At 47.0% G+C, this 71,026-nt stretch overlaps 4 protein-coding genes across 8 annotated transcripts in view; 1 reads left to right on the top strand and 3 right to left on the bottom strand.

The window, feature by feature from the left end:
* The window catches only part of ARHGEF6 (Rac/Cdc42 guanine nucleotide exchange factor 6), a gene marked incomplete at both ends in the record, with an annotated part of 38,207 nt that extends 30,585 nt beyond the window's left edge, over positions 1-7,622 (top strand). For 4 of the 5 annotated variants that reach the window (XM_082004110.1, XM_082004109.1, XM_082004107.1 and 1 more), the window contains 7 exons: positions 41-166; positions 3,027-3,047; positions 3,858-3,951; positions 4,889-4,978; positions 5,783-5,882; positions 6,792-6,846; positions 7,482-7,622. In XM_082004110.1, coding sequence (XP_081860236.1) covers positions 41-166; positions 3,027-3,047; positions 3,858-3,951; positions 4,889-4,978; positions 5,783-5,882; positions 6,792-6,846; positions 7,482-7,622 — 627 coding nt within the window. Of the gene's footprint in view, positions 1-28; positions 167-3,026; positions 3,048-3,857; positions 3,952-4,888; positions 4,979-5,782; positions 5,883-6,791; positions 6,847-7,481 lie in introns of all 5 variants that reach the window. The other variant, XM_082004108.1, reaches the window with a different exon arrangement.
* A 6,924-nt stretch (positions 7,623-14,546) lies between these two features.
* Positions 14,547-20,819, bottom strand: CD40LG (CD40 ligand; the record flags this gene model as incomplete). Its single annotated transcript, XM_082004061.1, has 6 exons — positions 14,547-14,917; positions 16,764-16,826; positions 17,116-17,172; positions 17,482-17,527; positions 18,761-18,898; positions 20,664-20,819. 6 exons carry the CDS (start codon positions 20,817-20,819, stop codon positions 14,547-14,549), a joined length of 831 nt encoding a protein of 276 aa, XP_081860187.1.
* Positions 20,820-44,017: 23,198 nt separating this feature from the next.
* VGLL1 (vestigial like family member 1) lies at positions 44,018-48,138 on the bottom strand (the record flags this gene model as incomplete). The annotated part of the gene is made up of 4 exons (XM_082003960.1): positions 44,018-44,058; positions 44,736-44,795; positions 46,917-47,333; positions 47,928-48,138. 4 exons carry the CDS (start codon positions 48,136-48,138, stop codon positions 44,018-44,020), a joined length of 729 nt encoding a protein of 242 aa, XP_081860086.1.
* Positions 48,139-57,752: 9,614 nt separating this feature from the next.
* HTATSF1 (HIV-1 Tat specific factor 1) lies at positions 57,753-68,323 on the bottom strand (the record flags this gene model as incomplete). The annotated part of the gene is made up of 9 exons (XM_082004197.1): positions 57,753-58,034; positions 58,291-58,428; positions 58,927-59,016; positions 59,529-59,624; positions 61,260-61,427; positions 62,476-62,630; positions 63,712-63,759; positions 64,078-64,282; positions 68,150-68,323. 9 exons carry the CDS (start codon positions 68,321-68,323, stop codon positions 57,753-57,755), a joined length of 1,356 nt encoding a protein of 451 aa, XP_081860323.1.
* Between the last annotated feature and the right edge of the window lie 2,703 nt (positions 68,324-71,026).

The raw sequence follows: 71,026 nt of genomic DNA, 5'->3' as shown, positions 1-71,026 counted from the left end.
CAGCTAACAGTCTTCACTTGCTTCTCATCTATTTTCTCAGACGTTTAGTTCAGCTGGACAGATCCGTGGCCCTCTGGAACCCCCTAAAATCCTCAAGCCCTGGAGCTTGAGCTGCCTCCGTCCTGCTCCTCCACTCAGACCGTCGGCAGCGCTGAGTTACAAAGAGGTAATTGCCCCGCGTGCCCGCGGGGGACCGTGGTTTCATGGCAATCCCCAGCGCTCGCGTCCGGGTTTCTTGGCCCGTAGCGAGGGCGCAGAAGCTTGGGCCGTTGAGAGGAACGCCTCTGCCCCGGTCCTGCGATGGATGCTTGTCGCTGCGGCTGGCTTTGTGCTACGAGTGAAGCATGAGCACGCGTGTTTGCAGGCTCAGCCCCATTCCTGATGTTTGCCGTCGGCTGCTGTAGCCAGCGCCCTCGGCTGCTGGATGTCACCGGTCCCACAGTGGGGTGTCCCACAGCATTGCGTGTCCCACTGGTGCTGTGGTGGATCTGCCTACCCTCCTCCTCCTCCTGCCTTGTTCTGAGCCGTGGGTGGGAGCTGGGCTCCCTGCCGGGACGTGCTGCGTCGCGAGGAGCCGTGGCGGCGGCTCGGCGTTGCCCAGGCTGGCGCTGTGGGATCGAGCAGCAATGCTGCACCACGAGGAAGAGGAAAAGCCTGTTGGTATTTCTCGTGTCTTCCACCCTGTGTGTTGGTGGCTGGAGCACTGGAGCTCCCTGCAGCAGCCGTGGGGCTCGACCCTCCTTCGCCACCCCCCCGAGTGTTTTATACACCCGTACCCCGCAGGGAGGCAGCAGCCCGTGGGATCGCTTCCCCCGCAGAAACCCCAAGCCTGGGAGCTAGGAGACGGCGTGGGGAAAGCCAAAATACAACCCAGCTCCCATTCTCACCCCCCGCTGTAACTGCAGTGCCCTCCTTCCCTACCTCACGTTAAACTTTGGGGATTACTCACCGGTAACTCGCGTAATGTTCCTCGTACTGGATGAGCATTCCGGTTCCGAGTCAGCCGCCTTTCTTGGTGCAGCAGCCCTGGGAGCATCGCTGCCCGGGCTCCCAGTGGGCACAGGGACGAGGAGGGGGCTCGCACCCCCCCCAGCCCCCCAGCACTCAGGGATGGAGAGCCCGGCAGCGCGGGGGGCTGTTGGTCAGCTACTCCAAGTAGAGATTTTAGGTAGCTTCATGGCGTTTTGTTACGTTTATTTCTTAAAATTTGTAAAGCAGCATGTTTCAGTTCGGGAATTAAATTGTTCAAAAACCAAGCAAGCAGACTGGAAACAATGCTCAGTCTTGGGTCTTGGTCAAAATCCCATGGTCAAAATCCCTAACATAGATTAAACCATTTCTTGCTTGCGCCGTGAATTAAAATATAGGAAGAGGCTTGAATTAGAGGAGAAATTTTTCCATGTGAAAATGCAAGGCTGGTATTTGTCCATAAGGTAGGCCAAACCCACATACGGAGTGATATCATTAATACCACAGTCTTTTGCAGTTTCCCAGTTGTCCCCTGCCGCGCGTAGCCGAGTTAAACTCTCTGCGTCAAAAACCGGGTGAGAGTTTTTTGCCCCCGCGGCCGCGCAGGCGGGGAGCCCCGAGGGGTGGGATGCCGCTGCAGGCGGGGTGGTCGCGTGCAAGGTGTCAAAGGACAAAAAAATGTGGTTTGCAGGGGAACGGGCTGTGCTGGCCACGTTGGTGGAAATGCAAAGGCCAGCAGATCCAGCAGAGCTGGGCAGGCACAGGCTGGCACCCAGTCAGTCCAACCCGGGGCGCAGCTCCCCTCTGAGGGGACGGACTCGTGGACACGCGCCTGCGATGACAAATGGGAAATAAGTTCAGTTGTTGGCCCAAGCAGATCTGCACCTGCCTCGTCCCTCCCTCCGGGTGCTCAATCACTAAGCAGAACTCCTATTTCACTGTAATTTTTTTTTTTATTATTTTTAATTTAAAATAGGGCACAAAATAAAGTATGCTAGCAGCTCGGTGCAAGTCACCTTCCTGTAATGAAGATATAATGAAGGAATACAAATTTCAAAGGTTATTTGCAGGGAGGGGAGTTTGATGAAAAGATTAGAGACTGTCAGACATCCAGTGTTACTTTAATTGGCTTCTAGTAGTGTAGGATGGAATGGCACAGTCTTGTGCATTTCCTCATACCTAGCTGTGCTCAGGAAACCCCAGAACCTGCTTGCGTACCGCACAGCACTCTTGTTATTTCCATTGAAATTGGGTCATTTTTCCTGTTCTGTTTCCAGTAATCATTTGAAATGACAGAGCAGGTGCTGTGGGTAAAGTGGTGTGTCCGGATTCAGGTTAGCAAAGTGAAAAAGATTTACATACGATTTCTTATACTACTTTTTTTTTTTTTTTTTTTTTTTTTTTAAGCGGCCTGCTTTGCATTAGGTGAAGGGTTTATAACATTGGGATTCAGGATTTTGCTGACCAGACCCACGGGAGAGCCACGCGGCTCCCTGTACGGAGCATCCCAGGGATGGGACCCTCCCCAGGGCGTGCAGGGAGCTCCCTGCTCAGATGCTGCTGAGCTGGTGCCTGACGCTGTCAGGTCTCCTCCAGGGAGGACGGCAGGTCCCCTCCGGCAGGGTCCCCTTTGAAAAGACACGGTCCTGGGGGCTTGTCACCAGGGTGGGCAGAGCATCCCATCAGCCTGGCCGGGTCAGGTTGAAGCCGACAGGACCGGTGTTGAGCATGGGGCCAGACCCCGAGCACCGTTCTCTTAGACCACCAACATCTACAGAAACCTACTACTAACCAAGGAGGCATGTTCTCTATTTTGGTGTGTTTATAGTGTATTAATGCCCACTTACCATGCGTTTCACATGTAATTTTTTCAGTTTTGCATGACTCCGGGCTCCTCTGCATGTTGACAATGCTCTAAAACCAGTACGGAGGGTGTGCCACATTAATCGCAAGACTAACATTTAAATATGTTTTAGAATTGTGGATTTAATGGACTTGGTCAATAAAATCATCAATCTCTCACACTCATCTTCTCTTTCTTTGCATATTCATTGTAGAGGATGTCTTATATCTTGAAGGTAAGGGTAGATACATCTCTTTGGCTTATTGTGGCAAAGAACGCTTGTTCCTGTTCACGCTTCTCCTGCTTGCATGACCCTAATTTTGCCTGGCTGTGTCAGTAAGTTATCCTGAGAGGCAGTAGCGACCGGCAAATATATTTTGAGATAACTCTCAAGAAGGATTTAGTATTACGATACTTAAACTTCCTGGCATGCGTCTTTTCCTGCTTAAAATCCGTATTGCATGTAACCTACTAATACACTAATTCCCTCCAAATCGGCAAGACTGGTAACGCAGTGAAGGAGATAAAAGCTTGCGTTTCTTCCTTGTGGAGTCATAGCAAACACTAACTTTGTGTGTATTTGTTTGTTCTCTGTGTAAGTGTGCGGGGGATTTTTACTCTTAAACAAATTGTGCGCATTTAGAAGCAATGTTATTTGCCAGCTGGTTTATATTAGAAATCAAATCAAGCCAAGGAAATAAACACTATTATAGGGTTTTCTAACAAAGACCACAGAGTTGGTAAGCGGAGTAAAAGTGCTGTGAATGTGTTTGAGCTCTTTGGCTAAAGGATCTTAGCCAAGAATTGAATTTGCTAGAGGAGCTTGTCCTGGCCCAGACCTGCAGGTGCAATTCCCACTGCTGTTCCAGGGAGCAATGGGCTACAACTAGCACAAGGGAAAGGCAAAAAGCTTAATTTTCCACAACTTTGCTTTGTAGTTCTCTAATGTGTTGTGCGTAACACGGATAGCTGCATTCAGCTGCGCTGCTCCGCTGCTTGAGCTGCCTTTGGATCTGGTTAAACACAAGAGTCTGTTTCTCTATAGGATTCCAGCAAAAGTCCAAAAACAATGAAGAAGTTTCTTCCAAAAAGGAAAACTGAGAGAAAACCATCTGATGAAGAGTTTGTTATTCGGAAAAGTGAGTGTTGCATTTTTCTCTTCTTTTTGGAGGTTTCTGTGTACTCGGTGATCTCCACAGGGCTTTGAGAACAGCCTTTCTCACGGTGCAGGGTGCGACAGGGCGCTGACGTTGTGAGCAAACCTCTGTGCTGCTGAGCACGGGAGGCTTCTGGAAGCACCCCAGTCCTCAGCCTCTGACAGATCCCCTCCCCAGTTATGACTGCCAGACACAGCAGCACAAGGTCACGGGTTGTGGGTGGTCTTGTTCTGTGTACGAAGCCAGGGAGCTACTTCCAAGTAGTTGAAGGCTGCAGTAAAACTGCACATCAACAGTCATCAAAACATGTCTGAGAGCTGGGACAAACCCTTACCTGGCCATGCCAGCAGGTCCTGGGACAGTTTCCATGGGGGATCAGGGAACAAAAAAAGGCCTTATTCCTGCAGGAGTGCTAACCTGCAAGGAGGGATGTCCTTACAGCTCCTGAAGTCCACTTGGGACACCCCTCAGGGGATTTACGTGAAAGGCCACGGCCACCCAGCGGTGTACAGCTTGAAGATCCGTTGTCTCCCTCAAGAAGACAGCACTGTGCTAAGGCTGGAAATGAAGACTTCACGTTTCCAAGTCCTGCCCTGATGCGGCTGTACCAGACCCCTCCTAGCAGGGCTGCTCTGCCTACCCACCTCCCGGTGCTGCCGGCACCCGAAGTCAGGCATCACCCCCTGAGTTTTGCTGAGATGAGCAGCTAGAAGTGTGTTCATACCATTTGATCATGGTGCTCAATGCCACGGGATCTTGCAAAGGACAGAAAACATAAGGGGCCTCAAAAGGGAATTAGGCAAAGTCCCAGAAACGGTGTCAGTCAAGGGAACGGCGTGCTCTTGGGAGCAAAGGCTGGGAGAGATGAAGCCGGAGCCCTTTGCTTTTTGTGATCGCCGTTCGCCGCCATGTTTTACAGGTACTGCTGCGCTGGAAGAAGATGCTCAGATCCTGAAGGTGATCGAGGCGTACTGTACCGGGGCGGGCTTCCAGCAAGCTCTCAGCTCAGGTGGGCGCACAACCAGATCATTTAGTTCTTACTCTGCCTGCAACACTGATAACCCCTCTGGGAAAAAACAGATGGTTGCATCATACAGCCACGAGACTCGTGCTAGGAAACTGTGTGGTGTTCAATCTTTAAGATAAGGGAGCTTCATCTGCCTAGTGGTTTAGTTGCCATTGTTTTTCTTCTAAACAGATGAGAATGAAGCAGGTAGGAGGGCAGATGAGACACAGCTGTTTCATCAGCGCTTGTTAGGAATTAAGCAAACCTAGTCAGTGCCTGTGGCTGTCAGCACTGAACACCTGATGGTAATCTCAGGTTGCATATAGCTTTAGAAAGGAAGCGTGAATATTATCTCTCAATCATCTGCGTGTTTAAGAACAAGCTGCTTCATAAGAACCTATCTAACATCTTCAACTCTGGAAATACGACTATTTATCATTGCTGGTGAGGTGTCGAATTAAATCACTGAACTATCAAATAATGGTACATTTAAAAAAGGGAGGCCGTGTTTCTCCTGCGAGCTCTTGACCGTAATCGAATGATTTCATTTATAAGTCGTGATGTAACTTTAGATGCAAGGAGCAATCCTGAAAACTTTCCACTTGCTGCTTTCGCTCGGGGTTCGCGGTACGTGTAAGCCCGTATTTAACCCTGGCAGACAGCCGGCGGCTGCTCGAGCCCCCGCGTCCCCAGCCTGCCCCGGGCTCGCAGAGGAGCGGCGAGAACGAGGGCTGCTGTCTGCGGGGCGGCGTGGGCATCAGGGAAAGGTCTCCTTTTCTCTTCCTGATGAGTAGTTCTTGTACACAGGCTCCCGTAAAGACTCCATCCCCCAAGTCCTTCTTCCCGAGGAAGAGAAAATCATCATAGAGGAAACACGAAGCAACGGCCAGACTGTCACGGAGGAAAAGTAAGCACGGCTGCTCTCCACTTGCAGATTCCCTTGTCGTTTTTGGAAAGACCCTAAAAACTAATGCCCTCTCCTTCTGCATCTCTGCAGAGCAGCGGGGCTGGTGTCACCAGCTGCTGCCTTGGTCCTGGTGGGAACCACCTATTAAACCACCAAAATAGCTATTTCATTTGCTATTTCGTCCCTTTTTAAGAACAGAGGCGCCTTCCCAGCTGCTCTGATGAGGCTGTAGCCCTCTGGGAGTCTGTGCGCTGGGTCCCCAGAGCCAGTTTTATCGGGTCCCAGAGCTTATCCGGATGTAGCTAATGGGGTCAGGGGGGACCGAACCAAACAAGCGGCTTTTTTTTTATTTAAACTACTGACATACTGGGCTGCTGCTGCCTCTCGTGAGCCTGCCTGACAGCCAGGTGATGCTGTCTGAGTGCTGCCAGCCTGTTACTGCGTCTGGGCGACTGCGTTGATCCGCTCCTTTTCTAACCCAGCCAGTGCATTCCATTCGTGCTTGAGTTTTTTTGCAGCATAACTTCAAGGAAGCAAGGCTGTTTTACAAAGATGCTCAGGCATTTCCAGATTTAAAATCATTGTTACTTATTGCAGTAGCGTAAACAAGGAAGGCAAAGCCACAGACCTTCGCTGATAACTTAAAGATAGCAGAAAAAGGTATTTTTCTTGAGTTTTGAGGAAAGAGCCCTGAATTTTGGCCCGGTGGCCTATAAATGCTCCTAAGCTGCGTTTCCAGAGTCTCCTCACGGGCAGCAGCAATGGCTGCGACCTGATGCTTGCAAAGCAGAAGCTGGAAGCACCTTCCATGTCAGCACCTCACTCACAAAAAACCTCCCATGCTGTTGCTGTTCTGCTGCCCTCCAGCTCTTTTTATTTCTTTTTTTTTTTTTCCATTTCTTTTTGCAGGAGCCTTGTTGACACAGTTTATGCACTGAAAGATGAAGTCAAAGAACTGAAGCAGGTAATTTGAGTGGTTTTGTTGGTACTGGCTGCACCGGGTCGTTGTCTTCTACTGGCCGGTGCCTAGGAAAGGTCTTGCCAATGCTGGTGCAATCCTGCAGCTCCCTGAATCAGCGTTAGGTTTTTTTCTGGTTTAGCTCCCTGAATCAGCTCACCACGCAATTGCTTGAGCAGCGGGGCCGGCGGGAGGGAGGGAGGAGTTGGTCTTTGTGGTAACAGGAAACTTTCCCCTACTCTAAAAGCTCTTTCAACTTGACTGGGGTCTGGTGGGTACCAATTTTTGTAGACTCAGAAGAAATACGTCCTCCAGCCCCAAGCTTGGAGGTGGGAGAGACCACCCCAGGAGAACAGGGTCCTCCAACCCATGCTAAAATTAGGTTTCCCAGAGGATGCTTCTGCCTGCTCAAAGTCACTGGGATTTTTGTGCAGGTCTCTAAGGTAGTGAGGGTCTGCTTGAGTGGGTCGGACCACAAGTGACCCGGGTTGTTCATCCTCGCAAGCCAGCAGTGACCTGTCACATGTCCCTGACGTTTCATCACCTCTGAGGCAGCAGGCAGCAGGCACCTGGAGGTACCTCATTGCGTAAAGTGCCTGGGCATTAGCTGCATCTTTATTCCTTTGTTTTTCACCTCACAGGAGAACAAAAGGATGAAACAGTGTTTGGAGGAAGAGCTTAAATCCAGGAAGGACTTGGAGAAGCTGGTTAGAAGGCTGCTGAAGCAGACGGACGAGTGTGGCAGGGAGGACACGGGGCGCAAGTCGTCCCTGATCGCCTGAATTTGCGGAGAAGCTGCTGGCAGTGGTGTGTGACCTCAGGGGTTTTTTGGGAAGCGGAACTGGATCCTTTGCCTCTTCTTGCTCCTTGTTTTGTTGGTTTTGGGAATTTTGTTACCAAAAAAAAGTCATAGAGAAAAAAAATAGTTTTTCTTCCATCCAATAAGGAAATAAACCGGAAACAATCGATCACAACTAAACCAGTAAGCAAACAGTCCATGATTCACGATTCATCTGCAGCAACTAATACCTCATCGTACCTGCTACTGGGAGCAAACACAAACTCTGCTAATGATTGCCGCTCACAGAGGGTTTGGCAGCAGTTTCCTAGAGGAAGCTTAAGCACTTTTTAAATGCTTTCATTCTTTTCAAAAGCACCGGTACCTATTTATTGAATGAAAACATTATTGAGGTGGCATTGACCAGAAACCAAAAAGCACCATGCTCCTCTTCTCAGATAATCACAACTGGGGAAGCTTTTCCCATCCACCTTCTTTTTTCCCCGTTAGTTGACTGTAGCGAACTAGAGCCCAGCAATACTGTGGTTCCCGTGTGGCCTTGATACTGATTAAAATGTGCAATTAACATGAAGACATTAGAACTCCTTGGGGAAGCCAGATCTGGAGCACCTGTCGGAGCGCATGGGAAGGTGTGTTGCACGGTACTGCCTCCTCACAGCTCGTGATTAGCACCGCAGGTAACTGCTGTTCTGCCCCCCCATCCCTTTTCTTATGCATGACCTGCAACTCCCACCCCTGCTTTGTTTTCACGTTGAGTGTCCAGGTATCGTATGAGTTTATAGTTTTGCTGTGCTTCCCCTTGCAGAACGTGCTTTTCTCTGTATGAAATGTAAACGCTGCTTGACAACAACCAACCCCCAAACGTGCTGGTTCCCCACTCCCTTCTGCCCACGTTAGGCTTTCCATCGCTCCTTCCCAAAGGCTGGGAACGTAGCCAACGGTCACTTCTCCCCCCATCGCCCCAAAGGGGCTTTCGGCTAGGAAAAAGGAACTTTCTCTTGGGATAGGAAAGATGTTTATGCTTAGACAAGAGCTGGAACGCTCCTGGGGCAAGGACATGCCTTCCAGATCCCTGCACAGCTTCTCGAACACAGCACATGGGCAACATGCATATGTATCGGCTGTCTTCATCTTATTTGATGTTATACCCTAGTTTAGGACTGATGTTTTCCTTCCTTCCTTAGCAGCATTATAAAAGTAACCTTCTGTTAAAGCTGATGGTAAGTCTTACATATATCACAGGGCAGCGTGGTCCCAGGGTGTGCAGACACGCCGCAGCTCATTACAGCCATACCGTTAACATTGGTCACGAAGGGTATAATAAAGGCAATAACTACAACTCCCTCCTTGCAATTAAAATTTAGCCAGAACATACCAAATGGTCTTGGGGAGAGCTAGACTCCAAAAGATCACACGGAGCGTAAAAAGAAATTCTCTTTAAATCTAAGCCGTTTCTAGGACAGAAGAGAGCTGGTTTTTGCTCTGGCTACATTTGCCATCTCCAGAGCATCCCAGCAGGATGGCAGCTCCCTGCATCCCCGCTCAGGCACACAGTTGCGCCGTTTGGTCAGCAGTCAAGCCCTACTGTGCCAGTTAATCGTTTTCTAGGATAACGACCTTGGCTCACGCTGCTGTTCTGTGATGCCATCTCCAGACACCTCGGCGTTGTCTGCTCCAGCCGCCCACCCAAAGGTGGGCTGGGGCCGGGGCTCGGTGCGAGGAAGCAAGCCAAGGGCCATTTACGCTCCCAGGAGGGGGTAGAAATGTTGCCCTGCTGCCCCTCAGTTCAGCTGACACCCGTGCTGTGTACATATGCACGTTTGTTAGATCGAATGTGATGGAGGGCACACCGGGACGTGTTGGATCAAGCGTTTGTCAAGAGCTAGAAGCCAAAAAAAGACAAGAAAATAAAAAGGAAAAGAAGCCATGCCGGATGGACAGCAATGTTTCCATATTTACTTTGTTTACAGTGCTTTGTAAATAGGTTCCAGTGAGTCTGTCTTTAGATGGATGTTGTGTCAGCTGCCTTCCAGTTTATCTTTGTCATGTAGGTTTATTTACTGTAACTACTTATGCAAGTTCAACTTTTCTAACATGTTTTTATTTTGAACAGTTTTTTAATTGACATTTTCAACAAATAAAGAAGCATAAAAATCACTTCTTAGCTCTCAGTGCTGCTTCCTTTGTTTCTGCCGCAAAAGCAAAGCGAATGCTCTGGGCATCCCTGACTTGTTCAAAATGCCCGCGGCTGCATCATCCACCCTCAGATTCGCCGGATGATGGCAGGGATACCGGTACAAATGGTGCTGCTGAGGCTTGGGCTGGCGCTGCCCACCGTCACCCAGACCTGCAGCAGGTCCCAGGGGAAGGGGATGCACTTCCATCCCTCGAGCCCTGCTCGCACTCCGCTAACAAGGATGCTTCACAGTGAGCTGGCGGCTCTGCGCTGCAGCGGCGGCTCGCTCTAGAGAAGTGACTTCCTGCCTGTTTGAGATTTTATTATTTTATTTTTTTTAGTTAGTGCATGTTTTTTTCTGGAGATTAGGTGTGGTGACAGGATTTCCTTTGGTCTACCACTCGGACAAGACCTCTCCTGCATGCTGGTATTTTTAACTCTTCGGTAGATGTGCTGCGCTCTCAGCCCGCAACCGAAGCGGGAGGATTGAGGGCGGGAGGGCTGGACCCTGCTCTCCCTCCCCAGCCACAGCGGTCACAGCACGAAAGAGAGCAAGCAAAGAAAGAAACACTTGCCTTGGGCACAAGTGGCCTTTTGGGGAGTTACTGCAGAGCTGCATCCAGAGCCGAGCGCCACAGAGCCTGCGCTGGGCAGAAGAGCAAGGAGGAGACATTCCCCAGGCTCACTTTGGAGGGAGCATCTCCACTCCTGGGCCCCATGAGGCCAGATCCAGACCTTAACCAGAGACCCTCCATCCCGCTCTCCCACTGAACACGGGGCCCCTTTGGCCTCTTCTCTCACTCAGCTCCCAAAAAGCCCCTTTGCATGACCCAGCTCCAACTCGGGCAGCACCAGCATCCTCCAAGCAACGGAGTTTTGGCCCCGGATGACCATCAATGTGAAAAAACAGACACCACCACCTCCAGCTTAACCTGCGCAGCCCAGAACTGCCACAGCTGGGGATGCCCTGGAGGTGCCCGTTCGCAGGGGCTGCTCCTGCCGACCGCCCCAGTGCGGCACCGCTCCACGGCACAAGTGCCCCAGAGCCCAAACCGAGAGGGGGAGAAGTATCCCTTGCCCCCAGGCAGGGGTGCGTGCAACTGCTTTGGCCTCCGAGAAGAGGTGGAGGCAGCTCCTAGAAAGAGATGGGCACCCTGCGGCTGGGGAGCCTGCTCCCAAAGGGAAAGGGCTGGGGGGAGCTGGCACGGGCGAGGGGTGCCAGCAACCCAGTGCCTAAATGGGGAGAGTGATAAAAAAAAACCAGACCCCAAAGTACCGCAGAGAGGTGCTAGGATGGGCTTGTCACCTGCACAGCCACGCAGCATGTGGGCGGCCGTCCTCCAGCTCCCGCTGCCCGGCAGCCCTGAGCTCAGTGGCACAAACTGGGGACACCCCGCTTGGAAAGAAGCATCACAACTTTTTTTTTGTTTGTTTGTTTTTAATTTGTTTGAGGAAAACAACAACATAAGAATCTAATTTCTTACACTAAACTAAAAAAAAAGTATTTCCCAGGGAGTTCAGTGCGTCTTGAGCTATGCAAACACCTTTCCCATCCCAGCAGATGACCATGCCGCTGCACGCTCCTGCTGCCGCGCATCCATGAGCTGCCCTGTGCCGGTCGTGCTGATGTGCCCCACGTACTCATCGCCCTGACGTCCCTTTCTCCCTTCTTTACTCCGGAAAAAGAAAAAAAGTCAGTCAGACACTGTAAAATCCACAGCCCAAAGAGTGACAGAGAGGCCCCACATGAAGGGAAAAATCAATGTATTGTATTGACGACCTTCAAAGTTTCCACGGGTAGAGGAAACCTGCGCCTGCCGTGGCAGCGGGCAGGGGCCAGGGAGGAGAACAAAGCCACTCGGGAGAAGGCCACAGCTGGATGGTAGCGATCGCATCTCCTCCCCTCCCACGCGCTACCTCACCTCTGAATCCCACGGGCTATTTTTGGCAAATGAAGAAACAGGCAAGAAACAAAAGCCCCAGGAAAGGCAGCAGCGCGGGCAGGGCAGGCGGCAGTTGGCTCTGCTGCTCTTGCCGCAGCATTTATTGAGCCATTTTATGCCTTTTTTGTTTTTCTCTTCTCCCCTCTTTAACTGTTTCCCCCGACCACACATGAAAATCTGTTTCTCCATGTGATTAGCAGCTCCCGGCTCCCTCTCAGTGATCGGGGCTGGGGATGGCAGCCGGGGGGCTCCAGGACCACACACCGATCGCGTTCTCCCCCGTCTGCGACTAACGGCATTTCCACTCCCCAAGATTTTGGGCACCTGAAAGCGGCCACGCAGACGCTCCCCTGAGCTCTCCCCACCCGCTCCCAGCGGGCTTCTATCCCCCCCGTCTCAGACCACGCCAGCTGGCACCGTCTTTGGTTTCCCCCGTGGCTCCCACCGCGGCCGGGCACCTCTACTTCCCCATGGGGGTTTGGGGCTCTCCAGTTGCACCAGGGCAGCCTCTACAAGCCCCGCAGGGGCCGGCTGGGTTTCGGCAGTGGCGGGGATGTGGGGGGACCCATGCCACCTCAGGGGTGGCTGCCCAGCCCCGGCCACCCCACATGCAGTGGCTGCAGGATCCCACCTTGTGCGGCGTCCATCCCTCTGCTCCAACGCGGAGACACCCCTGCAGGCTCCATGCCCTCAGGGCAGGTAGGGATAGACCTCTTCCAGCCAGGTGTCCTAAACCCCGTAAGTTAGCCCCCACCCCTCTGCTCCACAGCTGTGCTGGGGCTTTCAGCCCCAGTGCCTCGCTGCCTTCCTAGGGCAGGGGGGTCCCTGCCCCCTTTTCCAGCCAAAATGCCACTGGCACTGCCCCACCTTGGCACCCCAACATGCCCCAAGGAGAGGGGTGGGATGGCTGCCCTGGGAGGCTTTTGGGGCTGGCCCTGCTGCCCTCTCGGTCCTCAGACCCTGAGCAGGATCCCGGGAAATCCCAGTGTGTCCCAGTCTGGGGCTGAGAAGAATGACCAGCGTTCAAAGCATACAAAGCACCCCATCTCTTAATTCAGAAATTATATTAGTTGCCACGGTGGACAAACCCTCACGCTCAGGAAGGGGGAACTGGGAACATCAAAATACGCTGCAACATGGGGCTACGCAGAGTCCCCTGGCATGCAGTCCCTTTCTGTACACGAATATAAGACAGTTTTAGTTAAATAAATAGTTTTTATACATGGCATTGGACAAGAGCGGTCCATTCCCTGATGAAGTTATGCAATTTTGGAGGACAGCCAGCAAACCCTTATTAAATGATAGAAAAACCAGACTGGCTCTGAGCTCTCCTTTACTGATTTTGGGAGGGGGCCATGCCAGGCACCCAGCACTGCAGTGAGCTGGACAAAGACTGCCCCGTCCACCCCAGCAGTGATGGCACTCAGGCTCTGTGTTAGGACCAGACCTGCAGCCTCCAGCCAAGCAAACCCAAGACTGCCCAAATGTGAAAGCTCTTCCACTTGCAAACCTCCTGGCTTCCGGGAGTATTTTCAAACTTTTGCACTCTAAGTGTGACCTGCATAATGAAGTGCTCCAAGCTTGCCACCTTTGGCATCCTTAGATCTTTTTAAAAAATGCAGCATCAACATCCTTGTGCCCTGCTGTGGCTCAGCTCACCCTCCCCAAGCTGGTGAAGAGGGTTGGGGAGACCCCAGTGTGCAGTGTCACCGAGGTCCCCCCTGCCCAAGAGGGGGTCCTACCCATCTGCACAGTTCTGCTCTCCCGGAGAGGAAACTCTCTTCAGGAGAGGTGCTGCGGTGGACATGTCCTCACTGAGGACAGCCAGAAAATGCTCTGCACATGCACCTTGAAGGCCTTGGGAAGAAGCAGTTGGTCCTGCCACCCCTGTGCTTTTCCAGTCCTCTTCTCAGGGGAGGACGGGTCTCAGAAGAGGAGAGAGGTCCAAATTTGACAGTGGTGGCCAATACCCCTTCCACAGGGTAGTGAAATGGTCCTCTACCTGCAGAGGTTGACAGTATCGCAAGCAGATTCGGTTCACCAAGAACAGAGCACCACCAGCACTTTACCAGCGCTCTGGTAATCAGCCGTCCCCCCTCAGCCACCGATCACTCCTCTGATGCGGGGTGAATGTCACCCAGCGTGAACCTGGCCAAGACAGTGTCACCCTAAGCAAGAAGGCTGGTTGCGTTTCATAGATAGGCACAGGTGGAAAAAAGGAAGTTCTTAAGACAAAGCAGGCAGTTAGAGTGGCAATGATGCATCACCAGCAGCTACCACGTAAGGACAGCGCTTGGCTGATTGATCCCTTTAGAAGAGATGTTCCTAAGCCTTTTAACGTTTTTCCGTTGATGTTTTGTAAGCAGATTGGTACGGGAGATATGTATGAACCTAGCCTGGCTGGAGTGCCCTGAGCCATCCTACGTTGTTAGGAAAGAAACGTTGATGGTAGAGTTTGCTAAATAAAGTTCTTGTGACATAATGGGGACATCCACTCTGCCTGGCATGCAGGGCATGGTGGACCCAGACACACAACACCAGCACGTGCCAAACTGTTGGCAACGAAAGAAAAAAGTGAAGTGCAAACAACAACAGCTTCAAACTTTGTTCCATTTGTGTTCTCAGGGCCCACTTAATAAATAAGGGGCCCTCATTAATAAATAACAAAATATACAATTAAGAAACAAGAAAACCAAAGAGGCAGAGGAACATAAATACGGGAAACAGGGAAAGCCACTTGCTCAACAAAGTTGGGCTGGACCCCCAGCTTGGGGCAGCCCCCTCCTCACTACAGCTTGAAGATGCCAAAGTAGGTGCTGCCGTGGCTGTAGTTCACTCGCGTTGAGTCTGTCACGTTGACAAAAACCATGTCGCCTTCTCGGAGCATGAAGACGCCTCCCTCCCGGATGGACTGGAGGTCACAGAAAGACATGGAGGTGCTGTGTGTGTCTAGTCCTTTCAGCAAGAGCCGGTCCTCTTCCATGGGGAGATACAAATAAATATAGAGGGTGAAGGGTGCTGAAGTCGCTGCCTTGGTGCAGAAGCTGACTTGGGAGTAGATGTAGTAGAGCCCTGCTTCCTTCACCTTCAGTTTCCCCTCCTGGTAGGATATCAAGTTGTTGTTCATGGGGCCATACATCGTCATCTTCCACTCTAGCACTGTAGGGGGAAAGCATGACAGATGAGCTGGGAGGAGGAGACATCCAGTTTGGCAGGCTGATTTTGGGGGGACACCCCCCCACAGACATTGGGTATTGCAGACTCTGCTGCAGGGTGCAGGGGTGGGTCCTGCCCACCCCAGAACACCATCCCCAGCCCAGGGGAGCAAGGTCTCCTTCCCTGAGGCCAGGACAAGTTTAACCCATGTTTCTGGTCACTGGCCTTGACATCCTTCAATAGATTACGCGAGCGGAGGAGTATTTTGCTTCCTTCATCCAACCAAGTGGAAATACTTAGGGTGGAGGATTGCACACAGTTGCCACCACAGGCCAAAGACCCCTGTGTCCGCCCCTGTAGGGTTGCTATCTCCACGGCTTTTGGTGGCACAGCCTCCAAGCCCTCAGAGCACTGCCAAAACACACTGCAGCTTCTATCTTCAGAGGCACCCATCCCAGGGCACATAGTTTTTCTGAACTGGGTGCTGCCTTTCTTCCAAAGTCCCTCCTTTGCCAAGGAAGCGCAAAAATAAACGTCCCACAATTTCGGTCCCTGGCAGGGTACAGAGCTGGAAGGGTTTTGTGTGGCACTGCCAGGACCACTGTGCGTGCTGACCTGCTGCTGCCATGGCTTTTGGGGCACTATTGGTGTCATCAGAGTAGCTCAAGAACACGGACTCCCACTGGAGTTGGTGCACATAAGTCAGTACAGAGGCCAGGAAGCCATGGCCATAGGGGCTGAGCTCAGCTACAACCTCCGGGAGGGATTTTGGACCTCCACCTTCCCCAGCCTACAGAGATACCTGCGAGAGCAGCAAAGGTGAGCAACCTGGCTCCAAGGGCAATAATGAGTTCAACTGTTCCAGCCCAGAGTGCCAGTGCCCGCAGCAGGGTGGTCCTGGGGGAGCCACGCAGCCCATGGTCCGTGCCTGCGCATCCCACGGGGATGTTCCCTCCGTGCCCGACTGCGGAGGTGCAGAGCCAAGCTCCAGGCAGCTGCTGCTCTCTGGGCAATTTCAACCTGCTTTATAGGCTCAACAAGTGCTTAAGCAGTGAGTTTTAAAATGCAGCGAGTTTCTCACTTCTTTGTTCTTATCTAACACTAAACTTTCCACAGGTAGACTGAGCTCTGGGTGAAATGCTGTGTCAGAGATGGAAAGAGCAGTTGCCAATTACTGGCAGTTACTCCAGAATTAAATCAAAAGTGCTCAAATTGCAAAATCCTTGCCAGATTGAGAGGCTGACCTTGGAAGCTCTTACTCACTTCAGTAATCCTTGCTCTTGCAGGATGTCCCTTAGCTAAGACTACGCTGGGAGATGGAGCTGCGAGAGCAGCCATGGTCTGTGCAGAGGGATGCATAAATGCAAATGGACTCACGTGTGTTTCTCAAACGTGGCCATGGCTGTGAGTAAGTGCAGCTTGCCTAAATCAGTTTGGAGCTATCTATGTCGTGACTGTAAAGTCATCAGCCAGCCTGTAGTGCTGCCAGGACCACTACAGGTGAGAAGGTGATTAGAACAGCAGGTACAGTATGCCAGCAGAGCCCTCCAGCTGCAGCCACCCCAGCAAGACGTGGTCAGGAGAGCAAAAGCATTGCGTTTTGAGTCCAAAAGAGAACTGAGAGCTTGATTTGCTTAAATACAAGTAGAAATAGTTTTCTGCTCATAAAAAACACTGTAAAGGTGAAGCCATTGTGGTGCATTTCTAGGAAGGCATATATAAGGCTACTGAGGACAATTGTCCCTGTCCCTGCCCTTGCTGAGCCACGGGGCAGGATTGCAGGGTCCAGCGGGGGATGCACGCTGCCGTGCCCCGCTGGCCAAGCCAGTGCCGAGTGGGTCTGTCTTACCTGAGACTGTCTTATTGCTCTTCTGACCTGCCAGGTGGGCTGCGATCGGCTGCCTCTTCTCCGCTGCAATTCGGAAAGGCTGGTGTTATCGATGCCTTGGCACCCGCTGTCCCCCGCCGGGCAGCACAGCTGCTCTGCAGGGACCGCAGCACCTCCCACCCTCGATATTCCTCTATGGGCCACAGTCTCGAAAGTTCCCCCCACCAGCTCTGAGTGAGGCAGGATCTGGCCTCTCCTCAGCAAAGACACTCAGTTGCCTTCAAGGTGGAACCTCTGAGGGATAAAGCCCGTGGAGGAGACTGTGCTACCTTGCCCGCCATGGGAACAGGACCTGGATGTGCCAACCCCTTACCTGCCACGGACGTCTCGTTCTTGTGTGTTGAATGGGGATGCTCACGGTGCTCATGGCCTACAATGCAAAAAGGCGACCGATTTAATTTTGGATTAATTTTCATCTACTTCAGGTAACATGGCACCCAGAGCTGCCTGCCCTGGTGAGACAGCCATGCCCAGTGCCCCCTCTGCCCTCCCCATGCCGTGCACAGTCCTACCCCATTGGATGGGGATGCTCCAAACCCCGACCCCATCCTCTGCCTCCGTGCCGTGCCCTGGGGCACCAGCGGGCTGTTGCAGGGTGAAGGAAACCCCTTCCCCAGGCCAAGCTACTCCTCCTGCCCTCAGCAAGCCATGGGTGCTCCGGCAGCACCAGGAAACTCACCTTTCTGCATTTCAAACTTGGGCTCCCCCTTGTTGGCTCCCCCATCCTGAAACAACAGCAAAAATATACGTCTTGTCTTTGAGATGCACAAATCAATGATTTTGAAAGCCTCTGTGTAATGAATGCTCTGGTCACCGCTCGGGTTGCTGCTGTTTGGCTCCGACAGCCCTGTCAGCTCTCGGAGGAGGGTACCCAAAACCACAGAGCCCCTCCAGCACCTTCCCCAGCATCACACACAGCCATGGAGTGACTGGCTTTTTGCAGCAGGGGGGTTGTAGGATTTTTGATTTCAGGTTTTATGCAGTTAAAATGATGTGATGGGGAAAGTTCATTTGAAAAAAAAGAAAGAAACAAATGAAACCATTTCCTTTTCAGGGCATTTAAAACCACGCCGGAGAGCCGTGCCGTAGGTGCTGCCCAGCAAGCCGGGCGCCGTCCCCACCAGCTGTGGGACTGGGGTTTCAGGACTGCTGAGCAGGGCCCATCTCAGACACAATTTGCCGTCGTCAGTTGGGTGCTGATGCAAACCTGAAGAGATTTGATGTCATCGGGCACTGACAATGATGAGGAAGAAATGTCCCTCACCTGCCTGCTCTGGTCAGCACAGCTCCTCCTAAATGGAGAATTCAAGGGCTGAGAGCACCTTGGCCCCGGCTGGGCAAGTCAGGCCACTGGGCAGCCCTTAACCACTCCAGGAGGACGTCGCGGTGCAGGTTGGCCCTTTTGCACCCAAATGTGAGGAGCCGCTGCACCAGCTGGAGATGCCATCCCTGAGCCCATGGGGTGACATTTGCACAGCATCCTCCTCCTCCTCACGGGCTGCCGGGAGCCATGCTGCCTGGCCCGAGCCTTGCACTGTCATCAGCACCCGGGCAAAGCGGGTGTAAATGTGCTCCCAGTGGCAGGCGTCCGCGAGCATCCTCACGGGCACCCAGCACAGAATCGGAGCAGGGTGCCAGACAGCAGAAAATCCATGTTTTTCAGACTGGGATCAGAGCGCAGAGCCAGGCTGGCTGCAGCTCTGTTCCTCCCGACACGAGCCCCAAGCACCCCTCAGCATGCCGCGGCTGGACACGCTCTGGCCAAGATAATTTTGAGAAAAAAAGGGATGAGATTTTTTGCTGATATCAATATAGCGGAAAAATAAAATGTAAAAAGAATATAGTGTAAAAAAAGGGTGTGTGCTATGCATCCCCAAGGCTTGGGGTAAAACTGTGTGTGTGCCTGGGATCCCCCCTCCACCTTCAGCGGGGTCTTTATCTGCCTAAGAGCAGCGTACCTTGCACTGGATGTCCTGGAAGCCCTTTAAAATCTTTTCACAGTCCAGTAACGTTGTCTTCTGACCTTCTGCTGTCTGACATTTCTGTACTTTCCTCAGGAAGATGTAATCTTCGTTTAAACTCAACACCTCTTCCATCTGCCGGCAGGGGAGAGAAGAGAGGGTGAATGGGATGTTAGTGGGAAACCTGCAACGGTTGGCAGAGGAGCCGTATTTCTGCCAGTGAGAAATCGCAGCCTGGCAAGCCCAGGGTCGGCTGTTCAGCATCAGGATGAGCCGGGCAGATACGCTGCAGGTACCAAGCGCTCCCACCAGCCGCCCGGCGCAGCATCTGCAGCCGCAGCCGCCGGCAGTTGCACCCGCCGGGCTGGCCCTGGTTGGTAGTGCTGGATGAGAGGAGAATTGCTCAGGATCCTGTCCTATTTTCTATATCACCTTGATAACGAATTTAAATTTCCTACTCTGACTTTTCCAAACGGCAGGTGGCAAATATCCACCCGCCTGCATTTACAGACAGCAGCACAGAAATCTCAGCGAGTGGCTCGGGGCTCGCTGCTGCCCTGCCCATGCAGGGTGGCTTGTAATTTTTTTGGCTAGCTTATTGACTGAAAGAGCTGCCAAGAGACCAGGGCGACTTGCGGGTTGGGGGTGAATTCTGCCAAGAGCTTCAAATGATTAAAACTAAAATCAGAAAGCCAAAACAAGAATAAATATATATATATAAAAAATACTGATTTTTGAAATTACACCTGCTTTTTGTAGAAACCTAACATTCAGCTAAACAGTGAAGAGAAATGCAGACGGACGTGAGGACACACAGCCTGGCAGAGCGCTCAGTGCAGGCAGCGCCGGGATGCAGAGGGTCGGGTGTGAAGCCCAGCCGCAAGCTCTGAAGGCAGCTGAAACCCTCCTGCCACCCGCGACTGGGCTTCAGCTGCCTCTGATCCTCTGCCACGGCCCCATGCAGCCACGTTTCATTCTGCTGGGTACCCTTCACTCACCCCCTCGCCACAGGCTGCAATCCCCATGCAGCAAAAAGTCCCCTTCCATCCCCTTGACTTTTAAGCCCCTCTAGCTCAGGATTGCTCTCCACCCTTGGAGATCAGAAGACACCCACTTAAATTGAAATTTAAGTTAAGACAACATGTTTAAAAATCAGTAATGACGATCTTATCATTGTATCTGGTAAGGAGAATTCATTCTGGGTTTTAGACCCATTTTATTTCTTTATCTGGTAGTCTTTTCTAGTTTGGAGGAAAGTAGCTTTAGATCGGTGATTTTAAGCATCATGAGGTGTGGCTGCAGTCATGGCACCCTCAAAACCAGCTTTTCAGTTTTTAATTGTTCGGTAAGTATTGTGCCAAGCATGGGGCAGGATCACCGATACTGTGCCTCTTCAAAAAAAAGTACTAAGATCTGCTCTTTTCTTCCCAAAGCAGAAAGACAGCATCTGAAGTGAGATGTTGGTAAAATTCACACATGCAAACAGTAAAAAAAAATTCATTTCTGGCCCCCCTATCCTCACGATTGCTGTCACAGTGCTGCCAAGTGCTACAGCACCAGAAAAACAAACAACAAACCTAAAATAGCCACTTGTGTGCTTAAGCCACACTGTCTTCTCCCTGGGTTGGCCATCGGCTGCCAGGTTTGCTATTAACGGCTCTTCTTGATTGATCCATTCTCATTCTGTTAATAAAGGGAACAGATCTCTTCCTCAGTGTACATCTTAGCGGCAAATTAAAGCAGAAATGAGAACATGGGTGTAATAAATGCCACTCCCCTGTCCATCCAGTGGCCGGCATCATCTTCTACCATGTTCTTCCTTTTGGTGAGCACGTCTTGCCGTGGCTGAAGGCAAATCGCGTTAGCAATCCGGCAGAGACAATCTTACTTCTCCACTTACCTTATCCATCTTCATGTGAAGATACAAACAGAAGAGTACGGTCCCAATTGTCTGTGCTACAATAAATACAGCGAGGAAGCCCATGAACATTTTCATGGTGCTGGGTGAGGTGCTGCTGATGGGTCGGGGTGTTGCAGGGCTGTAGGGTTCGTTCATTCTCTGTGCACGTTGATGAGGCTCCTTCAAATGCACTGCTTGCAAGTAGCATGAGAACTGTTGTGTGAGCACCCGCTGCTCAGGGGATACAGGTTGCAGCAACCTACACTTCCTGGAAAAAACTTTTCGTAGTGGGTAGGTTTGTTCAGTACCGTCTCCCACAACAAAAAAAGTTTCTTCTCTGGTGCACTTCCATGCTTTTTCCTACCGTTCTACCAGAAGCAGAGAGAAGTTCTTATTCCATGTATTCATATTTGCCCTCGAAACAGTCTAGACCGTGCCCCAGTGTTTTTTTCCTGCTGTGGATGAATGTTTCATGGCAAGCAGTCTTCAAAGAAACGAAGACCGTGAATCCATGGGCAGAGCTGCTGAACTTCAGTGTGGGCTTCCAGGGGCTAGGAAGCACCTGGAAAGTCGGTTGTTTCTCAAAAGGGGAAGAAAGGCCTTTTGCTCTCCATTTCCTTCATGAGAAGGATGATTTTGCAGTCAAGATGCTTCACTGAGGCAGGCAGGTTGTGCTGGTTTCTGGCCTTCCCTTGTGCTCTCCATGGGTGCAGTCTCTGCCTGTGTAGGCAGGTTGCTCTTCCAGAAAGGACCATTTCCATGGGCATTGCAACCCACCTGTGGGCACAGCTTTCATGCTCCTTGACAGACAGCAGGACTTTGGGTCTCGATGCTTGGCCATCACTTTGGAGAGAAGTTTCAAGCAGCTTTCTCGGTACACCAGTGAGGTTCTTACCCTGCACCCAAGGGCACAAGCTGGCTTAGACCCTGTCCCCGCTTACCTATGTTACCTATATCTATATATCTGGGCATGAAAAGGGCTGTTGGGGATGCTGGGCACTCCTGCCAGCTGCTGACCTCCCAGCATCACCTCCTGAGCAAGTCTTGTCCCCTCCATGTCCCCACACCTCTCGAGCCAGCAGCAGGGAGGCAAGGTCCTGCACCTAAGCCCTGCAGGCGTCCAACCCTTGTGTGGCCACGCACCATTGATATACCATAGTTTAGGGTCAACGCGGAGGGGTCCTCACTGCTTGCAACAGGGGACAGGCCTCCTTTTCTCCATGTAAAGAGGATAAATCTGGGTTTCTGTGGGGGTGCAGAGGAGGAGGGCTGCAAGGCTGTACTGTGAGGAGGGCTGGGGCGCTGGTTTGAAGACAGTCATCAAGCCACCATGTAAAATTGTTTTGAAAGCATCATGCTAAAGGCAATGCTCTTATCAGATGTGCATGCAGCAAATAACGGGTCTGATCCTGCTAGAAGCAGCGGGGCGCTGAGCAGGGCTCTGTCTGCCGGCAGCCGCAGGAGAGGAGGGTACACAGCGCCTTGTGGGGGCTGCTCAGTGCGCTGCAGGATGGAGTCCAGCGTTCGCTTTTGCTATCTACCCACTCTCTCGCATCCTGCCCTGTGTGGTTAGAGCGCTGCGAGCTGCAGATGCAAAAGCTGGTAACAAAGCACAAACATCTCTGCAACCAAGTCGGAGTTTGACCTTGGCAGGTCACCGTGTTCCTAAATATAGCATCCAAACCACAAGTGTGGGGTGGCACCAGGGTCTTCATGGGCAGCAATTCAGCAGCTGTGGCCGAGGGGCCCTGGCTGGTGCTCTGGAGTCATGTAACCCCTCACCCTGTGGGGACTGTCACCCCCTCAAAGCTGAGGGAGCTTTGGGATGGGGCTTCCAGTTCCAGAGCCAGGCCCCAGTGTCACTTTGGCCTTCAAGAGGCATGAGGAGCCCCTTGAAGGGGCCCGTGCCCCAAGGGATGCCTCATCATCCAAGGGCGGCCTTGCTCTGCAGCTCACCATGGCGGCCCTGGCACGACAGTGCCCACAGGAGCGTCCTCCTGGCAGGAGCGGGGTGACCCAAACGGTGCTGGGGAGTCACTGTCTCGGGTGGCCAAAGGGAGTTTTGTCAGCAGCTGGCAGGGCTTTGGACTAAGTCCCTTGGGCTTGCAGCCCCACTGTGCGTGGGATGGAGCCCCACACACAGCCTGGGGGCACTGCCAAGCCACTGCTTTTAGTCCTTTTTATCTTAAAATTGGCACTATCTTTGGAAAGGCCAGCCCTGGCGACCAAGGAGGGGTCTGGTCTGACACTGAGATCCCAGACACCGTCCCTGCCACGAAGAACATGCCACAGAACTTGCCACAGCTGTGTCGTGGTGGACATCCCCAAGGATGCTGCAGGCAGCTGAGGGCCACGAGGCCATGGCGGGGAGCGGTGCGTACTCCCCAAAGTCCTCACCCCAGTCCCATGGCGATCAGCGACATTTTCCAGGGCTCTTCAGAGTTTCCTCTGAATTTAACACTCACCTTTGGGGGAAGTCTCTACATGAGAAACAAAACGACATGAGAAGTCATCGCTTAATACTTTCCCCGAATCCTGAGTGTCGGGACGGAGAGGCCGCCAAGAACGTGTGAAACCACAGCAATGAGCGCTGCAGAGAGCAGCAAGGGAGGTTTTGCGCAGCGATTCCTGAGCCCTGGCTGTCCCCGGCAGGCGAAACCTTTTCACAGCCGTTTCTGGATAGCCACCCATCACTGTTGCCGAAATGAGAAGAACCTGTGTGTAACGCCGGAAACCCCAAGCGCATCGCCAGTCCCATCGCATGCACCTTGCTGGGGAGGCCGGAGCCGGCGGCAGCCATAGAGGTTCTGCTGGGTTCGGCGAGGAGGCTGAGGAAAGACTCTGGTTTTGGGTACCCAGCACAGAACATCACCAGAAGGTTGGCCAGCTTGTGCTGCAAACCAGGAAACGGAGAGTCGCGAGTCACCAGCACCCCAACAGGTGGAAAATATGACAGCGGGGATCCTGGCAGAGGTTCGTCAGTGGGGAGGGCAGACTGGCAGATTCTCTTCAGGAAACTGCTGCTCCACGTCGGCAATCCAGCCCCTTGCCGCCCTGGCTGGCGGGGAGCAAGCCCACGGGAGCTGCCTCCTCCACCCTGCAGCACCAGGTCCTGTGGCTGCTCCGCTCCAGCTGGGAGTCGACACCAGTAGTGCCAGGTCTACCAGGAGGTGCCGACCGAGCTCTGGGCAAGGCAGAGCCCCGCCGGGCTGTCCCGTCACCGTTGCTGTTCAGAGCAGGCAGCCCAGGAGGATGAAGCTGCTGCTGCAGGGTGTGCGGTGGTGTTGGCCCCTGGGGAGATGCTCTCTTGCCACCTCACTGCTTCACATGGATGGTAGGAGTTGGGGGAAAGACTCAAAATCTTCAAAACCCATGTTGTACCATGCCAGGGCCAGGTAGCATCATGGTTGCATATCACTGACCGCTCTGTTGCTGTAGGAACATGGGGGAGCATAGCAGAGGGGGGATACAGCCTTGGGGAAAGAGGGGCATGGTCCAGAGGAATGATGGGCAATGGGGACTGAACCCAACACCAGAGAGAAGAGTCTGCCTGCAAGGGATAACACCAGGGAAGGTGAAGTCACACCTTCACTCGGTGATGAGCCTACCACCGAGAAACCAACAGGGTTTTCTTTCACCCTGCAAACTCTCTGAACATAACCATACCCACCCAGTTGTGAGCCCAAGCTGGCACAGTTTCTCCAGCCAGATAGCCCTGGGTGACACGATGGGAAAATGTGATCCATCGCTTGCATTCCTATTGACCTACTTGCGGTATTTCCGCTGATCAGCAAATTATCTCCACTTGTACTCGGCACTGAGAGTTCTGTTTACCGAGAAAATATCCGGTTGCCTGCCCCAGTGATCTGTCAAAGGCTGGGAGCATTTCTGAAGACAGCAAGGTGAAAGCTGATGAGAAGAGAATGATTTTTTTTGGGTGCCCACTGTGGTTTTGTGAGTAGTTTTTTAAAATGGGCTGCTCACCCCACATGCTCTTTACAATTAACAAAAGCTGGGTGCTGTGCAGTACTAAGAACAATACATTCGAAAATAAGATTTTATTCTGAGTCACAAAAGGAGTTTGCCTGTGATGCTGTGGGAGGGATGCAGAGGGAACCTATGAGAAAAACCTAAATTAGTCCCTTCAGCACAGGGCCACGGGCAGAAGGGAAATTTGAGCTTTTCCACCATTTGTTTTGTTGCTTCTTTAGATTTGTCCCTCTCCTGCATCCTCTGAGCTCTCATGCTTCCAGGACAACCCTGCCACTGGAAAGGAAGAGGTAACAGACATAGCCAGAACACCACAGAAAACATCACCAGCATCCAGAGAAGGAAAGATTGCATTGTGATTTCCATTCATTTTTTACCTTGGTACGAGTGAGAGAAAGCTCCTGGAGTCCAGAGCAGCAAGAAGCATCCTCAGGGATAGAAGAAGGTGTCAATACTTGTGACGGTCTGCGGAAAAGCAGAAGATGGCGGTTGTAGCCACTATGGTGGTAATAGCAGGCTGCAGCCCCGTCGCTCGCTGTGGCCCTCAGCCGTGGAGACACCTGTGTGGAGGTCAGCAAGAGCCCCAGCCTCCAGCAGATGTGAACACGAGCGGTCCCAGGTTCCCGCTGCTCAGCAGGTAGATGGGAGCAGGGTGTGGAGCACCATCTCCACTGCGTTTTGCCCAGAGATGCGAGGGGACACCTGCCCTTCCTCTGCCACCCTGCAGAGAAGCAATGAGCAATGGGAAACAGCTCGTGCAGGGGACAGCACTGAGGTGCTGCTGTCCCTCTGAGCCACCCTACTCCAAAGGCCATCGTCCCCTGTGCTCCCTTCCCTCCATCCCTCCTCCCCTCCCTGCTGTACCACCCACAGATGCGCCCCAAGCCGGCCATTCCCAAGGGGATCGAGGTGGATGGAGAGTGGGGAAAGGCAGAGAAACAAGCCCTAGTGACCCCGTGGAGAGCTCTCATGCCACATCTGGGCCGCACATCTGGGCAGTGATGGCAGCCTTGCTGTGCTGAGCCATGGAGAGCACCCAGCCTCTAAACTGCTGATGCTGAGCCTTACCAAAGCTGTGAAACCAAAATTGCACTAGAAACTTCTTACTGTGATGGCTGCACCTACTTCTCCCGGCTTCCTAAAAATAGAGCCTGGCGTGGGGAGCCCCACGGCCCTGGCCCTGCCAAACAAGCCCCTGCTGCCTGAGTCACAGCAGAAGGGAGCGGGAGCATCCCATGCGTCCCCCCACACTTGGCCGGGCACTGAAAATAGCTCACCCTGGCACTGGGTGCGGGGGCTGCCACCATCAAAGCTGCAGCGAAACACCCTGGCGAGGCTCTGCCCTTTCATGTTGTGAAAGGAGAGGGTAGGAGCAGGGAAAAGCAAAACCCACGGGAGGCTGCGGCGCTGCCGACACCAGTGGCTGCCTCCCACAGCGTGGTGCGATGGGGTGGGTGGGGAAGGTCCCGGCATCGCCTTTGCATCGCCCCTTCTGGACCGAAAGGCAGCCGGGACTGCATCTTCTGCATCTGCGTGGGACTCGCAAACAAAACAAAAATGTCGGGAGGAGAAGGGGGATGTGGCCGTTCCTCCCTGCCCTGTGAGGATGAGTCCCCGGCGGCCATGGCTGCAGCTGGCTCCAAGCACTTGCTGGGCTGCATGGGTCCCAACTCAGCCCTGTCGCAGCAGGGCCACCCACCCCTCAGCTCCCACCGCCCCAACGAGGGTCCCTGGCCACATGGGTGGGAAATGCCTGGGCTGGCTGCGCCTGGTTGCCCCACCGGGGCTGCACGGCACCGACGCGTCTTGCAGCAAATCATCCGGATCTGGATCGGAAATTATCAAGAGATGGGCAACCTCCCCAGGGTTGATTTGGCAGCCACTAATTTAATCTTCTGCCTTCCTCTCTTGCATTAAACTACACTCCCCCTGCCAAGGCAATATTAATGCAAAGTACTCATCTTTTTCAAAACCTTACAGACAGCGAGCTCCATAAGGCTCTCATCATAGGGCTTTCTTCACCAGTACTAGAATCACCCCCATGGCTCTTCGCTGCATCCCCTTTCAGCCTTCACTGTCATTTCTCCCCCCATTCCTCTGCTGACCTTTGAATCCTGGGTTGTGCTTGTCCCTCAGGATCACCAGAGTCCGCTTGGGGTCATGCACCGCCCCAAGGCGAGCACGAGAGAGTGACACTGCTGGCGATGGCAGGAGATCAGCCAGCAAGAGCGAGCCACCAAAGGGCTGAGGAGCAGACAAGGTGCACTGCTCTGACCGGAGGGCTTTGGAGGGAAGATCCTCAGCCACCACCCGGGAGTAACCATCCCCATGGAGAAGGCAGCTCCTGGGGGCAGGAGGGGCCTGTGCTTGGGTGGAAATCCACATGCAGCCACGCTCTCTAGTAACGCTCGTTCTGAGAGCCCAACGAAGACGACACGCGCGTGGTCGGAGGCAGCAAAACCGACCTTGAATCTCTTGCAAAGCCATGCAGAGGCAGAGCAGCGTCGCCTTCAGCGGCATGCAATAGATACTGCAATGGTAACCCACAGCCCTTTCGTCCCGGCGCCGTAAGCCGTGATGCTCTGAGCCGGGCGCGTAGGCGTTGCGAGGAGCCCTCTCCCTGCGCTGCTGCAGTGCGGTGGTGAGAATGCGTGCCCCGACCAGCTGGTTTGCAGCAGCCGCAGCCGCAGCTCGCTCCTAGGCCAGGCTGCAATGGCCCAAGCTCTGGGGCATCATCTTGCTAACAAAACCCCTGCGCGTCTGCAAGAGACGCGGCGGAGAGCAGTGGCTAAAGCAACTCTGCCATCTACTGACTCCCGCGGCTCGCCGCCCCGGCCCGTCCATCCCTCCCGCCCTGCCGCACGCAGCCGCCGGGAAAGCTGCTGCCAAAAACGAAGGGCCTCCGTGCTGGGACACGGTGCCGCAGGCCATGGCGGAGGAGCCCGGCAGCCGAGCACGGGTGCAGCCTCGCTGCCCGGCGCCGCGGGACGCGGGCACGGCGCAGGCTGGTCCTCAGGCTGCACAGCAAAGGGCTTTGTGCGGAGAACGGCAAACTAAAGCTGCAAAGCTGCTGCCGGCATATGTTTGTAGTACTCAGGCCAGGGACAAGTCCTGCTGAAAGCAGAGAGCAAGTCCGACTCCACAAGGCACCGACGTTTCAGGAATTTCTCCGTCTGAACAGACCCTGGCTGCAGGTTTTCCTTTGCGCGGGCGAGGGAGCAGCACCCCGTGGCCGGCGCGTGTCCCCTCGCAGCCCAGCCATCTCCGCTTTCCCCGCAGCCCACGGGAGCAGGGTCGGCGCAGAGCCCGGGTCTAGCTCAGCGTGTGCTCAGCCGAAGCGTTGGCGGCTGCAGCAGGGAAGAGCAAGCAGCGGCCCCAAGCTGGCCTGGCAGCCCCGATGCCGTGACCGGAGGCAGTTGCAAAGCCCGGGTCTGGGCTGAGCTCTGACCCCGCCCCACTGATGGCCGCAGTGGCATAGACAACCCCCGGGCAGGGGTGGATGGCACCCCTTGTGCAGGAACTACTGCCCACGCACAGCAGCCCGAGCAGCAAGGTCAGCTCAGCGCAGCCTCACTAGTAAAATTAAAAGGAAACAACACAGCCCAAAGTGGAAATAGAAGAACATTCCTGGTGCTATGGAAACCATCCTGCCAGCGTGGGAAGGTACGTCCCAGACTAAATCCTGACCACTCGGGCAGCTCCCTCTTTCCAGCGTGGCAGAGCAAAGGAGCCTTGGCTGCAGAGATCAGGGGAGACACCGGCCATAAGGACAAGGATATCGCCGGCACACCAGCCTCAGCTCGTGCCTTGCTAAGTTCCTGCCTAAGCGCTGCAGAGGCAGCTGTGTGTGATACGTGGGAGTGTTTAAACACACCAGGAATTCATTTTCTCTTTTGCTTCCCTCTGCAGCAGAGTCCTGGTGCACGCCGGAGGTGGCTGGTGGGCCAGCGCACCCACCACGCTGCTGCGAGCACCGCGGCCTCGGCCTCAAAGTCCTGCCTCCACACCAGCAGACCCAGCAGCTCAGGAGGCTTCTGCAGAGGGAAATGGTGGTGGCAGCGTGATGGCAAATGTCAGGCTTGCATCTCAGAGGCCAAGGACTTGCTTCTCCCTTCAGTGCTCTGAGGATGCACCAGATGGAGGATGGAGACTTCCAGTGGCAGCGCAGGAGCAGGATGGTGCTACTAGAAGCATCGACGTGAGGGTCTTTAAGATGTTTCTCTTTCTAAACAGTGAGAAAGCTAAAAGCATTGTCACTGTGTATAGCAGCTGTTCCACAAATACTTTATTTTCCCAAGGGAGATACTTCTTTTTCAACACAGGTACCAGTGGCAAAAGGCTGTGTTGTAGCTTGAGTTCTCCTGCCCACTGGCAGAGCGTTTCCGTCATAGCCAGACACACTTGTCACCAGGAAGACCTGCTCTGAATTTTTTTTGGTCACTACCCAGAGAGATGCAGGTCTCCAAACATCCTGCTGAGCTGTCTGTGCCATGCATCCTTTCCAGAAAGGGTGTTGCACTCTTGAAAATGAGTAATGAGGTCCACAGGTGTGGCCACGCGTAGCGCCTGGTGATGGTATGGCATTGAACATACCAGCTTCATCATTCTCCTCTGCCCTTTTCAGCCCAGAGGAGAGGCATTTCCAAGAAGCGACTCCAGCCCTGGTGAGCGGGGCATCTCCTGTCCTTCCAGGAACGCAACGGCAGAAGATGCTACAGCCCCGGCCTCTGCATCCTGCTGATGCTGGGAGCAAAGCCGCTGCAGTTTCTAGGTACAAGTCACTCTTACCAGCAGATACACGGCACTTCTCAGATCTTGCAGCCTGATTGCAGAGGGCTGAGAGACCTCAGCTCAACTCACGTTTACCACAGTGGCCAGATGCACGCCCAGGCAGCTCCTGCAGATCGGCTGCCTTGCTGGGAGCTCCGCACCCGGCCCTGGCCCTGCTCGCACGGCTGCTTCATGATGTGGGAGCTCTGCTCCAGCTCCTGTCCCACCACGCTCGGGCTGTGATGGGCTGGTGGCTGGAAACCCCCTGGGAAGCACGCTGAGTGTGTCAGCTGTCTTCATCCTTCCCAGAGGTTTCCCAAAGGTGTGGACAAAGTTCCTGTAGAGCTACAGAAAAACGTGGCTTGTTCAAGCACTCTAATTTAGGAGGGGATGAGCTAAAAAACTAAAATTAAGCTGATTGTCTACATGCAGGTCCCCCAGGATCAAGGCACACCAGAGGAACAAGCTTCATCTGGAAAAGGCCCCTCTGAACATAACTCATGCATCAGACCCAGAGCCACGTGCCTCACAGCTGCTGGTTATGAGTCCAGGGGACAGATCCTGACATCAAATTGCAGAGCTGTGGGATGTCAGCTCCCCTGCTGATGCCCAGGCTCATCCAGGGTCCCAGGCAGCACAGCCCCACCTCCCCTGGGACCTCCCCATCCCACAGCTGATGAAAGCTGCCCTGGGGACCCCCAAACGCTGCTCAAGGTGTCCAACCTTTTTCTTTCCAGAGCAGCTCTTCATAAGCCAAGGCTGGGGGACACACTTCTCCCCACTCGCTTGAACAAATCACCAGAACCCAGAGGCTGTCATTCCCTTTTAGCAGAAAAGAAACATTCATTTTAAAGTGGAAAATCTTTGGCCTAAAAAACCCCTGCACACCTGGAGGGAACTATCACACAGACACGACGTGATTGGAGAGGCTTGCATGCTGAAATGGCCCCTTGCTGCAAAATACAGTGAAAGAAAAACCCCAAACACCCTGTTCAAGGAAAACACACAAATGGCACTAACCATAAGGACAGAAAAAAGCACTGTTTCCCCCGAGTGTTCAGGGAGGGGAAGAACAACGTGCAGTTGTCAAGAAACTATCACCATTTTGCTGAGCCACAAGAAAATCTACCCACATAAGTATTGTTGTTAGCCCCGTGATAGTAAGTTGAGGGAACCCTACTGGAAGCAGGGCTAAGTGGTTTCGAGAGAAAGGAAAGCAAACTCAGAGCTCATCCCGGCCGGTTCCCCCAGCATCAGCTTCCCCACACCCCGCCGCAGGCCAGGAGCCAGCTGGGATGCGGATCCTGTTGGCCTTCACCGCCTGGGCATCATAGGTGGAGAGATCTGGAAGGCAGGACACTGGTTTTCTCTTGCTGCCTGTGGCCAGTTTCTTACAGTACCTTACATAAGTCAACTGGTCTCAATTTCATCACTGGTGAAACGAGACATCTCTGTTGGTGGGAATAGTGAAGATCCAAAGGTGGAAAAAGCCAAATATATTCAGTGGATACAGAAAAAAATCACTATGCCAGCTCTAATCTTCAGAGCGATATTATTTCAGAGTGAGTTGTATCTCAAGGTGGGGCTGCAGGATTAGCAGATCCCTTTTTGCTCAGGTCAAGTCTGTTTGCCCTGTGACAGTAACCGGTGAGCGATCTGCCTCTCATTATCTCAACCCATGAGCTTTTTCATCTTACCTTCTCCCCCTGCCTTGTTCAGGAGGGGGAGTGGGAGAGCAGCTGGGTGGGCGTCTGGCAGCCAGCTACAGTCAACCCACCACAAGGTCCCAGCTCTTCCACAGCCCTGTTCGCTTCCCGCTCCGCAATGCCGTTGCCGAGGAGCATCACTGCCCTTCCTGGCTTCCTGACCAGTGAATTCACTGTAATTCTCAAAGAACTGAGCTGATTCATTACAGCTAATAATTATGTAGTGTGATGTTGAGTCCCAGCGCTGCCATCTCGACTAGCCAGCCCCCCGGATTGTGAAGGTGCCTGGCAGTGCCACACGATGCAGAGACAGTTTCTAAGTGACAGCCTGGATTTGGTGCGGAAAGGCGAATTCCCTGATTCCCTCCTGTGGTGTGTGAAATAATAGCAGAGCGTGCAGTCTCGAAGGCGGTCATCAGGATCTTTGTAAAGGGGACTCAGGTTTTTTGCTTTAGTTTTTCAAGGCAAGAACATCAATGGAACTGAAAGTAGGTTCATACCACAGTGCCCACCCCTGCAAAACTATAACGAACCACAAAACCAGCCAATTACACAATCTTCTTCTAATGTTTATCAGGTTCATTTTCTGAGCACCAGTTGCTGCTGTAAACATCCTCAGAATAGTTCAGTGGTAGAAATGACCTCTTGGTCTGCTATTGCCAGAAAAACCACTGAGCTTGTCCTAGAGGGTAGAAGCACATGATTCAGGTCTCTAAGAATGAGCCCCCATCTTCAAATAATCCTGCAAGTGTTCAAAACACTTTCAGTACAAACCCAGAGCTCTCATATCACCTTCCCTCACATACTTGAGCTCAAAGGAAGAAAACATGAAGCAAATTTTCCTCCCTGCATGGCAAGGATGGACGGGCATCTCGCAGGACGTTGGAGTTGGAGGTCCGCGGTGCCTTCAGAACCACATGGAAAGGCCATATCCACAAATTAGACAATAGGTGTCTCTTAGACACAACTATGTCCTTTTAGTCCGTTTCAGGAGCTGCCAAACACTGTCCCTGCCAAAGCCCAGACCAGGTTCTCCAGGTTCTCTTTGGTCGCAGCAAAAGGCACTATCACACATGGCATCTGGTAGAGGAGAGCGCGGGTAACCACGGAGATGACCACAACGCTTATGTAAGTTCCCTCTTCTACAAACCTGTAAAAATAACTAGCTGCTTTTATTAAAAACCGCACTGAAGTGAAGTCAAGGTAAGAAGAAAGTTGCAGTAGTCTGTCTGTCTGAAGAACAGGATGTGGGAGCCCACCTGGATGTGTCAGCATGCAAGTCATCTCCGCCATGCCATGGGATCTGGAGCTGAAACTATCTCTATCCTTAAGGGATGGTCAAGGCCAAGGCTGTGTACACTGATGTGTGCAAGCCGAAACCCCACTGGGCACACACATTGTGGAGCTGTGCCAGCTCCAGACACGGTGCCCACCTTGATGCAGCGACACTTTTCCAGGTTAGAAGAGGGACAAGACCGAAGAGCTCTGCAACAACTGATTCATTCCTCTGAGCAGATTTCCAAAAACCCTGACAAATCCCTCTCCAGCTGTGTAAAAGGACTCAGGACAAAGCACGATTTACAACCCTTCGCACAGATGGGGACATGTCCACCCCTTTCATGGCGCAGGAGCAGCAACGTGGCGTGCAGGATCACAGGGCATCTGCAGCCTCTGCGCCTGTGTCCTCCTCACAGCCTGCAGATAACCGGTGTTCACGGATGGGACAACTTCCTCCTCCTTCCCAGAGAGAGGAAATTTCTTCCCTAACAGCTGCCACTACAATCCTTTGCAACATGGTGGCTCCTGCGAGGCGGCAAGGTGCCGGCGAGTCATTCGTAAAATTATGCCTCAGGTAGGAAAAAGGCCAGAGCTCTGCACGGGAAACGAAACGCTCTTGAAATCGCGTATCTGTCCTGAGCATATTAACATACAAAATTAATGAAAAGCCCTTGAATGTTTCATACATCAGCCCAGCATACAGCCTCGGTGAACGCCAAGCCCCGATGCTGAGCAGCTCTGGGACGTGATTAAGGCCAAGGAAGCACTCGGCAGAGGTGGCTCCTGAATTGCCGTGTCCCTGCAGGGCTCGGCGGTGGCAGGGCAGAAAGTCTCACCTGCATTGGCGGCACATTGACCGGCAGTTTTGGTTCCCATGCACGGCGTTAGAGGATGAGGAATGGGGCTGCATGATGCTCAGCACACACCGTTACACGGGTTGAGGGCTGGATTACGTTGGCAGCCCAGCCCAGCTGGAGCTCAGGAGACTCCAGGCATAAAAGCAATCCTACCTTAAAACCAAAGATCCAGTGCCCCCCTTCAAGAGTAGCTGATAACGAAGGAAATGAAGGGGCACTGTGTGCCCATCAAAGTTTGTAACTTCCTACACTGGAGGCTGCATCCAGAGAGCTGCATTTAGGGGAGAGCTGTGGGTACTGCTGTCCCCCGTGGCATCCCGGAGCTGGGAGCACCACGGTTTGGTTACACGCTGCGACAGAAACCCTCGTTTTCCCATGTTTCACCCGTCTGCCTGACCCTTGCCGAGCTGCTCTACAGTTTTCATTTCCTTAGCGGTGGGAATTCACTAGTTTTACTGATGCAATACGGTGAAGCAGCACTTCTTAAAGCTAAACCTGGTGGGAAGTTTGCTTCCCACACCGTGCCATTTGACGGCATCTCTGGGACACAGCGTGGCTCCCCGGGAAGCAGCGGGAGCTGTGGGAGCCGGGACCTTTGGAAGAAGCACCAGCTTGCACACAGTCTGTTACTGCCTCCTTTTGAGGGCTAAGGCATACGCAAAGCACTGCACCCGGAGCATGCATGACCTTTGCGTTATCCCTCTTCCACTGGGCATTGCAGGTGGCTTTTCCAAATATCTTCTTGTTTTATCATCAGGCAAAAAGGTCGTGTTTACATTGCTTACCTCAATTTCTTATTCCTCTGTCTCTTGCTGCTTATACAGCAAGTGTAACGTTCAAAGACTTGCAGCAGCAGAGCGTGACAAATGTTAAAGTCTTTGGGAACAGTGAACATCTCTTCATTCTGGGCATCTACACAGCGGATGAGCCTCGTCCTGATGGAGCCTGCTGGAATCACCATACTAGCACCACGACATGGCATTTGTCACCCAGGCGCTGCACCACATATCTATCGCAATCGCCGGCAGCGCGATGGAATCCACCCACAAATGAGTGACAAACTTAATTGCATAGGTGCAAACACGTTGCATATCCTCAGGCATGCAAAGTACCGCTAATAGCACTAATAACCTTGCAGTGCTGCGATACGCGAAAGCAGCCGGAGAGGACCCTCGCTGGCCGGACTGCTCCCACGCTCCTTCCGCCGCAGCGGTGGAAGCAACACAAGGCAGGAGATAAGAGAAAAATCTCTATCTATAAATTCCTTTAAAAGGGAAGAGACACACACAGCGTTTGCACGATCCAAAGACACAGAGGACTACACACATGTGGTGAAAACCTGCTGCAGCCAAAAATATACATCTAACAAGGCCAGACCGAGCGTCCTTCCTGACTGAGCCGTATCGACACAGCTGGATTTCCCAATTTAGGAAGAAACGAGTATATACCTTCAGGAAGAAGAGGTGCTCATCCTCTGACCCTGCCACCCACACGCCAGCAGCACCCAAGTCCAATGCACAAGCCCTGCACACAGTGGAGCATCCCTGCAGAATGAGTGATCACAGACAGCAAAATTTCCAGTATGAGCAGCTAGGAAATTTATTTATTTATTTATTTATTTATTTATTTATTTATTTATTTAGATCTAGGGAGGGCTAAGCTCTGAACCAGGAGAAGAACGAAAGAACAATGGATCATGTTTATCCAGGGAGTAAATGGCAGCACTGAGCGTTCAGGAAACGCAAGACCAGACTAATTTCCTACATGGAAAATAACAATATCTTCTTTCATGCCACAAAGACTTCAGGGTCTCAATATTTTCACTATATGCCAGATGACTGAAATAGAGCTACTTGAGTTTAAAGCCAAGAGCCACCAAAGAGCGAGACTGAAGTTACTGAAGCCATTGCTTTGGCTGAGGTTTCAGAAGGGCTCTTAGAGAAGTACAGAAACAGATCAAATCCAAACGCAGCCTTGCAAGAAGGGCTCTTAGTTTCACATCCAACCACATTTGGTCAGTGAAAACCCGAACACTGACAGTTTATCAGCTGCACGATTTACCCAAACTTAGGTCTGAATGAAAATAAATCATAAAAGTAGCTCTCGGCTGAGAGGCAGTTTCAAGAACAGACATCAAGAGCCAACAGAACAGCTTAAAAAATCCTGCAAATACATAGAATAATTTGACTCATTTAATTGCTTAAATCAAGCCAAAATCCAATTTAATAACACTCTTATATACAAAGAATATGTCACAAATAACGCGTCAACAGAAATATATGTTTAACACAAAGAAGTTAAACTGGTTCTGTGGCAGATGCTCATTTACATATGTATTGATTTAATTACAGATTTCTCTCCCTCCTTTCAAGATTGCTAAAAAAGATTTAGAACATAATCCCAGAACTGCTCAAACTGAGCCAGACTGACTAGATGAACTGATTTTTTTCCTTTCATCGTGCCTGCAGGGATGTGCAACATGTCTGCTCCTATTGACATAAACAAAGTCAGCGGCACGGGCAGGGCTGCCACGGCTTAAACTCCTGGTGCACTGCTGCATGCGAGGAAGTTGGCATCTGTCTTCATAAGCATACAAGCCAGCAGCACGCCCGAAGATCCTTGGGTTTTCAGTCTGCATTAAAGCAAATTTCTGTGTGTGCTGCAGCTGCGTGTATGAGACGAGGGGGGTGGGTATGCACAGGGGAATAAACCTGGCTCCAGATGCCAGTGCTCCCCGGTTTGCAAAGCCACAGAAAGCATTTTTCCCAGGCAAGGAGAATGGTAGAGAAGGCTCTTATTTCCCTGAAACCCCTCCCTTCCCAAGCATTTCTGCATGGAAACGGGCAGCAATTCTCATTAGTCACTGTTGTACGGTTGTTTTGAGCCCTACAGCCTGCCAGCGTGGGAAATCTGCCCAGAGTAAGACCAACCCGACAGCCTGCTGCAGCCCAGGCAGCGCCAGCAGCCTGCGGGGTGATGCCAGAGCTGCTTCCCAGACTGTCATCTCTCACCAGTATTTCCAGGCTGCTTTCCTGTATAAGCAAGGGAAAACAAATATAAAAGCCCTAAACAAACTACTTTTTGGGATACCACTGCACAGCCTGTGGGCAGTCAATGGGTTTCTGTACAGGGACAGGGTCACCACCAGCGCCCGTGCTGGGAGGACGCTGCACAGGCATGCCTTGAGAGATGACGACGCACGGTGCATCCCTTGACTTGCCTGCCCTTGGCCGTGAGCTTCAGTGTGGCTTTGCTCCTGATCTTCCCCACCATCGCACCGTCACATGGGTGTTCCTGCAAGACAAGAGGTCCGTAACAGCGTGTGTTGAACAACAGACCTAAAAGCCTCCTCATCAGACCCGGCTCATCCTCCAGCCCTGCCCGGGCGTGGGCAGGCACTAGTCACGCAATGACCAGCTTTGTTCAATATGCCATCTTATAGATAATGCATATGGATTTTACACCTTAAATCCATCTAATAAACTGAATCCTCTGCAATATTTTTTTTTTTCAAGAAATGGGACAAGTGGTGCAACTGTGATCCTGGTCCCACATACTTGGACAAACCCAGAAAAACAGCCCGAATCGCCCAGGGCAGGCGTTGGGCAATAGTTTCACGCTCTGTCAGCAAATGTAGAGGTCAATGAGAGGGTGCTTAGATCCTGCATGGAGCAGAGTGGAAACACCTCTTGCCCCTCCTGCCACAGCCCTTTTATTCAGAGTAAACCACTCACCTTCGTGCTACGCAGAGACCTCGGGTGCTGTGTACCCACAACACGGCGCAGTCTTTGATGCTGTTGTTCTAGCAAAGTACTTTTATGATTCACAAGTAAAATAATGCCTGGCTGCTCTTTGCACACTTACGATCAGCAGTCATAGGTGCAACCTTAGGCAGGGGAAAAAGAGTGTTTCGATGCTAATCTTTTCTTAAAACATGGCACAAATCCAGCAGCAATAAACAATGTGTGGTAAGTGGAACTGTGATAGTATCACACGTCTTAAATGTCTTTATTATGTGACAGCTTCACTAAAGCCAGGAGATTTTCCTTAAAGTCTACTTATTCTACCTTAAAAAAACCACCCAACTCTTTTATGCATCAAAAAGTCCAGCTGGAGAACTTTACTAATTGCCCATCATTTTTAATTAGCCCTTGTGTTTTTCTCTGGAGTGATTTGAGTACAGGACCCAGATTGCACACGACGTTCCTTCACGCTGGTGAGCTGCACATGGCGACTTTTGTTAAATATCATTTATCCGGCACACACTTGAGACTTGATGAGATTTGGGTAGTGCCCAAGAAGCTGTATCATTCCTCCCTGCCTTCCTGAGAACGTGGCTTTTCTACATTAGTCCATGCTGCTCTACAACCTCCACAAATCCAGAGGTCCTGCTTTCCAGAGCCACAACCAGACCCAGTGAGACGTGGGAGCTGCTCTGTGGGGCCAGTAGCTGAATAGGGTCCACAAAACTTTGAGTCAAACAAACTTGCAAGGTTTTCATGGGAACTAATCTTTAGAGGCTAAGAAAGGGTTGATCTTCTGCAACGCCAAAACAGAGCATTGTCCCTTGACCACATTATTCACTGGTATCTGCAAGATTTGGGTCATCTCTGAGCCTAAGAACATGAGGTAACAGATGAAGCCCGTGTGTGCAGAGATGATTCTCCACTGCTAATGGAGTCACCTCGCAGCCGTCCAGACACGGGGAGACAGCGTGTGACAGGCAGCAGAACAGGATTATTTTAGGCTGTGCTCCGTTACCAGAGATGTCCTTTGGGTGTTGGGTACATTCAGTTTCCTTCCATCCGCTCAATTTGTTTTTCCATTTGGCAGAGGGATTTACCTAAAGTGACACTTCTCTTTCTTTGGTAAACATACAGTTTTGGGAGCTAATTGAGTGATTTGTAATGCTGAGTGTAGAAACTTTATTTGAATGTGCTGCGTGGGGGAAGAGTTGTTACTTTATCCCTATCTCAGGTGGAAAAATGGTGAGCAGGAGATGAAATACTGTTGTATTTCAGCATGAAATACTGCTTGATAATATTTATATAGCCCTGTGCTGTACTTAACATGTGGCAGGTGGAGAAAGAGAGATGGGGAAAACCACAGATTGCTCTGGTCAGACCCAAACCCAGAGCCTACAAGGCCCAGGTTGGGAGGGGATGTGGGGAGATGGGGGGACAGAGGTGAGGACAGAGGTCAGGGAAACAGCCAGCTTTCCGGGGTGCGAGAGCTTTGGGGGGGGCCAGCCTTGCTGACGGGAAGCACTGCACCCAGTTAACCCCTGCTGAGAAACCAGGCTGCGAGCACAGCGGGAACCAGCAGCGAGAACCAGCCGCAGGAACCAGCCGCGGGAACCAGCAGCGTGGGCGCCGGCGAGCTCAGCCGGGTTCCTGGGGGCCTCTTGCTGGACTGTGTTTTGGGTTTGAGTGTGTTTTGTTTGGCTCACAGCCAGCTCTGACGTGGCTCCAGCCACCTGAAAGCATCCTCCCAGGTAGCCTGGAGAGCCCTGCGACCCCACGCCACAGCCCAGCCGCTACTTTCCACCCCTCAAGCTGCCTTTGCACCCCCTCAGCAAAGAAACAGTGATCTGGAAGATGTGACCGCAGCCAAGCTGCTTGCACAGCAACGTCGCCAGTGCGGTAACACGCAGCCCTCTGACATGGTGCGTGATACTGAAACGAGGAGAGAGTCCTCCTCCCAGCACCCAAGGCATCAAAACCACCAGTTTGCACCAGTTTTCTGCTGAAATCCTCCAAGTGTGATGATACGTGATCACTCGGAGGGGAGTACCAAGGTCTCAGTGGATCAGCAGCTAAATGGGTAAGAGCCCTGAGCACAAAACCACCAGTGTTTTAAACCAGACAGTGGAGGAAAACAGGACTGCAGTGCAACAATGCTTCTACCCTTCCCAGGAAATTGCCTCTTCCAGTTATTTCGGGTTTGCCTTCATTTGTGCCGAGGCCACATGGTCACTTAGTCATAAATCTGCCCAAGGAGAGAAAAAACCCAAACACACACACACAAAAAAAATAAGGGTCATTTTTACTGACACCAGCTTTAGAAAAGGCTGGCAGAGCACTGTGCTCGCTGAGCAGAGGCACCGATGGGACGGGCAGGGTCGGCTCCGGTCCCCCTCCTTATCGCAGCTCTGGCAGCACCGTCCTGCCGGGCTCCCCGAGCCCGGCGGGCTGCGAGGCTCTCCGGGCCGCTTGGAAATGAAGCGAGCGGAGCCAGCCCTCCAGAAAGGGATGGAAAGGGCTTGGCTCAGTTTGGCTGCTGTTTTCCTGGGGGGACTGGGGAGCTCACCCGCCCGGAACGAGGAGCTGTCACATTCACAAGTGAAGATGAAAACCGCTCAGACTGCAAGCGCTTTCCTATTTGCGCTTCTGCTCTCCATGCTGGGGGGAAGGATGCCATCGATTCACTGGTCTCTTCCCCCAAACCGCTTGCTTTCTTCCATGCTTTGAGAACTTTCCCACATGAACCACTTTTGAGAGAATTTTTCTTAAATTAAAAAAAAAAAAAGAGATTTTGGACACTTGCAACCATCACTTCTATTTCTCGACCTTGGCAGCATTGCGCAGGGCACAGATCACACCTTTAGTTCAAAAAACTACAAATTCAGCAGTGCCGATGCAGATCTCAGCCTCGCCGCGTGACTCTCAGCCCCTCACCAGGAGCAAGACTGTCCTGCCTGGCAGAGCCTGCCGGAAAAGAGGCTTAAAGACCGCAAGACGGTCAAAAATTCCAGTGATGAGCAAGCGTTTACCAAAGGCTACGTGCCACGTGGGTGCATGAGGTGTCCCCTTTTCACCTGTGATGGGGCAAATTAATTGACAACTGAACAAAAAATGAAGGCAACAGCAGCTTGGGTTCCTTCTCTGAAAGGGATGAGGGCCACCACCTGTGACCATTTTCCTGGGTGACATCGCTGTTAGCATCACTGCGAGATGGGGGTGCCCTGGGCGGGGGACCCCGGAGACAGCCCAGCTCCCCAGCAAGGTGCTCCCACCTCCAGCCTGAGTGCACAAGGGAGAATTTGTGTTTCTTTCAGCTGCTCCTCTGAAATTTAGGAACAACATAAACACAAACATACTCTCACATCTCCATCACGCTTCTGACTTCACTAGACTGACTTCAAGTAAAAAGCTAGGGCTGACGGGAAAGAGGGGCAACGAATGCCCAGAAGAGGCCATATAAACTAGCCAAGTTACCCAGTAGCATTCCTGGGCACCCCCCGCACCCCCTTTTTTTTTTTACCTTTAGATTTTTCTTTAATAGCAAAAGAATCTCTCTTGTTTGTCATTGCAGTCCAAGACTATTTTTAACACTGCTGATGAGTGACTAAAATGGGGTGGAGCAGCTAAGCCAGCTACGCCGCTCCCAGCCACCCACAAGGTTTATCCGACCATCAGCGCAGGAGCTGGACCAGGGCCATCCCGCGCGCCAAGGCGGAGCGAGGCGCCCGCAACCGCGCGGAAGCGAATGTCTGCGTCCTGGGATGTGCGCGGCGCACCACGTACAGCGGTTCCTGCAGCTTATTAAAAAAAGCCCCAGACTCCTCCCAGGGTCGGCATGCCAAGCACTCGAGTATTTTTCTCTGCATTAATCTCTGATTAATGGGCTCACGGAGCGTGGCGTTTGCACCTCATCTGCCCATCAGAAAAAGATGAGAGAAAAACCATCCCTGCAAAGGAGTTATTCCTGGACTAGGGCTTTAGAAATGGTACCCAAACGAAGGCAAATCGCAGTTTCCCACAGGGTCAGTAAATTACCAGCAAATGTAACACCCAGCCCACGTTTGTCCTCCTGCCCTTTGGAGCGGTCTCTGCAGAGATGCACTAGCGTCTGGGCAGTTGGAAGCTGCTGAAATGGGTACATCCCGCATCCCTTCTCCTCCCGTCACCACCGTGATGGCTGCATTCAGAGAAGGAACCGAAAATAACCGTGGGAAGTACCAGATGGCAGCTGCTGAATGCAGCACGCCGTCTGCCAAGGCCTTCCGAGCAAAAGAGCGCACGTACTGAACGGGAATGAAGATGCCGTCACCGGAGCGTGACGGCAGCGTGGCAGCACGGGGGATGCAGCACTAGCCTGAGCGGGAAAGCAAGAAACACTCCACTCTGGACAAACAATATTGTAGAGGAATATATATGTGGATATGTATTTTATATATGCATACTATACATGTATATATAAAAGCCTGCCTAACGTAGGGAACCGCTGTGAAACGTTCAAACCTCCATTCATACTAAATCACTAAAGGCAAATTGCACTGATGGGTTAACTGTGTTTATTGCAGAAGAAAAGCAAGATGCCTACGGACGCAGGCACGCTCTGGCGCACGTCGCTGTGGTGCTGTAAGACAAAACGTCGGGGCGGCAGAGCCTTTGTCCCCCAGCTTCTAGCCCAAGGTCATCATTCTTCTAACAGCCAGGGAAGAGAGCAAGCACCCGTGCGCCCGGTGCGGCGTCCGGCGCCACGGCTCGCAGCGCTGGCGAGGGCCGACCGGGATAAGATGCTGGCCCTTGGGCTGCCCAAGCATTTGCTCCCTTTCCCCAGGTCTGCCGCGCAGCCGGATGGCGAGGATGCGGTGTTGCCAAACCTTGCAGCAATGGCTCAAAGTGTTCTGAGGTCAAGGCAGTATCAGCGATGCCTTGTGTCCTTGCAAGAAGGGACATGCATTTAAAAACAAGGGGGTTTTTAACCCCTGCGCTGTCCAACCTCACTTGGTTGATTCACCAGAAACACGGGCTTTATAAGTCACCTTGAATATTTCCAGCTGTGACATGCACAGGACTAAACTGCTCCAAGAACCATCTAAGAGCATTTAAATATACTGTTATATGTCTTTTCAGACCTTAGAGATAACTAACTTAAGCGCTTTCTTTTATGAGGTATGGTAGAGGGAGACAAAAATAATTTTTCAGTATTTTGAAGCAATAACCGCACTGGAATTACAACAAACGCTAATAAGACAAATGTACAGAGTACAGCTTGGAAATCTTTGCTTCAGCCCATAGAGGAAGTCAGATTATATTATTATGTAGCCTTAAAAATCGGAGGATTAAGGGGTTTGTGGATGACAACAGAAAACTAATTGGAGAGGTATTCCTAAACTTAAAAGAGAAGACAGGCAATTTTGTAGAAATGTTAAAAACAAGTGATTTTTCAATGCTTATCTATGGGAAGACAGGATGTTGGTCTACATGTTATTAATATAGTTCAAATGATTCCTCTTGTCTGTGATCTCAGGTTGGTCTAGCTCATGTATATGCTAGATGTATATGCTGTGTATGTATGATACAAACTGGGATTTTTTAATTTTTCTTTTTAAGTTAGAAGTATAAACATCTAACGTTGCTGAACTCAAATTATTTATAAAATTACAGAGGTGTTATAACTGAAGTAGACCAGTGGCAGCATGGATATCTGGTGTAAACAGAGCCACAAACAGTTACACCAGCTAAAGGTTTGTCCTATAAATCACAAGCTCTAGGATCTCAAAGGTCAACTCTCCTTAAGTAATTGCGTAGAGCTGCCAAACAAAGTTAACTGTGCGCCTTTATATTAAATGAATGTATAGCTAACGAAGAAGGAAAAAATAAACCCAAATCTTTTTTATCCTTCAGATTTACAATAAAGGCTAAGCAGTCTCTTACTGCAGGGATTACGTACACAAACCTAAACATCAGTCACATGGGGTTTTACTCACAGTAGCTTCAGCAAACTTATTTGCCAAGGGTGAGCAGTGAAGCGAGGCGGGGATCTGGACGTGCAGGATCGATGCACGGTTCATGGCTGCAACTTCTGCTGCACAGAGGAGCAGAGACCACCCCTGTTCAGCCGTTCTGAGGTCAGCGGGATGCAGTTACCATGAACAGAGGGATTTTTGCTTGTTCTGGTGACAGAGCCCTTCAAGCTCAATAATTTAAAATTAAACCACACAGCTGTATGTAGAAAAAGAACCTTTTACACCTGCAGAGAGCCTGGGAAAATAGACCATTCCCACCTCCAGCTTTTTGCGCAGTGGTATTTTAATTGCATCCAGTGAGGACCCAGATTTCCTCCCAGATGTAGCGTTAACTCACTGTTTTCTAGAAAATGATTATACATTATGAGAGGGCAAATCAGAGCCTCAGGGCTCTGACATGCATACTATATAGTTTCTCAAGAATGTCCCTGTGAATTCCAAATTACTGTACTTCAGTAATTACCAAATACAAATTACTGTACTTCCAAAACAAATATGATAACGTGCTTTGCTGACCTGTGGTTGTCTTGAAGTCTCTTGCCCATGGTCTAAGACTATTTTAAACAATATGGAGATATCAAATCAAGATAAGAAGCTGCAGCACTGAATTTATGCTAACTGCATCCCTGCAGTTATCAGTTATTAACTGCACTGGTAAGAATTGTGCTTCTTATCAAGAGATGGTAAATGAATAAACACAGAAAGATTAGAAAGCGCTAAGAGTCCTTTTGGAGAGGGCTACATGAAAAGCCTTAAGTAGACAATATTTCTTCACAATAAACATACTGTCAGGTTTAATACCACAGCTATTAGAAGTTGTTTACTGAATAGAAGAAGATTATTCTTCATTCCCCAAATAGTAAATAGTACATGTATTTTTCCAACTGAGACAAAAAGCACAGAAAAGCTGCAGTTCTTCTTGATTCACAGTTGCAAATAATAAAAGTCCACAGCAAGAACTTCCTCTTTCAGAATAAAAGTAGAAACATCGAGTTGCTAAAAGTACAAATCTCTTCTCCTGTCATGAATCTGAATACCTGAAAGACACAGCAGTATCAGGACAGTCAAACAGCATAGTCCATGCAATCTCTTCGGATGTTGTGCAAACAAAATTGCACCTTTTGGTCCTCTCTGATGCAAGAGGGCCCTTACTAGAATAACCAGAATGACCCGAAGCATCGACAAAATATTGCACATCAAAGAACCAACATCAGGGTATGACACGGTCTCGAGAGACTAATAAAAGTATGGAAGCCTGAATGCTTTGGGAATAGTTTCTTAGAACAACTCTCCTAGCAGTGTGGTGGGTTTGTTGGTGAAAAATGCAGTAATGCTAGCACACAGGTCCAAGAGGGACCTCAGCCTGAAGCTGGGTGCTTGAGATACAAAGCAAGGGGTGTCCTATCTTTCTGGGATCTGAAACTTGGACAGACAGTGCAAAATAGGCACTCTGAAGTGGCAGGCTGGTATAACCACAAAAACTAACGTGGATGGAATTAGAAAATCATATATCTCATTTGAATAGAATGTTTTCCCTCTTCTCTGTTAATGTAGTTATGGGAGGTGGTACATCTATCTGGGGGAAAAACAAGCTTTTGAAATACAGTCTGGAAGCAAGCAAGGAAGCATCTTTAATTCTGCATGCATAAGCAAGGCAGCTATCCTTCATAGATGAGCACTGGTTTGTTCCAAACCTGCTGGTTTCATTACTCACCTGCAGTGGCATGGCTTACACTGGGATTTTCTGAGCTTTGATAAGAGCTTGCTTTCCTCTCTTAAAAAAAAAAAAAAAATTAATATTGGAGATGAGCAGAGATTCAACACAGAGCTAAAAGTAGTCAGTAGTTCCTAAAGAAACCTTGTGCTTTTGCAGCCCAGCCTATATCACAGGTGCTGGGGAGCTCTGTGCTGTCTGGCACAGAAATCTACACTTCCATAAATATAAATATCAGCTGTTCTTAAACATGACACAGCCCAACAAGAAGTATATTTAACAGATAGAGCCAAGAAACAGGGACTCCCACAGCCAGACTAGATGCATGCATCCTAGGGACTTGCCAAAGACTCCCTGTGAACACGGGCCAGCCATTTCTTCTCTGTTCTTTTGGGCTGCTTGATAAGCACATATATGGCATTATACATGTCATGTTATGGAGCTCCCCAAATATTCAAAAAGGCCCTGTAAATGACCTGAAAGAAAAGGCTTTGATTTGCAACAGTTGGGGAACATAGAGCTGTTTGATTTCCTTTTCAATTTTTCCCCACTCATTTTCTTTCTGAAATTTTGAAAGTCCACTGTTGTTAGCACTGCTTCCCTTTTTTTGATCCCAAGGCTAGTTTCACGAAACTCCTCCTTTTTCGGAGGAGTCAGTTCCTTGGGCTCCCAAGCCTTGATATAGGCTCAGTTGCCCCCTTGGGGGAAGAGGGCACCTAACTTTGCTCTTAAATTAAATCCTAGAAGTCCAGACAGTGTCTTTAAAGTAATTAGGGCGTCATTTACTAGCTGCAAAAGGTCTAGGGTGCGTGCCTGTGCAACATACACATACAGTCTCAGCTAAATCTATCTATGTACCACGAGCAGAAAGTTTGTCTTCCAGCTGAAGACACACAGACTCTCCCTTTGCCCTGCACAGACACCGACAGGCATTAGACACTCTAGCAGGAGTAAGTTAGCAAAACACATACAGTTGGGGTCCTCATAACAACATAGCTTCGGCGTAGCCTCGAAAGAGGAACTGTGGATAAGACTGCCTGCAGATATAAACGGTAGTTTTAGCCCATGTTCTGCCAAATTCCTGCCAATGGAGATTAGAAACTTGGGTAACCAGTAGGTATTTCATGCCGCTCTATTTTCAAAACCTAAGACTCAGGATGGCTTCTTCACATGCCTGGTTGGTTTTATCTAGAAGCACCAGGTAGGAGGCACTGCATTTTTCCAGCAGACGCCCTAAACAGTTTCACAACCCTTTTTCTTGGAGACTCGTGCCAAGCTGACCGCCTTGGGTAACGCCCAGGAGCAGCAATGCAGGCCCTACCCTAACAGGGCACCAGGGCTCTGGCCAGGACGCCTGACCCCAGAGAGCTTCTCAAAGGCTGAAATTACTCACACGGGAGCAATTTATCCAGCAGTCCTAGCTGCTGTGGGGACATTAGCTCCCGGGAATCGGACTTCAGCCACCAGACATCTTTCTTCTGTGTGCTGGCAGTAGATAGGAATGGGGTTCCTACTAATTGTTAAAAATACATAAGCAACAATCATTGCTCCTGCATGAATTGCATTAGCTCTAGGAAATCTCCTGCAGGGAGCAATCGCAGCCTTTGACAGGCAGGGCAGCAGTGCTTCGTGGCAGGCAGCAATTAGCTGGAGATGAGGCGAGGCCGGCCCGCCAGCCCCTTCACCCTAATCCTTCCAGCTACAGACAGAGACTGGGGAGGGAGTGAAATCCCTGGCCTTTCCGGTAAGGGCTGCAGTTTCACATTCTGTGTTCAGAATATCCCCAACGCCCTGCACAGGTTGCCCAGGGCCCTTACCAGGCCACTCCTTCCTGCTCATAATACGGGAGCTTCTGGTACGCACCGTACCAGCTACCTGTAAGGTAGGGATCCTGATAGCGCTGTAAATAATGTTTATATTCACTTTAAATATCTCCCTGATGTAAGCCAGAGGTAAAATATTGTGCAAGTGGGCAACGCATATTTTTTGATTAAGCCATACTATATAGCTAATGAATCCCATCTACCATAGCACCACAGCATTGGGTTATCTACTGAAAAAGATTTCTATGAGCTGGGCTGAAGACAGCTCCAATTTGAGAACCCTAGGAACAGACTGTATTGTTTTGTCTCTTTACAGAGATGCCATCAAAGAATAAAGTGATAGTAAGTATTTCCTTACCTCCCCCAGGAGCTGAACTTTGACTTATATTTTGTAACCTAGCAGGTCCAGTCATACAGGCAGAACTTGAGTGTTGCTTCATGGTACATTCTTGCATGGAGGCTAGGCACCTTTCCTGTTGCAGAAGACCAAGAAGAGAACCGTATTTCCTGTCAGAGATCGGTTCATCTACCACATGCAGGTCAGGCAAGGCATGATGATATACCGAACTGGTAAGATTGGGAGTCCCGATCGAAGGGAAGGGCCATAAATCTGCAGGCTGAGTTGGATGACTCCGCAGAGCTGATGGCTGGTATTGGCATGCCATACCAGCAGCAGAAAAATTCAGACCAGAATTTGACATGCTTGTTGCAGAAGATGACGGATATGGTTTGGAGCAATGTGAAGAGAAATTCCACTGATGGGGAGACATGCTATCTACTTAAAAAGAGAAAGAAAGCATCTGAAGTCTCATCAATTCTTACTTTTTCCCAAGGCAAATTCCAATGGACTTCTAAGGGCACGCTACCAGGTGGATTGTACATTCATTTTTACAGAGAGCTATATATTCACTTTAGTGCTGCTTATCTTAAAAATCAACCACAAATTCATACTAAAAGCAGACTAAACCACCACCACCAATATTTTCAAATAAATACTACATGCATTTTCTTACAGGCCACTAGCATAGGCTAGTTTTTTAACAATTGCAAGCTTAGACAAATATATTTTTGCAAAGACAACAAATTAAGTCATAACGCACTTAATGCATCTGACAGTGATGGAGACTCTTGGATGGAAAATGAGGACCTGGTCCTGCCAACAGGCCCAGGGAGAGACCGGGAAGCGCCCCAGCAAGCACAGGGATTTACCCAGGAAGTCCCAGCTACATAATCCAGGGCTTTGCAAGCGTGACTTTCTTGCTTTCTGTTTGCGCACAGTTCCAAATTTAAGCACGCTGCATCTTAAATTCCTTGGTGAAAGTTAGTCACCCCCATCTAACACCACGCTCACTCATGGAAAGTGGCTCACCATTCTTCAGGACAACAGTCTCGCCCTTGTGCTTTGTGCTCAGGTCTTGTGGGTTCTTGGCATTGCTTAGAGCTCTAGAAAAATGTTCATCTACGACACTGTTAATATCCCCCTGGAAATACGTAAATACAACACTCTGAGATCCCCATTCTGTTTTCACAGCTTCTTTGCTTTTACACAGCTTTGGAGAGAGCTTCCTTGTTTCTTCCATTTTCAATAACCAACAGCCCCTGCCAAAAAAAACCAGACAGGTCAAAGAATTACTATTCAACTTAAAGTGCACAGTCAGTGGTGAGCCCATCTTCCTCCTGAAACTGGTAGGGCCAGAAGAACTGTTACTAGTGAGATTAGATTCGTTATCGGGGTTTCTGCTTCTTCCATGCACCTTTTCTTTACTGATTTTCTTATTATATGCTTCTAACATGAAATACTTTAAGTATAAAACAAAAGGAGAAGCCTTTCAATAAGTACGTACTACATTTTTCAGAATTGTGATGGGAGTGCATTCTCTCCAATCAGATAAATTGAGTCCAATTAGTCTTTAACTCATTCAATGCAGTATCTTTTGCAGGTGAGCAATAAGTTTGATAGAACTGTACAACATGCAACCTTAGTAAGGGATACTGCATCTTGAAAGCAGTGAATGGCTCAGAGATGCAGAGGGCCTGGTGGATACCAATCTTGTACGAGTTACCTGTCAATGCCATAGCATTGGCTCTATCGAAGAAGAAAATGGGCACATCTATGCACCAGCTGTCATTTCTCACCCTGCCTTCATCCAGCTTTATAATCCTGGGCTTAGGACCTAGTACTGTGCAAATACGCCCTGAGGATGGAACTGTGCTGGAAGAACTGAAGCACTTAGACAAATAATTCAGAGGTGGCATTAGCCCTGGATGAAGTTCAGGGTGAACTTATCAAAATGCTTTGCCCAATTTGGGGTTTTGCATTGGTCAAAAAACATACCGACAGAGTGAAAAAAACATTAAAGAAGAAAAAAAAATACTCATTGGAGATTAAAATAATAATAACAACTTTAGATAAGGTAAAGTTTGAAGTACCTTGATCACTGTCAGCACAGACCTCCACAAGGAAAAGACTTCTGAGAGTAATTAGTTGCCTCACCTGTTAGAAAAAGAGACTCAGATTTAATTATTGGAAACTCAAGTTATGGCAAATTCAAGTTTAAAAAAAAACACTAACACACACACAAAAAACAAAACCCCTTTCTTCTTTGCAATAACTTACCTAGGAACATGGTGGGTCTGCCAGCTGCTTAAAACTTTGGTAGCAAGACTGCTAAAATACACACTGTAGCTCAACCAGAAGTTACAGATTTAAAGCAGGAATTAATCTAAAATAGTTTGCAGGAAGTCAACAGAAAACTATATGACTCCTTTTTGTTCTCCTTAAAAATCTCTGCTGCCAGATATGGTAAGAGTAGGACAAGGAACGTCACTGCTTGCCCTGGAGGAGCATCGTTTTTATGCATTTGTGCAGTTTCTGGCCGCAGGGGAGCTAGTTCTATAACCAGAGCTCATACGTTCTGCTGTAATCAAAATCATATTTAGCAATGCTCAGGCTATGAATGCAGTGAGAAATGCCTGCTGTTCCTATTCAATTTTCCAGCCTCATTGTCAGCTCATCACACTCCATAGCATAATTGATTTACCTTGGTAACAAAAAGAAGGCTGTTATTTTTCAGACACCGGGGAAACCTTTGGCCGATAGCCAGTTGTATCATGCAAAACCTAATGAATAATTAGATTTGTGTTTCCATCCAACTAACCCTGGCTTAACCTATTCCAATACATTTATCTGATTTCTTTTCTAATCATAAAGCCCCCAATCTTCACAAGCTTCCTAATAAACGTTGCACTGATCTGTGTCTCAAGGGGTATTCTGAAGTATCTGCAAAGGCTGCCTCCAAATGGTCCCTCAGTATTTCTTACACGTGAAAAGACTGCTCAGGCTGCAAAGCCACGTATTCAGACATTAAGAAATATGAGGATTAATGTTATCTAGCTGTAATTTATCCACCTTTTTATGCTTAAGCCTTCATCTATGAACTTCTTGTCCATTTTTATAATTTGGTTCTATGTCTGTTTCGCTTGTTACCTTTACCTCCCCTCATATTCTCTGTTCAGTTCTCCCCCCTTCACGGGGGAACTAGCCCTAATTCCTTGTCATCAATTACCAGTTTATGTCCAAACTCAAGAGTTCCTCAGTCCTCATCTTAGGATTTCTATTGCTTTGCCCTTCTTGCATCCTCTCTCAAGCTCCAGCCTCTGGTGCACCTAAACACAGTGGTGGGGATGGGACACATACAGGTTGGTCACCAGTTAGGAAATGCAAGGGGATACTCTGTAACAGTTGTCTGATTCAGAAGACAATCTTTCAGAACTTTAAAACTGACTAAACTTTCCCAAACACAGGAAACATAAACCAAAAAGCCTTCCCCCCGATTTACAGGCACCTTCCCAAGGCCCACGAGGGGAGCAGGATTAGCACAACCCAGCCAAACAACTGGAAGAACTTCAAGCACAGAAAGAGACATTATTTTTTCCCAGTCTTGTTTTAGAAAGCAACCCACTGTTTAGGTTAAGAAACTTTCTGGTTGCTCAGCTGGAGGCCAACGCTTGCCATTGAAAATTCCAACCCAAGCGGCAAAAGCTTGGCAAAGTCATCAGTGACCATATGGCCTGAGAAAGGACTATATCAGGCCATCGCAACAGCAAGCGGCAAACCAGCTCTTCCTACACTGCTCCACCACTACACATCAACATACAATTTAAAAAGCATTAGCTCTGGCCCAGAGGTCTATTTTTCCTGTTCCCCACTCAGTTCAAGCCAGCCATTGTGTCTTTGTACCACTTTATTAACATGCTTAATTTGCTCGTGACGTTAATTGTAAGCTCCTTTAGCACCATTTATTGGTGTGTGGCAGCTGTTCCGCTTGCATGAATTATGACCACAGTAGTTACAATGCTAGAAAAATAATACTTTTTTTTTTTTTAAAAAAAAGGATAGTCATTTACCTATTTTTTCTCATTTCCCTTAAAAACCTCTATGTGCTTTCCAGCAAGTAGTCATAAGAAGGCTGGATACAACCTAGGTTGTATCTCAGTCCTCTCAGTGATCATATGCACATGAGGAATCTAATGTCCCAAGAGTCAGGACTTAGATGTGAAGCACTGTGGTCTTCATTACCTGAATTTCCCATTCTTCCATCTTCCATCAGGAAGTCTGCAAAAAAAGGCAGAAATCCTTCCGAGTTGTGTCTGCCACAAACTGTTGTCAAAATGTAGTAGAAGTGGAGCTCAGGATGAAACAGACTCAGCTCACCCCAAACAACTCTCAGAATGGGTTAATTATGGTAAAAGAGCACACGTAATTTTCCAAGTTATTTGTCCATCAGGTGGAAAAGGATGCGTGGTAGACACAGGCTTAAGAGACATGGTTGTTGACTGCTCACCACAAGTGACAATACTTTACACTATTTTTCACATTCCCCACCCTTGCTAGTGCTATTAATTTCCCATCACTGTAGCATCAGACAGGGAACTCTGTTCTCTATTTCATGTAGCCCCAAACCATTTTTTAAAACTAAATAAAACTTTAAAAATTTCCACTTGCCAAGTGGAAAGCAATAATTTAACGAGCAGGCAATCTCTTTCATCAAGTATCTTTCAAATAAGGGAACGTCTGGAAAAGTCAGGAAACATAAGTTGAAATTACCATTGAATTCTCCTACCTTAACGCACTGTCGCGAGTGGTGTCACACCAGTAAGATTTTCCAGATACAAGACGGTCATGCTGTGTCCAGCAGTTTGGGAGCCTTCCCCCGGCAGGCTATGTGCACTCCGCAGTGACTGCAGGAGGAGACAAGCAACGTTCATGAACTCCCTACATGCTTTCTAGCCTCTAGCTGCAAGTGAACTAGGCGTTTCCTTCAGCCTATCTGCTAAGAATGCATGAAATGCACTCCAACAAGTCAACCGGGTTAGGAGGTTTCAGGAATGAGGAAAATAGGATTGTAAGTAGGTTTGCTTTTTTTTTTTTATGACAATGTGTACACAATAAAGATGACAGCATCTGGACTTCGGAAGAGTTTAGAGTAAGATGATAAACAAGTTACAGCAGAGAACTAAACTTGGCCAGGGTCAGAAAGGACTTCCTATGCCAGGTTATAGCATATTCAGCATTAAGCACGTGAGTACAATCGTTTGCAAGAAGGAAACGATCACCTGTCTCCATCCCAGATAAGATGGATAACCAATTTTCTCTCTCTTCTTTGCTGGATCTGATTAAATGACTAGAGAAATCTTCAGAAAATAAAAATATCATTCTTGTTCTGTAAGGGCTGTACCAAGAAACAGATAGTTTGAAGTTTGGGGTTTTTTTGTAGCAAGTTAACCAAAACTACCAAATTGCAGCCATTCCAGAAATGCTGAAATCAACATCAATTTTTCCAGTCTCAGCTGGAAAAACACACTGGGGAACTAGTCACCAAAATGGTGACATTATGTCTTTTATTCAGTAGTTTAAGAGTTTGTTTACTCACCCAGTCAGAAAGTATGAGAGCACAATCCAACTCCTTCTGCCTAAATACGTATGAATCCACGCTCTGCCACCTCCCAGAACAACTTAACTACCAGGCTGTGAGATTTCCTGGGATGGTGCTTAGTCTTTTATTGACACTCTCTTTGCATGAACATATTTTCATCGTGAGACAGACTGGATTCTACTCTATAGTAGAGCAAGAGCCCTCAACATCTCAATCATTTGTCCTTTGACCCCCTTTTCTAAACTGTTTCATATATCACAGATTTCTTCTGCTAAAGCTTTTCAAGACCTCATTCAGGAATTTCCTCTTAGGTTCGCAGCCAAAGCACTCGTAAGGCTGTTAGACAGCATCGGTTTAAGGATTCTAGGTGAACACCTCAAAGAACTGCTTGGGTGAAAATGGGATTATCATCCCTGTTCCTCTGTAGGATAGAAATTGAAACAACTGATTTCCAGTGCTTTTTAAGTAGTCAAAATGTTAAGCTTTAACACCCCCCCACCCCCCAGCAATATTTAAAAATACCTTCATTTCTGAGAATAAAAATTGAATTCTGATTGTTCTTAACAAACCACCCCCCATCTCAGTTATACCTATGGTGTCTGCAGTCATTCCTCCTGCTCCTTTCATCACACAAGGTCCATTAACACACCAAGCCAGAATGAAGTCTCAGACAAAACCCACAGAGGGAACGAATACCATGTCCCGCTGCAGACACTTACAGCTCTCGCAGCATGTCTACCGAACTCCAGCTGGAAAGCTCTGACATGTTAACACATATGATTTCTAAATGGAAGTCACTCTGCACCAAGTGCTATGGTACCTTTTACTGAGGAAAAAAAGACAAATACATTATCTCAAAACTAATCAGAAAAGACTTGTTTTGTTCAGGAGTTTGTTTATTAAAAAGGTAGTATAAAACACAACCCCTTTAAGAAACAAAATTGAAGAGAAATCAAGGGATTCTCAGATGCTGCCACAGGTCTAGATATTACTCAAATATGGGTTTTTTTTATATGTTGGTTTCCTAAAGAATAAATGAAAATTATCAATTTAACTTACTGAAAGAAAATAACCTGTCAGAAAAATTCCACGTCAACTTACTGAAAAGTTTAATCTAACAATATACTTTCATATTACAGAATGAGCAAAAAAACAATTTGCTGCAAAAGACCTTATAATTCTATAAATATTTTACAGAACTTTTAGAGTATCCTGACAGTAAGACTTCAAGCCTTGTATAATAAGCACTAAAGTACACAAAGTCAAATCAACACAAGTACACAACTTACATAATTCATTTATCATACTGCAGTATGTTTCCTCAAATTCAGAAATAAAGTAAGAATTTAAAATCCAATTAAAATCTATAGGTACGGGCACTTTTTTTTTAAATTTGGTAAGGTTATACAGTTCAAGAATACAGGGTATGGATATCGATTTTACTGGAAAATTCAAAGGCAAGTTCGGATTTCTATGAAGCATCCAATACCTTTAACTTTTCTTAAGTGAATTAAGCTAAGTATTTGTAATTGTAAATAGATTAACCTTAACTGAATAATGTCTAGGACATGTTTTAGCTAAAATGCACTGCATTTAACATACTAACAATTTTAAGTGAATTGCAATCCTTATACAAAATGTAAGTTGTATGAGGGACTGAAATTCAATTAAAAAAAGTAATTAAAAAAAGTCAGCAGGAGAAACAGATAAACATTTTGATGCAAAATGAAACTAATTCTCTCTTTACAGCTGTATATGAACATTCGAGAACCTTCTACAACTTATGTGCCTTTTCTTTTAGGGCTCTGTTTCCAGATGTCTACCTTGGCCATGCTCCTCCAACCATGTAAGCTCTGATGAGTACTTCAACTTCGTACAATCACTTTGCCAGCAAACCACTAAATAGCATTTGTTTGTAAAGCAAACTACCAGTATATTGTGAAGCTAAGCAACTGATTTTCTATTGCATGGTGAAGTAAGAGATTATCTATGCCGAATTATGCTGAAGTATCAGTTAATACTCTTTCCCTGCTGTTATATTTAAGTGGCTTCACATCCATTTTGCTAAGCTGTGCCAGTTAGCAGAAACAGCTATTTCTCTAGTTCAAACCTGAGCAACAATGATTATCCGCAAATTGTTTCAACCTGCTGCTAGTTATTGTTTTCCTAATATACAGAGGGAAGGAGACAGCTTTTCTTAAAATTAACTTCTCACCAAAAGCCTAGGAATGAAGGAACATGCAGTATACTGGAACACTGGAATGGAACCTAAGAAAAATTAGAAACTGAACAAAAAGTTTGATTTTGTCACTTCTAATGAGCAAGACAAGTCATTAGAAAGCGCTTTTAATTAGAAATATAGTGAAAATTGCATTGGGGTTTTAACTTCTTACTAATTTATTTATGATGCTGCTCAGAAAAAAAAGTAAGTTTAAAAAGCAACTTGGCTCGTTCAGCTTCAGATTTGTTAACATTTGGTATTAAACATTACTGCTCTATACTACAAGATTTTCATAATCGTACTTCAAAATAGTAATTTTAACTTTTGTGAAAAATTTAATTTATGTTCAGATTAATTTATAAAAGTGTCCATCATTTAAAAAAGGAAAACATCAACAGAATTTGGTCTCAATGAAAATCCGCTGAAAAGAAAGTCACAGCTGCATTAACCTCTCCATAGACTATTAAATGCCTCAATAACTCGATGAATAGTTTATAAAAATATATTTTTACATTTTACGGGGGAATAGCAGAGGTAGGCAAAAGGAAAATATCAGTTTGAGTGTAATGCCACACTTCAGAACAATGTATTTGCATGGAAAAAAACAGCTTTTATTTTTTGAAGAATCCTAGTTAATAGGAAATCCAGTAAAGCATTTGGTCTCAGTCTTTGTCGGTGCTCTACTTCAGTGTGAAGTCTAGAGGAAAAGGTGAAAAGACTAACATCACGTTTCATTTTTGAAGCAAGCCAATCAAATCTGTACATCAATTGGAGAGAGGAAGGTTACTGCACACATAATGATTCTTTACTTTTCAAAGTCTTTTTTCAAACACTAACACTAACCTTATTTTTTACATCTGATATCATGATAAGGCTTCATAGAACTGTACAGTATTTATACATCCGTCAATAGTTTCCCTATATCAGTTGCAATTCCACTGTAAAACACGTGATTTAACTGTGTAGAGTGTTATATGACTAGACTTTCTCAAAAAAAAAAAAAAAAGGCTAACAAAACACAATAGTCTAACAGATCTAAAGGCTGGTGTCTAGAAGCTGGAAGAAAAAAAAAGGAGCACTGAAAGCAATACCCACCACAATAAATTACACTCTTCATGCCAAAACCTTCAGCCCTCAAAGGTCCGTGGTGCTTATTACCAATAAAAATAACTAAGGCAAAACCAACGCAACCCAGAGATGTAATCTGAATATGCCACTATGTGCAGCTACACACCAGGCAGTATTTCAGATTCCCTGAACTGTTCAAACACCTGTTTTGCTGAAACATACATTTCGCACACTTGTAAAGATGAGAAAATGGTCTTTCTTAGCTGGCCAGATTTACAGCTCTTTTTTACAATGCAACTCAAAATTGGCAATTTTTCTTGCCAGCTTATAATGAGCCCTCAGTCTTTTAACCCTGAATTCAAGTGTTGTAAGATCAGGTATTTTGTCACGAAAAAATATCATTTATAACCACAGTGGCAAATGTTAACTTAGATGCTCTGGTTGGCATAGCTACCCATACATATCAATTACATATTAAAAAAACCCCACAACAAAACAAACTTAAGAGTACCATACAGACTTCTGGAAAAAATAAAGATGGTAATCTCAGAGCACAAAGTTTGAAGATACCAATTTTCAGAGTATTTGGAAAGATAAGAATTAGCATCTATGGTTTCTTGCAATCCAATATGAATTAAAAAAATTCAAAAGATCGTCCTTACAAATGTGCACTAGCGACCATCCATATGAACAGTGTGCTATGAATTTAGCACCAACCTTTTAATTGTTTACTGCTTAAATCTGTAGTCTTCTATCCTTAGGTATTAACGTAATGGGATTCTAAATTAAGAACAACTATGCTCAAAAAGTGTCCCCCAAAGTTATTTTTGAAAGCCTGCCACTTAAGATACGTAACATTAGAATGTCTTCTAAATCCTTGCTTTTGGAAATATTTCTAAGAGGGCTAGTATTTGCTTTTTTCATATAAAAGAATATTATTTGAAAGAGTATTTTCAAGTATTCTAACTTTTGCACAACAAACTGTAGTTCAAGTTGCCAAAAGCCTTTAAATTTTATGAAATATGGGAAAACCTCTCCACTCTGAAGAACACATAAGGCTAAACTCAAATGTCAAAGCGAACTCACACTCATCATCTAACCTAGTTCAACGAAAACCTTTACTCTAGTATTAAAGCAAAAACTAAAACAAAGACAACACATCAATCAAAAGCCTATTTTGCATACCTACTACATACAGACCACAAGTTTAAAGATCAGTCTTATTTCATTATGGCCTAGAATGTGTGTGCTCATGCATTTCTAGTCTCCTTGACATAATTCCAGCCTCAACAGAAGATCTAAGCATCAACAGAAGATCTAAACAGAGGAAGAAAAAAAATAATTTACTGAATGCTGTGATTTAATAATCCATCTTGACTCAGTTTGCCTTAAGTTGGCTACGGCAGCCTTGTTTGTTTTCTACTTCCTCTAAGTTTGCGACTTGGTACTACTCTTATCATTTGCTACTTAATGCATAGCAACATATCCAATGCATTCACCCTATACGTATTACAGCATCTGTTCCACAAAATGATCCAAAGTACTCAGGACAAGAATCATTTTTAAGGATGAGATACTGAATTCCATGGGGTACAGGAAAATTAACAGTAAAATCCACAACCTTGTAATAGCTTTGCATTACTTAAGTTACATATAGTTACATAAACTTAAGGGTTCAAACATATTTCACACTTACATAATGAAACACTGACAAGCATAGTTAGAACAAAAGAAGTCTCATGAGTTTTACTGCATTCTTGGCAACTTGAGTTACTTTACCTGAACAGCCAATTAATACAAACTTTTAGAATCTCATTAAATACTGCTTTTAATGAAAACTTCAAAGCACACAGTTGATGACATTCTAATATGCGTATATTCATATGAACATTGTCTGCAGTCACCCTGAAGAAAGGGATAAACTCAAACATCACCCTAAAAATCATGCTTTCAGAAAGCATTAAAGATGTTATGTATCAGCTTCAACATCACTGCCTGCAAGGCTGCTGTCTGTAGATGGAGCACCATCTTCATTAATGCCCTCACCATTATTCTCCCTCTTATGGGCTTCATCATTTACATCCTTAGATGGGTCATTAACTTTTGAAGGTTGTCTGTCTTCAGGCTGTTTCACACTACTTGTTGCAGAATCTGAATCAGACGTAGGTTGCTGCTCCTTTGCATCAGGATCCTCTAAAAACGATCCCCACACCTTGAGCCTTTCTTCCCTTTCTCTTGCAGTCTCCTCCACCTATTAAAGATATGTTTATATGCATCATTACAAAGTCATACCTGTAAAAATGAGTATTTACACAGATAAAATGACACAAACATTTATATTGCAGTAGTATCTCAAGACTTCAGTAGGCCCTGTTGACTGAGAACTAATGATCTGTACATCCAGTGGCTAATCCCCTAAACTGACATCTCCAACACGAGATGAAATATAATGAAAATATATTGAAATATCATGAAATATTTGATTAAACAGGACCATGAAAGGCTACCTGATAATCCGTTACACCATCCCATGTTTCAGCACTGAGCTGACGGCCACCAAACCACCTTCCATTTAGAGTTAGCTTGCACAGATCAGCTTCTGTTGCTTCTTTAAATGACACAGAAGCCACGCCATCAGGGTGTCGCTGTAAGGAGAAACAACAATTCATTTAACGGTTTTCTGAGTAGTGTATTTATTCCAAGATCTTTTAGATTGTCTTACAAAAAAAATCCATCAGGATATAGCTGCGTCCTGATCATACACAATCATGTTTGAAAAAAATCAATTTGCAACTTTACACATTTGTTCTATTGGTACACATAACAGACTTTCTGAACACAGAAAACAATGTTTTGGCTAGTTTAGCTACAAATAAATGTATCTATAGATTTTTAAACTTGTGACCTATTCAAGTTGTTGGGAAGAGTTAGATTCAGCCTTTGCACAGGTTAAAGTAGATAGATACTTAGAAATTAATTTCTAAAATAGGTAATTTTTAAATAGTGGAAGACTAGGTCAAGTTTCTATGAAATAAACACACAAAACCAAGTAAACGTTCCACTGATACTTAAAGAATCCTAAAAGTTTTGCACATTTAAACATTTCATCAATTCTGCCAACACAACCTGTAAAAAATACCTACATCAAATATGAGAACCTTCTTTACTTGACCAAACTTTTCACATTCTGTCCGGAGATCTTCTCTGATCTCATTTAGCACCAAGGGATCCTCCTGCAATGTAATCACACAGATCAGATCAGACAGAAGCACTTACTTTTCAACTTTATTTTTGCTCAGTCACCAATGGAACACATCTGCCAATCTATTAAAAGTTCCTCAATTAAGTGTTGTTATGCTGCATTTTCAAAGCCACTTGGGAGTTGGCAGACAGTCCTTATTTGAATTTAATAAATGCTACTTTATTAATAAGGCTTTTGTGCTGGCTTCCTTATTCTAAACACAGTTAACTCTAGTCCTCTTTCCATCTCAAGAAGGAATATCGTCAGGATACATATTTTTTAAATAGGCCTTTTTCACTGTGTGTATCTTTGTCTTGCTTTTTGGAAATATTTTGGAAATTTTTTTTTAAACAGATGCTTGGCACAAGAAGAAAACCCTGTGCAAACAGTAAGTTTAATTTTGTTCTCATTTGCCTAGAATTTTGCTAAAATTCTTATAGCAGAAAGTTCAGACAATGTTAACTGTAACAGCACAATCTACATTAGCAAACTGCATCTTCCTACCTCAAAGTCCTTTGGGTGAAACATATTCCTGATAATAACGATGCGTTCATGTCGCATTCGAGTTGCGCCATCTTTCTTCTCAGGTCTCCAATCCAGCTGTCTAATGAAATGAAGCAACAGTAAGAAGATATTGTTGCGCCTCTCTTCAGTTTCTACAAGTATTTGTTGAAAAAAAATCATTAATTTGGCATCTCTTGCAATACTAAATCAACTAAAACATGTATTTTGACAGAAAGACTTAAGCTACTCTTCTGAAAAATGCAATCAACATCCAGTTTTGCCACTTCTACAAAGCAGCTGAGGTTTTAAGATACTTCTATGTTCACAGAGGGACTATAAATTATCTTAAGAATCATAGCACTTTCTTAAACACTGAAAAAATAATCTTAAATTCTTTTCTAATATCACCTCAGATACAGGAAACAGCTGCTACCAAGTAAAATAAAAATGTCAGTATTATACCATTTTTTCCTAACTTATTTTGTAAAAAAGGAGATCCACTATTCCCTTTGGTAAAATTTAACTGCTTTTATTTAAACAAACATGCAGTAACACCTTGAGTCTTACACAGGCATTGCGCCAAGATGTATTTTGTTCCACAGCATACAGAGCCACTGCCTCAAGCTATCAACATACTCAGGGCATATGTTCTATGACCTTGCCTTCTCACAAAAAATGTTGCTTCTGGTAGAAATGCCTACTTCATATCCTATTACAAAAAAAGGACACATTCACTTACAGTTCTAAATCTCAAAATCTTATACTGGGGGGGAATCTTGTTTAAGTTCCTTCTTGTATCTGTTACTTCAGCTGAAGAAAACCTGGATTCCTAATGAAGTTAGTAGCAAGTAAATTATGTTCAAGTCAAAAGGAACACCAACTGAAGTAAGTTTATTCACACAAACTGCTGTCAAATGGAAGTTCATTATTGTCATACTTCTCTCTCCACCCTGAAGACTTCCTATAGCAAGGACTGGCAATGCATCTCTGAGGCAGATACATTTCAAGCTGCTTTTATTTTTACTTGGTAAGATATCAAGTAGACTTTGTTCCTTTTAACTATGGCAAAATACTTTTGCATTACTATTTAAAATGTTTAGTGGAATGCTGCTTTCATAAAAATATTAAGAGTCCTATATACCTAAACTTTTTTCTTCTTTAATCCACATCATCTTGGTTCCAAAAGGCAAAAAAAAAAAAAAAAATTTAAGCGACAAAAGCAATGAATCTAGGTACAAATACAGAAATAGCATATCTTATACCAGAGAGGGAGGGGCCTGGGGACATCTGCAGAGACATTTTAATATTTGCTCCTATGGAAGTTAGCTGTTCGTTGCAAAGGGCAAGAGTTAAGTACGGTACAAACAATATGTGGACAGCCAGAGTGTTATTACCTTAACAAAAGTAAGCCTAGATATGGTGACAGGGCTTGCACATTCTCACACACAGAGAAAAAAATCTTTTTATCTCCCCAGAGTTGTAATATTTTCTTCTATAACTGAAAGGACCTTGGTTCCCTATGTATTATTTTACTGTGTCAATCACAAAGAAGTTACCACGTCAACATTTAATTTAGTTGTTCCTTCCCTCCAAAAGTGTATCATTTAAGCTATTTCACTGTCAGATAAAACTTCAATTTTTGCATAACTCTTAGCATTGCACTTGAAAGCAAGCAGCACCTTCCTAATAGTACTTAAAATTCAAGCAATGTTTTAGTGAAATAAAAAATACAAACTTCTGCTGCTGAGATAACTTCTTCTTGTAGTCTTTACATTTTTTCTTCTTTTTGCTTGCATCATACTCCCCCTTCAGTTGAAACTTTGCAACTTCAACATGTAATTTATAGCCTCTAATTTCTGCCTCATCCAGAAGTCTCAATGCAAGTTGAACCGATTCTCTCTATTTGAAGACAAAACAGAACACAAGCTTTAGAACACATGGCACAGTCAAATTATTCCAACAACATTTAATTAAGAATATTGTGCTAAGAATCAGTTCTTTGTCACTGAAAACCATAATGCCAGATCTCTTCCAAGCCTCTTGACACACAGTTGGCAACACTTCCTTTATCAAAACCCAGTATTTCTCCACCACTGTTATAGCAGATTAATGCTCCCAAAAGCAACTGCATACATTTCATTCAAATATGTCATAAAAACTAACCTGCAATGGTGAAGCAATCTGACGAACTTAAAAGCAAGAATAATTCAGGGGGCTGATTTTCTGTAAAGCTTGTATCACTTTTACAAGAGCAGCAGACATTGAGGCGCTTAAGTAATTTTTAACGTTCTCCTAGAAGTCCTTTAGAGTGGAAACTGTCTTTATACTCATCTACTAAACAGCCCTAACCACTAAAATTACAAAACTAGCATAGACTACAAGACAGTTGATTTAGTGCCACCTGGTGCTTCTTGCAGAATTAAAGCAGATTGCACTTGCAAGCACTAACTTTCCAAATGATTCACAAGTGAAACACATGAAGGAAATAATATTGCAGCCTAAACTTCTACAGATTAATATAGAATGCAAGAACAGTTCTGAACCTAACCAGTTCTCAACTAAAAGCTGTACATACAGCACTATAGTATGTTCCTTCCCATCTTGTTATTTCTGTATTCTTGGCCACACAGTGGCATATTTTTGAAGCAAAAGGTGAAGAGGTCCCCCATTTCACCCCATAATCACAGGCACCCAAGCCAAGAACATGTAGAGACATGTTCAGCAGGTATTATGGACATTTTCAGGGGAAAGTTGGGAGTTCATAAGAGAAAACAAATGAGGTGCACAACCAGGTTAAGTGGGCAGTGCTGGAATAGATTTTTAAAACAGACACCTAATGTTTAAGTCATACTTTAGATCTTTCAAGAATCTTCTGAACGTGATTCTGAAGCAGTGGCTACAAGTATCTTCAACGGGAAGGAAAACTGCATTTCAGTGCACCACTGACCTTTAGATAGCAACAGAGGCCATCTCCTTTAAGATTGCCTTCCTTATCTTTGTAAAGTTTGATTTTGTGTTCTTCTGTCTGAGGATCACGCATAATGATACCACATTTTGACATTACTTGTACAAATTCATCTTTTGTAATGTCTGGAGGTAAACCTGCAAAATAAATTAAAACGGACGGCTTGTGTATGTAATTTTTTTTTTTTTAAATCTCATTGGAATCTCACAGTGTTTCTTTAAATGAAAAATATCAAACTTAAGGACAAAATTTTACATACACAGTAAGAAACCACTGCCTTTGTGACCATATTTTTGCTATTACCTTTTAAACATTATTTCATACCAGTATTTTGAAAACCCTTTCCTTGTTAATAGGTGTAACATACATCAACATCTCTGTGCACCCTAAGAGCTTTAGCGCTATAAACAACACTGACATTGCAGTGGACACAATGGCCTATACAAACATAACTATCCTGCACAAGTTTTAAGTTCCACTGCACCTCTAGGGATCGGAGACAAGAAAACCCCCAACCTAGAAACTATGACTATTTTCCCCAACCACAAATTCAGCAAAAAAAGCAGCTGATAATATATGGAGTTTTCAAAGTCTGAACTTTGAATTGAGGACAAGGGCAAAAAAAGAAAATGGAAGAGAAAATTAAGTGAATATTCCATACGAAAATTTTTAAGAATGCAAATGTGTGCATTTCTCTGACTGCTCAGAACCACCAAATGCACCTTAAGATAATAAATGCACAGATAGTTATCTGAGCTTCTCAATTACTTGCTCACTCTATTCCCAGCATTTTTTTTTACTTACTGTTTCCTCCTTATCTAATAATTTAATTATGTATTTAGAAAATAAAAGAAGAACTGAAGATTAAAACATTCAGTGATATGTATAGTCAATGCACTATCTTATTATAAACTTCTTCTATCTTATTCCATAGGATATTGCAAAGATTGTTTCTCCTGCTTACTAAAAAAAAAAATATTAGTGACTTGGCTGACACAGCTCACAATGTCACATTTAAAAGATAAAAGCATGGAATATGTTCCTTATATTACCTTCCTACATCTGCAATTTAAAGGTCACAAAGACATTATGCAGTCAGGAACATAACATTAAGTAGCTTGCAAGAGGCAGGCTGAACAAGTAAGAAGTCAGTGAGACAAACAGCAGTCTCTTTTACCACCTTTAGGTCAAAATAGATAAATAAATGCTATTACTTACCAGTCACATAAACATTTGTGTTTCTGTCTTCTTCAACATGAAACCATCCTAAAAACAGGGTTTTAATTCAGTTATGCCAATATATTAGACATGGGAGCATACACTAATGTTCACATTCCATCAGATATCTAAGAATTTTTGCTTGCCCACAGGAAAAGCTCTGAGCACGCCTTAATTTGCTTTTTTCCACCTTGTATATGGACTTAGGAGGATACCTATGAAGTAGCATACAATTTTAAAACCATTCTGGAAATTTTCAGAACAGCCTCTATCTTTGCTGTACATGACAACACTGAACAATTGCCAGTTTCTACTCAGTACCATAAAGGTTGCAACCTACACAGAGGGAAACCCTTTGTCACATACCTGGCTCAAGCTTCCGTTTTTCTGCTTTTTGTTTTGGATCTGTTTGTTGTGCTCCTTTCTCATTTGCTGATGGTTGTGTTCCTGACGTCTTAGAACTTACTGGCTGCTTACTTTCCGTTGCTGTGCCAGCAGCAGATGAACTGTCTGTATCATCTGCATGGAATCCATAGTTGGCATGATATGTTGCCAGGAAATCTTCTGTTATCTGAAAAGAAATCAGGAAAATTAATCCAAAATTTCAAAGAATACAAATCTATGTTTGTAAGTGTTTTAATGTTAGTGATTTAGAAATTATCTTCATTGATAACGGTCATTTTCTAATCCGGCAACATAGGAAATAACAGTATTTTAAAACGGTCTAAACCATCTTTGTAAAGCCATACGCACAACAAAAACAATCAGTTCAGGCATTACCTGACCTAGACTAACATACTAATTCCATACACCACAAAGTTTTTACACAATCATTTCATTAGTTGTACCTTTTTTCAAGCAAAGCTTTCTGCTTTCAACATAAATTGGATTTGCCTGAAGGACAGAAACCAAGCGCTCCCGACCACACTGAAGAGATAAAGTGACACTGAAGGTAAGCCAACAACTTATCCACAGATGAATGACTGACATTTGCAGGCATCTGCCTTTTCATAGAAACATTTTCAGAGATTATATCTATTTGTGTTCATAGACAATAAATATTGCACTTTAAATGGAGACATTATCTTAACACATTCTTTATAAGGCTATACACTCTACTTTATAGCCTACTAATAGATAAACAATTAGCTTGCTCTTTTCCAGAAAGAGACTGTATTTGGATAAAATACAAGATTGGCTCATGTCTATCTTTAGAGACCAAAACAAAAAACCCTACAAATTACACCCAGTATTTCCAGCCAGGTACATTTCAATACTAGCTACTAGCAATAACATGCAAAGAGACAACACATCATAGCTGATTTTGCTAGCATCACTGCACTATGACATACTGTCTGAAGTTACACACTCTGAAATTATTTATACCCAAAGCTGAGCCTTAACCTTTGAAAATTCTATCTGACTGACGTGTGCTGCACTTGCTTCACCTGTATTTGAAAGGGAACAAAACTTAATGTCATTAAGCTATTGTAAGAGAGCGGCACAATGGTAGTAGTAAGTGTCAACACTAATGCAATCTCATACCTTCCATAGTGATTTGAAGCTTGATGTTTCAATGCAAAGCTTTTATTTTGACAAATCAAAAATGCAGAATTGATAGTAATAGGCTTGTAATGAATAACGCAAGATGCTGTGGAGCCCCATATAACTTAAAAGTTTAGCATGAAATAGTTCCTACAGTAAACAAGATTTGCAACACAGCTCGATCAGGAATGTAAGTGGCTGTTCCTACAGACATGACATAACACAATGTCAAGAGAAAGGAAGGGTAGAACCACTTTAGTGAAGAAGATTCTGTGTTCTAATCAGGTTCATTACATCTGACACTAGCAACCTTAGCAAATCCTTAGCTTCACAGTTGATGAAATCTACAGAATTAAGAAGCTTTTCCACTTTCTGGTGAACAATATTATTAATTTTCCTCAGAGAACCTAAAATTAGTGATTAAACCTGCAACAACTAGCCACCTTCCTGAAGCAGTATTATTTTGAATTTCAGAGGGAACCACATTCTCATGTAAAGCTAAATTTATTCTTATCAAATTACCTATCATGGACTATCAAACTCTACCAGTCAATAAAAATTTTTTTCCCCTATAATATGCTATCATCCTACCATATATACCATTACAACTACTACATCTTAGAAACGTGTTTTTGCAAGCATAAAGGAATTTACACAAGGAAAAAAGCTTTAATTGGAACTTATATCATACCATGCCTGCATGGAAAACAAATACACAATTTCTGACTTGGGACTCCAATCCAGTTCCAGTGGAAAATATCAGAGAGAGATCAGTTCTATCTCCATACCCACAGAGTTGTACAGTTTGGGGGAATTAAGCTTATAGGAAAAGAAATACAATACTACAGAACATGCTAGCATGTAATTAACTACTGGTCACACCAAAATAGAAAGGAATAGATTAACAAAATGAAGAACAGATACCCTACACTTACAGAAGACATCCAACGTCTATTTTTTCATGGCAAGTGATGAAGAACGGCAGATGAATTTGTGCTATGTCTGTGAAGGACTATAAAAAGTCAGTATCCATCAATATAGTGCCATTGAAAGAAAAAAATCATTAAAGAAAGTTGCAATAGGTTTTATTAAATACTTGACCATCTCCAGATTTTTCTGAGGAATGTTTATAGTTAATATCATTAACTTTTTCACCGCTTTGAAACATGCTTTAGTAGCTGTTCAGCAGACACCCTATTCCCAAAGTAGAGTAACAGTGCAATACTAGTCTGTAGATGATGATTACTTAGACCAGTCAGAATACTTTACTCTTTTCTCAGAGAACAGAGATAAGGAATTTTATTACTGCTCATGGAGAACAGAAAGAACTACAACTTCTGGCTCCTGTGGTCTCTTAAATCTATTTTGATAAAACATGCTGTTGAATATGAAGTAACCTAAGATATTACAATAGCTAGCTGGGTGATCCAGTACACATAGCACTTCACAAGGACTCTTCACCAACTTCTACTACACATCATACTGACCAATGAACTTTGCTGTTCCTATATAATCTGTCCAACCCTTAATGTTATCTCCTCTCCAAAATGGGAATTTGAGATACAAACGGCATTTAAGAAAGACCAATGCTCCTGAGAAGAGATAAATCTAAAAAAAAAAAAAAAAAAAAAAAAAAAAAGTGAGAAAGCGGGGAAGGGGGGAAGGAGAGAGGGAAGAACAACCCTTTTAGAAGCTACTGTGCTTCCTAGATATCCTAGATATAGCACTCCACAGAGAGTCAGGGATACCCAGTTCTCCACTGCTCCACTCTGAGCATCTGAATTTTTCACATGTTTTTACCCCTCTGTAAGCCATCTGCTACAGGGACACCTTACTAGGTTTACACACATATAAACTTGGTACTACAGGCTTCAAGTCTCACTCAGATTCTCTGAACTGCAATGAATTCAGAGCTACAAGTAAGAACTGGCACATTACGTTTGTCAAGTATATGCTATAAAATGTCCCGATGTTTGTAAATTAAGTAATTGCCCTTATTTATTACAGTAACAAAACTACTATTTCACTTGCAGATTGGTACATTGGCTCAACACATTAATCTATGTCCCCTCTCACACTGAAGAGCCACATTATTACAAGAAGTTCATTTTTTATACCTAACATATTTAATTAAAAATCCAAGACGAAAAACTGTGACATGTTTCCATCTTGTGGAATGCCTCTAAGCCAAACACGCTTAATTTTCAGATGCATTTCCAAGATGGAAGGAGAAAGGACATCTGTACATACACATAGTTTTCAGATAATAATAAAATAGAGGAATATACGACTCCATTTTCACCTAAAACCTTTTAGACTAGTTCACTTTTTCACTGCCAACAGAATGACAAAGATCACCACACCTACTGTGATAAAGAAACCTACAGATGTCAAAGGCAGTACCGATTCGTTAAGATCTGCAAATATAACTGTGACTTCACGCCAGGCCCCAGCAGTTCTACAGATTCACAGCCAAGACCCAACCTACAGCTCTTCACAACAAAAGAGCAGAATGCAGCCGGTAAGGTCACAGATGGAGACAACGCCAGCTGCCGCGGTTTTGCCTGTAAAGAAAAAAGTGTTTCAGTGCTACGGAGGCTTTGCGGCAGATATCTACTCGGCTGAACCCAGACAAGTCAGACACCTCCGTGGTAAAGAGACCCAACATCAACTGTTCTTCTTTCTCCCCCTTCCTCGGGGAAAACTTTCGCCATTCCACAGGGAATGAGCTGCCCCGCGGCGGCGTACGAGAGGAGGGAGCGGCATCCGGCGAGGCTCCCGCACCAGAGGGCCGCCGCCAGGCGAGGAGGCCGCTCCTCACAGCGGGCAGGGGGGCACCGAGCGGGCCCGGCCGCCCGCCCCCAGAGAGTGCTGAGGCTCCCCCCGCACCCACCTTGGGGAACCAGGCCTTCTTCTCCCGGTCCCACTCGTAGGCGGCCCCATCGGCCGGGTCCACGTAGGTGAAGGGGTCGGCCTCGGCCTCGGCCTCGCCCTCGGGCTCGGCCTCGTACTGCTGCTGGAGCTGCAGCTGCCGGTAGAACTCCTCGTTCCCGTCCTCACCGCTCATCCTGGCCTGTTCGGCAGGGGTGGGGAGAGACGCCCGCACCGGGCCTAGGCACCCGTGCCGCCGCCGCTAAGGCGCCCGCTCGCCCCGCCCCTCTCGGCGGTGGGGCCGGGGAGCGCGCGGGCACGCGCAGCCGGGAGCGGCGGGCGGGCGCGCGTAGACCCCTCCGCTTCACGCGTCCGGTGACTGTCCCAAGGCCCCGCAACGCGCAGGAGCGGAAGCGGTCCCCGCCCGCGCACGGGCCTTTTTTTCTCACTCCCGCCCCCATCCACGACGTAGCCACTGAGCCGCAGCCTGGCTGATCACGTGATGGGCGGCGAAGCCAATGGGATGGAGGCTGGGAAGAGGGATGGGCGCTTGTGGTCTCGCGGCAGGGGGTGGGGCTTGTTTTCCCGCCTCTGGGCGGGTCGAGGCCTACGGCGGTGGCGCAGCGAGGCTACGAGCTGCGGGCCCGGGGCGCTCGGGCTGGGCTAGGACAAAGACAGCCGGCCTCCTTGGTGCTGTAGACCGGTCTCGTCCCCTTCCTTCAGGCTGCATTTCTGTTTTGCCACAGGCAGGGCCTTGGCATGAGGGCAGCTGGCACTGAGGCCCTGGGTTTGAAGACCCTTCAGGGCCTACTGTGGGTGGGGAGCTATACCTAGATGGGCCTTGCATGAAGACTGTTGCAGTTTTACTTACATGATAAAATAAAAGCCTGCTGAGGGGCATGAAGCACTGAAAATACTTCCTCCTGCAATACTTTTCCCTATTGTGCCTTGGACAACACTGAACAGTCAAGGTGCTGCTGTCAGTTGAGGTGCTGTGCAGCTAGCTGGCCATCATTGTCACTGAGACAGAAAGTCTGGTTTCATACCAGGCTGGAAACAAAGAAAAAAAGAGGCAGATTACACTAAAATGCATACTAAATATAAAAAAGTCGTACCAGTTCTTGGTTTGTCTCTTGGCACAGGTTTCTGGTGCAAATGGTTTGAGCAATGAAGCCTTGGGTCTACCTGGGTGGCACGAGTACCTGCTTTCCCCAGGACAGGGGTGTGACAGGCTGAGGATGTCCAGCTATGGCTGTCGCGGTTCCGTCAGGAAGGGTTGGTACGTTGGTACAATGGAAGGGATGAGGCTTGTCTTCAAAATTTTGAATTGGTTTGCATTAATGAAGTCTGCAGTTAGTTATTAGTCAGTGTAGTACTCTGTGGGTACTTAAATATTTTAAATAAAATTTTCTCATGCAAATTAGTTCTTGTAAAAGACCTTCATTCAGTGCCATCTAGTGGTTCTCACAGTGTAATCCAGATTGCGTTACATCAAAACCAAATTTAATTGCTAAAGAATGTGAAAGTATTTTTATTTAGATGATGAAGCAGCATACTGTTTAGGTTTTGTTTTGCAAAATTTAACCTAGAGCTATAAAGACCAGGTATTAAAACAGTGCCAGTGTTTTAAATGAAAATTTAGCTGAACAGTCTCATCGAAGCTGGCAGGGGCTGGTTGCCAGTGGCAAAATGGATTTTTTTTTTTTTTTTGCAACAAAAAGCAAAGCAACCTTTCCGGTCAGAAATGAAAATTATATTCGGTACGGAAGTTTTCTGGAAATTAGTATTCCAGGAACAAATATGTCTTTACTGTCATACAGACTGGAATGGTAATAAAATCAAAGACACAATCCTGAGCTTGTGAAGCTCTGTAGGGATAGACCAACATCATGCTAACTGGCTGGTCAACAGACCCTCAGATGAAATTCCTGAGGATATAAATACAGACTTCTAGTAACCGTTGGCTGTTATACAAAGAACATCCAGCCTAGTTAATGACATCTTTCATGCTTCAAGAATTTTTTCTTGGCAGGGCTATTACCGTAGTTGTCCAAAGATTGTTTTGTAATCACTTATAAATTGGCACCTTAAGAGACATTTGTGTTAGCTCTCAAATAGGTGTTGGGTTTTGGTGCCTCACGAGAGGCTTAGTGTAAACTGTGCTTACTTATAAAAATTGGAATCCGATATATGTTTGGAAGTAAGATAATCATAATCTTAAACATTGTAAGAGCAATATAATTTAAGTCTTAAAATGCTTATTTGATTTTGGCAGTTTTTTACATTCATAACCTGAGTAACTGCAGTGAGTTCTGTGTCCACACAGTACAGATTTCCCTCGTGTGCAGATCTGCCTACAGCAAGTCATTGGGGCACTGTCCTGTGTGAGAACCAAATTTAATCTCAGTCCGATGGAAGTGAGAGCATGCTTGTGTGCAGCAGGGTTACTGCATGGTAAATCTGGTCTGCACACTTAAATGTAGCTATGAGGACAAACTACCTCAAATTCCCTCACACTTTCCACAGAGAACAGCATGTGTGACGGCAGCTAATGCGGCACAGCTTCTTACCGTGTCACCACCAACTGTTTTCTTCTTCTTCAGTAAAGACAGGACAGTGAGTCAGCTGAAGGAGCTGATTTGGCTGAAAACTTGTCAATTTTTGAGTTAAGACAGCTTTCCTCTCAATCACATCCTTGAGACGATATTAATTCATGGCTGCACAAGCACTGCTGCTGCAAGCTGCATGTTCTGGGGATGGTGCGAAGAGCTCGAGTGTTACAGAGCTCAGATGAGTCTAAGCTGTCAAGAAATGGCATTTTAAAACCTGAAAAAGAAGTCTCAAAGTAAATATTAAAAGGAGGCATTAGCAAGGTGATTTCGTATCTGTGTCTGACTCT

The sequence above is a fragment of the Phaethon aethereus genome, assembly GCF_964289735.1.
Source record: "Phaethon aethereus genome assembly, chromosome: 10".
Lineage (NCBI taxonomy): Eukaryota > Metazoa > Chordata > Aves > Phaethontiformes > Phaethontidae > Phaethon > Phaethon aethereus.
This window is presented reverse-complemented; position numbering and strand designations above follow the sequence as displayed.